This window comes from Lonchura striata, chromosome 4 (genome assembly GCF_050655825.1).
Source record: "Lonchura striata isolate lonStrDom1 chromosome 4, ASM5065582v1, whole genome shotgun sequence".
Lineage (NCBI taxonomy): Eukaryota > Metazoa > Chordata > Aves > Passeriformes > Estrildidae > Lonchura > Lonchura striata.
Window position 1 is genome coordinate 35761074 of NC_140706.1, and position 60948 is coordinate 35822021.

At 35.6% G+C, this 60948-nt stretch overlaps 1 protein-coding gene across 1 annotated transcript; it reads left to right on the forward strand.

Annotated features, from left to right (window-relative positions):
- Positions 1–13356: 13356 nt before the first annotated feature.
- Positions 13357–39063, forward strand: HPGD (15-hydroxyprostaglandin dehydrogenase). The gene is made up of 7 exons (XM_021551246.4): positions 13357–13897; positions 14051–14174; positions 18092–18198; positions 28961–29057; positions 34984–35060; positions 37026–37189; positions 38242–39063. Exons 1-7 carry the CDS (start codon positions 13805–13807, stop codon positions 38378–38380), a joined length of 801 nt encoding a protein of 266 aa, XP_021406921.1. The 5' UTR covers positions 13357–13804; the 3' UTR covers positions 38381–39063.
- Positions 39064–60948: the final 21885 nt, after the last annotated feature.

Genomic DNA, 60948 nt, shown 5'->3' on the forward strand with positions numbered 1-60948 from the left:
AGAATTGTGTCCAAATAGCTTTTGAATATCTCCAGGGAGATTCCACAACTTCACTGGGCAATTTGTTCCAGTGCTGAGTAACCCAAGCAGCAAAGTTCTTCCTCATGTTCATGTGAAAAGGCGTGTTCCAGTGTCTGCTTGTGGCCTGGCTGGGAGAAGGGTCTGGTTCTTGTCGCTGTCCATTCAGACACTTATATACGTTGATAAGATCCCCTCTCAGTCCCCTCCTCTCCAAGCTGAGCCAGATATATCTTCAGTATGTGCTCACAGAGTCCGCAGACACATGCAATAACATGCAAGAGAAGTAGAACTTCCTGAAGTAAAATCAGAATGAAACAGTAAAACCACCATGATACCAAATAGGCAACATGTTTTTCAATTAGCTTGAGCATGCTACTGGAAATTTTTCTGAAGCCAATACAAATTATGTGGCTTTGGTTTACCAGTGTTTACTGTGGAAAAAATGCTACTCATGAAAAATTTGGACCAGCTTTAGTGCAAAGTGCACTGCTTGCAAAGTGCAGAGTAGATTCATAAAACCTCAGAGATCTGATCTTCAAAGTATTCTTTCACTGATTGCAAAATCTCTTCTTTATTCAGCGGTGATACAAAGGTGTTAACATTTAGGAACAAATTGAGGAGCTAAAATCCTGCTAAAGACTCATAAATGAATAGTCACATGAATGTACTTGTGCTGCAAAGAATCCATATAGCAGCTATTAGCATATAATCACTACAGCTAAATTACACACTAGTAATAAATTCATTAAGTAAACCAAAATGAAAAACAGACTTTCATGTGCCAGAGGCAACTTTTTTAAAATCTTCCATCTTCAAAATACAATTATACCATCTTCCTGGAGTCATCCTGAAGCAATAATTCATTTCATACTCGTTGGCTGTAAACATCCTGGTATGACACAAAAATATTTAAATTATTTTTTATTTATTACCTTATATTGTTCCATGGCTAGGATGTCTTTAGAATGAGTGGCTCTTAGGTGAGAGAGCACCAGGCTTAATCTAAAATCATTTCACAATGGATTAAGAACTAATCATTTATGTGCTCTCAAACATTTCATGCTACTATGAACTTAATAACTCATTGTGTCCACCTATGTATATGTATGACACACATACACATGCACCTATATGCTCTGTCACCTCAGTATAATTCTTGGATTTCAGGATTGTAAAGACTATCAAGACGATGCAACAGTTTTAATGTCTCAGAGAGACTAATTTACTTATAGGAAATCTCCATGTGTTGCATAGGGCAGACTTGGGTTTCATGGTTATGTGCATAAGGTTACATTTTCACTGTTGGTCCAGAAGATCTGTGTGTCTTGAATGCTCTGTGTCGAATTTATCAGTGAGTACGCCTTAAAGAGTATAAAATTATGTGGATGCTAATGTTTAAGCAACAGAATCCTTGCCACTAAACTGAAGTAAAAGATGTCTCACAGAATACAGATTTAGGTGCTTTAGCTTTGAGCTATAACTATTTTGAGGCTTTCTGTGAATAATTCTTAGGGAACAGAAGATGGCCATTATAGTCATTGCTCAGTTGGAATATTTGCTTTCTTTATTAGCACATGTAGATAGCCTGTGACATATTTTCTCTTGGGATGGATCTAAAGGAAAACAAATCAAGTGGTGTAAATCTGCGTTTTTATTGACTATTGTTTATTTGACAGTGACAGTACTAAAGACAGTCTATAAACACAAAAACTACAGCGACTGTACTAAACAGTCTATAAACACAAAAACTAAGTTGCTAAAATTTGAATATGAATTTAACATTTTCTGACATGTTTCTTAAACATTTTGACTTAATTTGTGAATCTATATTTCTTTGGAAAAATTTCAAAGAAACCAATATTTAGTTGCAACTTCCCTGTCAAGGATACTCCATCTGTATTTCATATTTATGGTATACTAAACTGTAGTTACCACATTCTGTGTCTTTATGTATTTTTCTCATTTTCAGTCTCTCTCTCTTTAGTTCTGTTTTTCTTATTTTACTTTAATTCTGACTACATATGCCTTTCATAATCACAGAATTGAAAATTGATTTAGATTCTGTGACCAAAAAATACTGCCTGATGCCAGAAAAACAAAGAGAACAGCTGTCTCAAAGTGGGTTGTTACTCAGCTGTATTTATTTACTTCATTTTTTGCAAACATATTCTTTTTTAAATACTAATCACAACTACTTAATATCAAGATAAATGACATCTCCTGCTGATACAACTTCCAGCTTAACTATCCCATGTAAAAATTCAATAGACTCAACAGACTCAGAGATCTTTCTGCTTTACTTCTTTATTATTTAATTTTTTTTCTTGGAGATTAATTTTGCAGTATTTAGATGCAAAAATTAATCCACAGGTACAATAAAATTACTTTTCTGTTGGAATTTTCCACTTCTATTTGGAGTTAATAATTGCAGGATTTTTTTTAAGCCCACAGGGTGAGACAGGGTTCTTTGCAAGAAATTACAGTGTCTAGAATTTTAATTAATCACTTTGGTATTCATATAAACAAATAACATAAATATCTCACATAAGCCTGGATGTTTCTGCAGCTACATATAATGATCACTTAGTTTAAAATACACAGGCATACTTCAGGAACTACTGAAGGACTACTTAAAGTGCCCTAATTTCAAAAGAAGGGCATTCCCTCTCACCAAACCCAGTCTCACTGTACAGCCTCACTGCCTTATGGTTAAAACACTTTCTGGGGAGATATGGATTTCAGTTCATTCATTTTGTGAACACTTCAGCCCCATATTCTGTGAATATTAATGCTTTAATTGTTCATATATTCCACAAAACAGAAGACAGATCACCTCTACCACCTCTTATTTTAAGTTTTAAAAAGTGGTCAAAACATCCATATTTTGATTGAAGTTAATATGAAGGTACACAGGTAAATACATGGGCAGGGAAATCCCATTTTTTTCAGACTAATAATTGCATTTCAGTTTCAAACAGCCACCAGTCTTAATCCTAGCAAGATGGCAGTCACTGAAAATAATGGGATCTTTTCCATTAGAGGAGTTTTGCAACCAAAAATACAGTCCCTTACATGGTTCAGCAGAACTTTCAAGAATCTTGGACTTCGAAGCTCTATCTACAGATCCACTTTTGGCACTTTTGGCGCTGAAACCCTCAGTGTTGATTTGAACTGGAGCAGTGCTATGAAAAACTGCAGCGACGTGCTAGGGGAAAGCTTTGGCGCTGCCTTTGACTCCCGAGCTATCTGCACGCCGGGAGCTGTTGGTGCCAGCAGTGCTGTGCTGTACCAGCTGCCACGAGGACTGCCTCCTCACTAATGCTGATGGCTGAGAGATGTAGGGCAAAAGGCTAGTATAGACACATCTCTGATTGTTTAGGCTGATTATTTGTTCTCAGAGCAATAGAAGGAAGCTATGCAATGAATTTGTGCAATAAATTAAGCGTTAAGCAAAGTGTTTTCACAGTTACTGATATTTTTGCAAAGTTTGCTGATTTCTTCAGCTGTCATTCTCTTTTGAGTTTGCCACTGTGTTAATTAACCTGTGTCAATTCTATCTGATTAGTCATAGACCTAAGTGAATCAGCATAAAATAATTCATGTGTGTCTTAGGTTCATTGGATTACATTTAATCACGCAGTATTTGATTTGTCTTGGTTCCTAGATTCCTAATGTATGATTTTGAATTTGCACATAGTTACTCTCTAAATTTTTGGACATCTTTGCTGGTTTTTGAGACATCCTGCCTTGAACTTTATCTGCTCCAGATGCCAGATGTGGTTAGTAACTTTGAGCTAGAGCCCAGAAACTAAAAAAAAAAAAAAAACAATAAAAAAAAGGGCAAAACAGATATGGAAAAAAAAAACCTACAGTGGTGCCAAGATCCACCCTCACTTTTCATGCACAGAAGGTACACTGAAAACTTTGGTAAACAAATGCTCCATCTACATGCTTAACACTGTGAAAACATGACCTTAGCAAAATTGAAAGAGGGAAACCAGAAGGCTTCAGCCTGGCAGTAAGCTTTGTATTTATTAGAGCCTTCTGATTCAACATATATAGAGTTTACTTGTGTCTTATTCCTGAGAAGCCCCTAGGTAACTGACTTGAAGATAACATATTTCTAAATTACAGAAGATATACATGAATTAAATAAATAACCATATTTACTTGTAAAAGCAAAAAGTCCAAAATAAATAAATATGTTTAGGAATCTATTGATGGTAACAGGCATGATAATAAGAGTTATGGTACTATTATTTTTATTCTTTATTAAGAATACTCATTCTTTTACAGAATTCAAGTAAGGTAATTGGATTTACAGAGGCACAGAATATTTTCAAGTGTATTTTTAATGGCTTGTACCTCTATAATTCATGAAAATAACACATGTATGAAAGTCTGTTAAAACCAATGTCATTCTTTTCGTTCATTCCCTATAAAATACTGGGTTTCCATTGTTTAAAGCCATGTGATAAACTCTATGGTTAAATTGACCTTAGGTTGTGGAATCTGATCATACCAGATTTTCATAAGAGCCACTAAATACCTGCAGCTTGCCTGAAATTTATTTAGAATCACACAGAAACTGGATTTATGGGCTTGGCCTTAATCTCATGAAATCCAGGAGAAAAAACAAAAACTCTTACTGTTTAAGTGTAAAAATATCACACATTGAAATTTCTTTTTTCTCATTTAAACAAGCACAATTTTTAACGGCATGGAATCAGATTAGTTCATCAAAATGCTCTTTGAGATGAACATATATATGCTTTTCTTGGCACTGATCTCTGCCAGTCCCACATAATGTCACCTAAGCCAGAAAAGAAGACATAAACTCACTCTATAAATACTGTTGCTCTTCTGCTCATACCAGTTTGGATATTTCATACTGGGCTAATTTATCTTTCAAATAGAAATAAATGAAATGGAGAACCAGCCTATTTCCTAGATATAGAAAGATATGCAAGCTGTGTATATTTGTATAAACACACACAAATATACATTGATTATTGAGTGCATATTGATAGAGGGGACAGAATGAAATATACCTAAATTAGGTAAAAAAAAAAAAATCAAACCTTCTTTAAAAATAAGAAGAAAATAACATTCTATCTGTAAAAAGTCTTCTGGGAAAAATGTGTAGAATAGATTTAGTTAACTTTATAAATATTATTGTACTGTTACAATACCAAAATCAGGATTTTACTCATTTTGAAAATAGATCCACATACTCTAAAATCCTATCTTTAGCAGTCACCAGAACACATGAGAACATACATGTATGTATGTATGTGTATATATATATATATATATATATATTTTCATGTTGTAATCTTCCACATTGTGCTATATCATCTTCAGTGATGGCAATTTTCTGTCTAAGGGCACAGGAGCATGCAATTCCCAGATGCTGGAAGTCAAGGCAGAAAACCCAGCTGGCTGAACAGGAATCTTTTCTGGAAATAAGGAAAAAAAGGGAGGCATATGCACAGTGGAAACAAGGTCAGATGACACAGGAAGAATAAAGAGATGCTGCTTGCCACTGTAGGGAGAAAATTCATGTGGCCAAAGCTCAAGCATAGCTGAAGCTGGCCAGAAATGTGGGGAACAATAAAAACAGATAGATTCTTTTGAATCTATTAAAGGCAATAGGCAGCGTAGAAATAACATCAGCCCGTTACAGGAAGAGGATCGTCACCTCACAAACCCAGACACAATCAAGGCACAGGTGTTTAATACATTCTTTGCCTTTACCTTCAACATGAATGATGGAACAAGAGGATCTCCTCTGAGCAGGAGGACCATGACTGCAAGGATGATCAACTCCCAGTCACCCCTGAAACTGTGTGGGATCTGCTGCTCCTAATGATCCCTACATATCTATTGGGTCTGATGGGATTCAGCCAAGAATATTCAAAGAGCTGGCTGATGCCATTGCAAAACCTATCTTGGTGATTTTGAGCATTCTTGGGAATCCAGAGAGGTCCCAGCTGAGTGGAAGCTGGTGACCGTTGTCACAGTTTTTAAGGTTTAGAAGGAAGTCCCCAGAAACAACAAGCCTGTCAGTCTCTCCTCAGTGCCTGGTAAAGTTATGGAGAGGATTATTCTGGGAGGTAATGAAAAACACTTGAAAGACAATGCAGTCATTGCCTCAGCCTGAGAAAAAGAGACTCAGGGGAGAGTCTCACTTCCCATCACACTTCCTCATGAGGGGCAGAAGAGGGCAGGCACTGATCTTTCCTTTTGGTGACCAGTGACAGGACCCAAGGGAATGGCCTGAAGCTGGGCCAGGGGACAGTTGAGTTGGATATTAGGAAAAGATTCTTTACTCAGAGGGTGATTGGGCACTGGAACTGGCTCCCCAGGGAAGTGGACAGAGCACCAAGCCTTTCTGAGTTCAAGGAGTATTTGGACAATATTCTTGGGCACATGGTGTGACTCTTGGAAATAATGCTGTGCAGGACTGTGAGTTAGATTTGATTTTCCTTGTGGGTCCCTACCAACACAGCTTATGTGATTCTGTAAATTTCACTGATAATTTTTTGAACTTGTTTAAAATTATATGACACTCTATGGGAATGAGTTTCATGGTCTAACCACATTATGCATGCTGTAGACATTCTGACACCACTAGTATGTCTTTTAAATAGTCAAGTATTACATTTTAGTTATACACTGATGTTGAGAAGCCAAATTAACAGATACTCAAAGAACAAGGCTTATTCATATGGTTGTATGTGACTAACATTCAAACTCACAGACTCTTAGCAGCTCAGCAGAAAAGTTTCCCATTTAGATCACACACCTCATTCTCTCAATGAACTGTACCAAAAACTTATGTAAACTTATGTATAGAAGGCCTCATTTGAGATCCGAGTCAACCAGCTGGGACCAAGTGCCTCATAGCTTGGCATTGCTTTGCTTATTGGAGATGGCTGAACAATGGTCATCAACTGTAGATTAATACATGAGAGAGAAATAGATAGATGATAGGTAGATAGATAGATAGATAGATAGATAGATAGATAGATAGATAGATAATGTGTGATAAATATCTGTGTGAGAAAAATTAAATACTTCCTGTAAATATTTTTTTATTTTCTTCAGTTCAAAGACATATGTGACAATCTTTTCAAAAAATTTTTCTATGTGCATATATAAAATGAAATAAGGTTAAAGTGTCTTGCTGCCAGCTTCTGCCTGGCTTACCTCAGGATGGAATTAATCCAATAACAATTTTCCTTAGCATATGGCATTCTTTAATTTAAAATAATAAACATCCTATAAGAAAAAGTGTCATGGTGCTGACATTTGAGATTTTTTACTCATTTCTTGATTTTATTTAATGTGAAAATTCCTAGCAACTGCATCACTCATCAATATTTACTTTCTCTTTCATACCTTTTTGTTGACTTTTGGTTCACTTTTTCTTGTTATTTCTGGATGTGATTATGCCATTATGCTGACCAGTTGTTCATCTATAGCATGCAAAAATTTTTATGTGGCACTTCCAAGTTTTGCACATTATTTTCTTTACTCCAAATCTTTTCTTTCAGTTGTAGTAAATGTTCTCTACCACATACATCACAAAATCACTCTGCAGCACAAAAATATCTGCCCCAACTAAAAAAAAAAATTGTATGTGATAGCTTTTTCTTAAAACAGGACATCCACAAAATGATGTGCTGACACAGTGACTATATGTATAGAAAAATGGAGGCAGCCAAAACACTGGCTTGAAAGATAATCAGACCATCTATCACCATCAGACATACATAAAACTGGAGAGTAGAATAAGAGGATTGATTCTTTTCATAGTTCCCTGTTAATTCCTTAATTTTCAGATTTAGAATGAAGGCTTTTTGGCATTTCTCTCTCTTTTTTTGGTTCTTACTTTTAAAGGTTAAAACATAATCAAAACAATATTTCTTCTCAACTGGATAGTATTCAAAGAAAGCACATTAGTAGTAACTATCAAATAAGATGATTAATAAGACTCCAGGATTTCAACAAATATGAAAATCCATAAAACTCTGTGTTTATGATCATTTAAAGAAATAGACAAGAAGTCACACTAGAATGACACAGTTCTAAGAAACTCAAGTTGCTGTACTGGGTGGCTAGTGTGATTTTAATTGCTCACCCTAGCTTTTTAGGAAGCCCTTTACAATTTTATTGTAGTCCTACAACATTTTCTTTGCAAACATATAGATATTTGCAGTGCTTTATGGATTGATAATCAAATTAACAGGGAAAACAGTCATCCTGCATATAGAGTGTTGCCAAACTTGCAAGAGGCATGGGAGGGGTTCAAATATTTTTCTTTTGGTTTTGCTGCCAGCTGCTGTACTGCTGTGGTGCCAAATAAGGGTTTTAAAGGTTCTCCTATAATTATATCAGATAGAGAAAGGGCAGGGCATGCTTTAACACTGAATTTTTCCTTATACATTTGGACCCTGTCTCGAGCCTTAAGTTTTAACACCTTGCAGAACTGCCTTCCTAGCAAGGCCTCATGTTCATGTTCTCTTTCTTCCAGTAGACTATATTTTTAAAAATGTGTTCTTGATTTTCAGGCATGGGATTAACCCCAAATTCCCTTATCTAGTAACTTTTTTAAAGTGATTTTATTAATAAAGCTTCTATCCTCATTGAACTTCATTGTTACCTTAATTGCTTTTTTTATTTTTTTAACAGAATTAAGTATCTAAGGGGAAACATGAGTAGCTAAGTGTTCCTCATGTTATATGGCCTATATGCAGGACAATGGATTGAAACATTTATCACTGTGATGCCTGAGATACAGACTGAATTAATGTTGAGCATGGCAGAAGTAATTTGATAGAGGAAAGGCATGCTGGAGAGCTAGAAAGCCTCTCTGAATAGGTACTTGGGAGAGGATTTCTAAATCTTTTGTCCTTAGCTTCCTAGGCAGATGTTTCTTCTCTAGATATTCAGTATTACATTATTTTCTTAACTTCAAAACTTTCAGTAGTAGTAGATGTTTCCAAAATGACAGGAATCTCTCTTAACTTTCCTTCTCTAAAGTCAATTAGAAGCAATCTGAAAACCAGTCACCATCTCTCTGTGTCTCATTTATAGTCACATCTTCCTACCTGTTCTGACACATCTTTCCACAAAAACTGTATAATTTTTAGACATTCTTAGGAATCAGGAAATTGCACTGTACAAGTTTCTCTGTCGTTTTTTTATCATCTCCAGTGACTTCCCTTTTCTGCTTTGTAAAGCAAATTGACCACTGTATGGTCCTCTTTCAGCTAATAAACAAAGACTTTTTATTTTCATCAACTACCATTTCTATTACGACAATACTACTAACCTCAATTTCTTGTATTTTAAAAAAACCCCACATTATTGCTTTCCCTATACTGTCTGCTATTTTTGAAAAGACAGACAACAGCAGAATTATCAGTTTTACTGTCTTACTCCAAATCTCACTGTGAATGTCATGACATCTTCAAGATATAGTATAAGCACTATGAAAAAAAGACTTTTGACAACTATATTCTTGTACTCTCCTTTGATGTACCCGGTTTTCTCTGATTTGGCCCAAGTACATTACATTTTCATGCATGTTCTGCTGTCGTCCTGAGTGAACAAAATAATGTAGCCACTCACTACCATGAGCTGATATGATGTTGTCCCCTAAAAATGCATTTTGGCAAACCCCCGAGCCTGTTATTCATTCATTTTCTTGCCCTCTGAGTTAGTTAGTTAGATATTTCTGGCAACCAGTCTGTCTTGAACTCTTCTGTATACACAGCTAGGTGTAATATCTGAAATGTAGCACAGCTGCATAAGCTCCTCTTCTTATGCAGTAATTTATGCTTTTCCACATAATACATGCAGGGAGAAAATACAGAAATTGTATTATGAATAAGCCTCTTGGACATAGAAAACTATTTCATACTTGCTGTAAGTTTTTTGTTAATGAAAAACACACACCACATTAAGTATGTGGCCTGAAGTCTGTCTTTTAATTACCCCATGCAAAGCTGGACATTTGTGGCATTTCTCTAGTTTTGTATTCCAGCTGTTCTTCTTAGTAGAGGCTGGGGAATTGCACTGAGCTACATACCAAAGCACACATGCAGATTAGCTGTGTTTGTATGCTCTGGAACACACGTTGCCTGATTTCCTCATTCCCAGTGCGATACCACTTACTTGGTCTTTATAGCAACTTGGATAACACCTTGCAGAGAATGAGAGCATGGTAACAAAAAATGAATGAACAGGGTGACATATGTCTGAGGGCCATATGTCTGTCTTCTCTGTGAAAATAGGTTTAAACAACCTGGAGCTCCTTCACTTTGATGCCACTGTGGTCTATGAGGAACAGTGCAATATAAGCCATGGACTTAATAAATGGAGAGAAATGGAAGAGGAACAACAGACATAAAAGGAAAGCAAAAAAAGACATTGCTAGCCAAGAAGTTTACTAGAAAGCGATAAATGAAATGACATTTTGTATACAAACAATATGCAAAGGTTAATAAACATTCAACATTGCACCCTTGTGCAGGAGTTTGTGTGAAAAATTTGACTCAGCATCTTCAGCATCTAAGACATTATTTAGTAGTATTATTATTTCTTAACTTTGAACAGAAAATGCATGGAATTACCTTTCTCTCAAAACACCAAAATCAAATATTTGTGTACTTATTTAGTAACTTTTCATGCCTGTGATTTCAGATAATAATTGTTTGTGATAGTTTTGAGTCTATCTAATATATTACACAAAAACTCCTTAGGGCAAGTATTAGTGCAAATTTCACTTTCGTGAAAAAATCACAATATGATAAGATTTGTTTTGACTCTTGGCCATTGAATAATACACCATTATTAACTGTCTCACATTTTCTTAAATCAGCATATCAGCTTAAATAAGCATACCAGTATACACAGAATAAGGTACCCAAGGCATATACTCAGTCTTCTGTAAATTGGCCACTTATGAAAACAGATCACTTATGGTATGCTACTGCCTGATGTGACATCTCTTTCAACTTTTTATGTGAGGTTGGGTACTTTTTTTCTTAAGGCTGGGTCATTTGAAAAGGCGGGCCATTGAAAAATCAACAATGGAAGTCTTCATGCTTCTATGAGAATTTTCTTTAAAATTGAAGGAAAGATTAAAAAAAAATCAATTTATGAATCTGAGAGAAAAATATTTTGTAACTATTCCCTACCCCCCTACTCAAGTTTCATCAATAAGACTGAGATGCTAACTCAAGATTTCTAACAGATGTCTACAAGAAGCTTCTTCCTGTGGGCAATATTCTATCTTTTATGCAGTTGGTCAAATTAAAAACTTTTGATGGTAAAGGACTATGTGGCAACAAATTTCTTAAGAGTACCTGTAGTGAGTTGGCAACAAATCCAGCACAGTTTGAAAGAGCAAAGTACACATATCCTTCCAAGCAATCTCTGCTGACTCCAGGGGTAAATCACAGAGCCATCTTTCTATTACTTCCATCCTGCAGAGGATTGGCACATCCTGTTCTAGTTAGGAACACTGTGTCTTACATCAAATATATTTCTCCAAGGTTATGGGTGCCAGTGTGGATCCTTTATTTGCTGCCTTGGAAGACGTGTCATTTAGATTCTTGAATGGAATAATGGCAAGAGTCTGTTCAGCCAACAAAACCAGATTAGAAACTCTGTTTTAGTTTATCAGAATACTTCTAAACAATTTCAGCCTATGATACCCAAGATTGTATTCAACAAAGCTGATCTCTAGACACAGAACTATAAGCTTTTTTAAATGGAAACAGTGTGCACTCAGATTTTAAAGCATTCCAGCATTTCTAAAGAGTCCAGATTGTTCTTAACATCCATGCCAAATTATCAACAATTTAGAAAACTCTTGCCAAAAGTCATTCCAACTACAACTGTTTGGAATACAGAGGGGTTTATTGATCTTTTCCTTTGCATAGCTCTTTAAAAAAATTTCATTGTGGAAATAAAGACGATAACAGATGTTGATCATTGCCATAGAAGAGGGAAGGAAGGGAAAGGAGAGGCAAGTGGGTATCAGGCCTAAATTGCAGGTGAAAGATTATTGCAATGCTATTGTTAGGTCCCTATGTGGTAATACTGATCTCATAATGTTCTCATGATGTGACTTTAACCTGGCACTGTACTTGTGTCCCAACAAATTAGGGAAGCTGGCTCAGCTGGTTGGTACAGAGCTCATTATGGCACTTTGAGTGGCACAATTTTCACAACTCCAAAGCAAATTGGAGTCCTCTCAGAAACACAGGTATCATATGCTAACAAATCACTTATCCCAGAGGCCACCTTTGACTGCTTTTCTGAAGAATGTGAATCATGATCTTTATGAACACTTGATGGCTGTGATCTAATTTAGCAGCTGAGTTATATTAGTTCACATTTTTAAGGACAAAGGTTATAATAACAGGATCTTGTGTTATTTGATTTATTCAATTAGGTAACATAGCTACCTTAGTGGTTCTCTAACAGCTTGCTGGGTGCTAGGAGTGATATAATTTCTTTCTTCTAGGTAATACAAAAGAAGGGAATTCCACAGATAAAAGCAGAGTAGTAGAAAACAGACGAGGGATAGGAGAGGGCAAAATAGGAACACTGTTACTGAGAAACAAGGAGAAATTACAAGGCATTAATGATAGAGATGTAGTCTGAGTCAGAGTACTTTAGGGCCTTGAAAGCACAAGTAAAAAATTTAAACCTGATACACCAGGCAAAAGAAAACAGAGAACATCAAAGACAAGCATGTGTGTTAATATATATACACACTTGCATGATGCATATGTTTATAGAGCTTAGGGCTGAAACAAAGGATTTTTCCTGCCTAGCCAACACTCCACAACATTGCATTTTCTATGGGATAAAATTTGTGAATCTCGTAACAAGCTAATGAACAAGAGCATTTATTTCAGCTTTTACATGATTAAGGGTGCTCTTATTTCTACTGTATGGTCATATGCATTTGTATTGAGGAATTTTAGTTGTATACAGTTCTCATAATATAGCAGACAGAATTTGGCTTATAAGCTATAAAAGCAGTTAAATATGTTCTAAGGTATAAGCTACATTAACCACAGACCTGAAAATTTCTCAGAAGCACTTATCTTGATATGTCTAATATCTGTAACATTAAATGGTTGCTTTTTCATGCAAACAGATTCTGCCTACTAGGGGAATGAGAGGGAGAAGGGTGGTGGGTTGTTTTAAAGTGAGAAAAAGTGTCTTTTTTTTTTTTTTTTTTTGAGGCTGTCCTCACCCTATTCCTCATGCGACTTGGGCCAGCCAAAACTCACACAGGCTCAGGAGCTGCCAACAGCCCTTATCAAAGCTTGTAGCAGCTTCTCACGCGATTTACACACACGCACGCACAAATCGCCCTCTCCACCGAGCTGCAGCTGCCCTGGGACCCTTTCTCCGGGGCACATCGCGAGCCTGTCCCCTCTGGAAAGCCTGGCGGCGGGAAGAGGGGATGAAGCTGGGCTTTTCTCTGGCTCTTACCCTCCAGAGTTCATCCAGCGGGAGGACGATTTAAGGACCCGCTCCGCCCCTGCTTCCCCCCGCCCAGGCAGCTGCGGGAGGCTCTCAGTCACACGAGTGGGGAGTGGGGGGGAATGAGCCGCTGCAGCGGCGGCAGCAGGAGGAGGAGGGCAGGAGGGAGGGCAGGAGGGAGGGCACGAAGGAGGGAGAAAGGAAACCGGGCAGGTGACACGGCGCTGGGCTGCTCGGGCTGGGCGGGCGGCAGAGCGCGGCGGCCATGCACGTCAATGGGAAGGTGGCTCTGGTCACCGGCGGGGCGCAGGGCATCGGCCGGGCTTTCGTCCAGGCGCTGCTGGGCAAGGGTGCCAAGGTACGTCCCGGGAAGTTTCTCTCCCCTCTGCCTGCAGCCGGCACCCGCGGGGGCAGGGCGGTGGCGGCCCCCGGAGCTCGGCTCGGCGGGCGACCTGTCCGTCTGTCCATCCGCCCTCCCGCCAGCCGCTCATTTTCCTCCCGCCCCGCTCAGGTAGCCCTGCTGGACCGCAACTCCGAGGCCGGACGGGACAGCAAGGCGGCCCTGGACGAGCAGTTTGAAGCGCAGAGGACGCTGTTCATCCAGTGCGACGTGACGGATCAGGAGCAGCTGAAAGGTAGGAGGGAGCGCTGAGCGCTGCGGCACCGGTGAGCGCTCAGCGGAGTGAGCGCCGCGGGACAGCCTGCTCCCGATCGCTTCTGGCACTGACTCAAAACCGACTCCTTCCCCAGCCTGCAGATGTGAAATACTGCTACCAGCATTACTACCACAATTTCACTTTGCTCCTTGGCACATCGGAAAGAAAAGCCAAAGTCATCTCCATTGAGTGTTGTGGGTGATATTTTTGCATTAAAACCTCTGCAGAAGATAATTGCTGTTTTATGAGTAATATATATATAAACTTTAAAGCTCAGACTTGCTTTTTATGAGGTTTCAGTACAGATTCCAAGCTGCATTCCCTCGTCACAGGGGTAATAAATTCTGTGTCGAGTTGCAGCACTCTATACATACAGCACGCTTACATTCATTGTGTGCGGCCACAGCTGAAAGAACTGGCAAAAAGTGGCACGCTGCTTTATCATGAGGTTAACTATAGGGTAATAGCATTGCACACACATTTTGCAGATGGAATGAAAGCAGCTTCCCTGATGAATGATTTGCATTTCTGTTTTCACTTAGTGGATAAAGAGTGTTCCCTACTGAGTATCACATAACATTGATGTACCTTCATAATATTTTATAATAGGCACATCACTTCATCAAAGTTTCATTATTAAATGTTACATTCATAGGTAGTGACTCAGATTTATATTTTGACATCCCTTTTGTCAGTGCCTTTTCCCCAGATTCATTTCTGCCATGCTAGATGTTAACAGTTTTGGTCTGTTTTTGTTCATTACACTTCACTGATCACTTTCTCAACAGTGATCATTGAGCATAGCCATTTCAGAAAACATTGCTGGTATTCCAGAATTCAGCAGTACTGTCCACTGTTCCAACATTGCATTCCTAATTCTATAGCTTTACATTGTCTATTTGTAAGAAAGATGCTGTACTTTAAGTCTGGGATCTGCTGTAATCAGCAAAGTTTTTATCAGCTAGGTTGATGATTGACTTTTTCTCCAAATGGGAGGAGTAAGGAGCAAGAAAAAGCATCCTAGGGGTAGGAGTAGCATGTGCTGCTGTGTGGGTGTTACCTCAGTGTGCCTTGTCTCCCACATCTCCTGGTTTTCTTTAGTGCCAGGCGAGTGCAGGACCAACAGGGCGTGAACTGGGAGCTGGAGTGAGTAGGACAGGTCAGCAAGAGAGTTTTTGGAACAAGGTAGTAGGGAAAAAACAATCAGAGTAAAATTGGTAGTGGCCCTTGCAAAGAAAAAGAGCAAGAACAGGCAGCTGCTGCTGCCAATGCCTCTCTGATCATTGCATTAATCCTGCCACAGGTTTCTTACCATAAATTTGCAATCATGTCTCACAATCCTTTTGGGATCTGAGCTGGTTTTGGTGGGGGTTTTTGTTGGTTTTGTTTTTTTAACTATTTTATATTCATATTTTTCCACTTGCAATTGCAAGCTACTACTTCACATATTTAGATTAATTTCACATTTACAGTTTAAAGGTTTTATCAGAGGAATAGAGCAATCAAGTCCTGTACTTTATATTAAAGATCACGTGTGTGAATGAACTTCCTCTTTGTTTTGACTTTATTCCTTACAGTAGGAAGAAAGTCCCAGTACTAGAACTAGTATTTCTAAGTACATGAGGCTTATGGGCAAGATATCATCTGCTTAATCTAATTTCAAGTCCTGCCTGTACTTTTTTATCTGGTGGTTCTTTCACCTAATCCCCCACAAAAATCTCCTATCTCATCCCGCTTTTGAAAAATCACCATATTTACTATTGCCTTCCAGGGACATTTAGGAAGTTCACATAGAACTGGTGTTTGTGGTTCCATTATTTTTCTTACCTTTCCTTTAAAATGGATCCTTCTCTTAATTTTTCCTTCCCCACTTAATATTTCAAACAACATCTGCTTTTAATTTTTTATGGTTCCATAAGCACTAATTAATGTGCAATGAAAACCCAGAATTATTCTATGTTTGAAGAGGGAAGAATAAATCAGCTTATGCTGATGTGTAGGTGACAACTTCACTAAGGATTTACAAGATTCTTCTTGTGGATAGGCGAAAGATGGGATTACTGTAGGCAGATAAACTTTTACCAGAAATATTCCAAACACAGATATGCAAAAAACATCTGGTCTTTTCACAATATGTAAAATAGAAAACTACAATTAGTCAAGCCTGTGTAAATTTAATTAAAAAATCATTTGCAAAATAACTATTATCCATGGTGGGTTTTGAAGATTCTAGTTCTTAATAGAATCTTCAAAAACATCTTTCTTAGGAAAGATGTTATTTAGAGAGGGCTTAAAAGGGAATTAGCCAGTTTCCAAAATTTGGAAGATAAATAAGCACCCAAATTGTATTTATTTTACTCCTTCAAAATAAGTTAAATACTCACTTCTGCTTCTAATAAAGCCAAAGGTTTTCATTTGTCCTTGGTGATGGAGAATTGGAAAAATAAGTGGCAGAAGTGTTGAGAAATCAGAGAATGAATTGGCAACAAACATAAGAAAAGAAAAAAAAGGCAGACAGACCAAACCAGAAGATTTATTAATATTACAATATTCTAGTATAGGATAAGAATATTAGAAAAATCTGTACCATAAAGGCAGTTAGACAAATAAAACCTGTCCCATCAGCTGCCCAGCTCTTGTTTTGATCACAAGATTATGACTATGATGGACCTGTAGCATTGAGGCAAAGAAAAGGCTAGTGCAGGAAAAACTTTGTAAACCCCTGCAACTGCTGCAGAAAAAGATAGATGTTTGGAAGCTGCTGCTATGCAACTGATTGACCTGAAGGGACAAGCACTAAAGACCAGAGAAGGAAGATGGTCCTGTGATCACCTTTCACTGAAGTAACTTCATGAAGGCCTACCAAGCGTAATTTTGTTATACCTGAAATACTGTTGATTTTGAGTCAAATACCAAACCATGATTTTTAAAATAATATTGGGGAGGTGGTGTCTTGGTTTGCATAATAGTAAATATTTAGTGCCAAGGAGCAATATTTGGAGGGAAAAACAAGTAAGTTATATATACATGTCAGAAAATGTCCTCAGTCCTGAAACATCTTAGTCTGGAATGAACATCTGGAAGTCATCTCATCCATCTTGTCAAAGCAGAGCCAGGCTTGAGAAGTTTGCTCCTCATTATGACATCATCATGTTTTTCTATACAAATCTTTTATCTCAGTTCTAATACTGTCACCTGGGAAAACACATTGTGGAAGTTTCCCAGTTCTCATTTTGAAATTCTTTGGAAGACAGGTCACTATTTTTATCCTCAGAAAAAAAGGAAGATTTGAATTTGAGAAACGCATTATTAAAGTTACCTGAGAAGTAGGATATATAACAATTTATCCATAAATAGATACATGTAAATAAGAATCATGAATAATTATTTGTAGTTGAAATATTCATGTCAGGTATTCATTAAATAAAAACTGTGTTCTTAGGCTAAATTTGGATTGAATTAAGAATTTTTTTCTGAACACTTGAAGCTTTTGTTTTTCATTAAAAATAGATGGTGTCAAATATTGACTTTACTAGCTATACCAAACTGCTACAAAGCAAGCTATAAATGCCTAAGTTTTGTAATTGGGGTGCCAAACATCCTATCTAATACAAAATATATAAGTGCTAAGAACTTACAGCTCCTGTTATCAGACTTTATCAAACTGAATGAAAAGGAAACAACATTATCTTAATCCTCTCACTTTCCCTAAATATTTCTGATGTTGGTGCATGTTGGATAAAGTATTCAATTGCATGTTGCACACTAATGTTTAAGAAAATAACAAAGACATACTGGTATACTTAATAAAACTTTAATTTTTATGGATGCATTGTATTTTTATATCTTACTTTCCAAAGTTCTAAGAAATGTGTCTCTTGGATCTTTTACTATAGGTGCTTTTAAAAAAGTAACTGAACATTTTGGAAGGCTGGATATTGTGGTTAATAATGCTGGAGTGAACAATGAGAAGGACTGGGAAAGCACTATACAAATTAACTTGGTAAGCATTATCTCTTTTTTCCTGTCTATATTTCAGTATTTAATGCTGGAATACAGTTAACAGCCCATGGCTTGTGTAGATTTTGCCAGATGACAGAACATTAATTATTGGATTGACAAGTACAGCTATTGAAACAATCACCACATAACTAGTGTGTGGTGGGTCCCTAAAATTGTCTATCTGAGACATGTAGCACTGTGTAGAGGTGCTTGGACTATCACCAAACATTCCCTTTCTAGGAAATCTAATTATTTCCCAAATAGGTGTAAGAGTTGACTGCCCAAGGCAGTAGAGCTGCATCCACAGTAGGCCAGTCTGTTTATATGAACGTTTTAGAACATTTTAGTTACTTATGAGGCTCAGCTGGCCCGCAATAGAGTTGCCATTTGGTGATACTACAAGTAAATTTGTTCAGCCAAGACCTCCACACTTTCCTCACCACATGGCAGTATAAAATCTGAGTTTTAATACAGGCCCCTCCACCATCATCACTGGTAGGAGCACACTACTTAAGGACACTTACTCCCTAAAATCCAGTACATTCAACAAGCCTGTAAAATTAATTTTCAAGCAAACTCTTACCACTTTGATATTATCTGGTATCTCATCAGATGAAACTACAATATCTGTTCCTCAGCTGAAAAGTTTTTAATGTCAAGTACACCACTAGAACATCTAAGCTCCAAAGAATAATTTTTACAGCATTAATAGAATTTCTAGGTTAATGAAATTCAGCTTGTAGTCTACCATCTGTGAAGTCCTAATTCAATGGTGATTCAACAAGTCACCCCATGATCATACTTACTGCAAAGGAAGTAGCAAAAGGAAGCTTTGAAGAGTAAAATGTGGAGTTTTCTCATTTGAAATTTGTTGTGCAACAAGAAAGCTCAGAATATGAAAATTAGGTGTGTTTTTGTCAAAAACTTTAAAGACAAAGATACCTATCTTTGAATACTAATGCCTCCAAAAAAACAAATTAACAAAATAACTCCAGAACAAATAATATAATCTGTATATGAGACAAGTTACAGAAAAATTAATGAGAAAATTAGTATTTGTAACAAAAAGTATTTAAGTTTCATAACACCTTTCTCTTGTTGTTTTTATATCTATGCCTTATGTATTCTTCAAGATTTAAGTACATATTTCTTCCTCTTTATTTAATTTCTAAAATGTTCCAAAAAACTGAACATTAAGAAACTTCATATTGTGAAGTAACAGTAGTTTTTCATCTTCAGCAATAGGCAACATATGTTATCTCTTAGTACAGATGCCTTGAATGTAAAAGAAGGCTGCATTCTAGATGACTTATTTCTCTTTACTATTCTGCCTGGTTTTAACAAGATACAAGTTAATGTAGGCAACTGTCAAATTTGCAAGCAGAGATAATTAGTCATCACTGGAAATACTAAAGTCCATGTGAGAAATATGTTTGACTGTGATGCTTTTTGTCAAGGTAAATATCTTCACTTAGAGTGATATCTTAATAATTTTTTTATGCCAAGAGTTTCAAACAAAAGATGATGAGATCCTCCTCCTACTGTATTGCAGAAGACACCAAGCTGGGTGGGGGGTTGATCTGTTGAGGGGTCAGAAGGCTCTGCAATAAAGTGAAGTGCTGACTCCTGTACTTTGGTCACAACAACCTCATGCATCGCTGCAGGCTTAGGGCAGAGTGGCTGAAAAGGTGCCCATTGGGAAAGGACCTGGGAGTGCTGGTCAACAGCAGCTGCATGAGCCAGCTAAGCCCAGGTGGCCAGGAAGGTCAATGGCATCCTGGCCTGAATCAGCAATAGTGAGGTCAGTGGGACCAGGGCAGGGATTGTCTCTCCGTAGTCAGCATTGGTGAGACTGCACCTCAAATGCCATGTTCAGTTTGGGCCCCTCACTACAAGAAAGATGTTGAGGTGCAGGAGTGTTCCCAGAAAAGAGCAACAAAGCAGTGAAGGGTCTTATGAGGAGCAGCTGAGGAAGATGAGATTGTTTAACCTGGAGAAAAGGAGGGTCAGAGGAGCCTTATCACCCTCTACAATCACCTGAATGGAGGTTGTAAGAAGGTGGGGGACAGCCTCTTCCAGGTATGAAGTGATAGGACAAGAGAAAGTGGTCAGAAGGGCTGGAGGAGGTTTAGATTGGATATGAGGAGAGATTTCTTCACCAAAGAGGTTATCATGCATTGGAACAGGGTGCCCAGGAAAGTGGCTGATTCACCATCCCTAGAGATATTTAAAAGGCCTATAGATGTAGTGCTTGGGGTTATGGTTTAGTGATGGATTTGGCAGTGCTCAGCTAAGAGTTGTATTTGATTATTTTAAAGGTCTTTTCCAATCTAAACAATTCCATGAATCTATTTTTCTTTTTTTCTTATTACAAGTAATTGAGCAGAAGCAGACAATAGGTAGTCTCAAAATCTGAACTCCGAGTCTTAGAAAGGTACCTATGCTTAACTGTCAAGTTAGTCCCCTGTTTTTTTTCTCTAAGGGAATATTTTACAGCTTACACTTTATTATATATGTAAGTTTACCATAAATGTCCTAATGACCTCATACAAAGTTGAATGTTGAAAAATTTTATAAATATGGTGGTGACTGAAAGAACATCTAAAATGATCAGAGTAGAAGTACAGTTAGTAGGTTAAATCAAAGCCACTCTAAGATCCAAATATCTCCAGTCACCTATTGATTTGATTATTCTTTCCCTAACACCAAGTCAACTAACTAGCTTATCTTCATAAGCATTTCTATCTAGTTACTGTAATTTCTATAAAGCAAGGTATAAAACTTTGTATTTTTGGTTTTTTAATTATAACAAAAAAAAGAATAGCTGATGCATGTAATATCTTCTGTGGGTTGGTTCTATAAAATATGTTTCTTGTAGAAAGTAGCAAAATAGATATTAAATACATTCTTTTAAAATGTCTCGATTTCCCTCTTGTAGGATAGTTTAAGTATTCTTTGTTTTATTCCTAAGAACAGAAATAGCTGCTATAGCCACACAGTGTGATACACATTATGCACATTTTTTTTTTATTTTAAAAGGGGAAAAAATCTACATGCCAGTCATTGTCTTAGTGATTTCATTTATATATTGATATAACAAATATTCCCTGCCCCAGTCTAAAGTACAAAGTACAAAAGTAGAGCAGTACAGAGCAAGATAAATCAGAACAAACACATCTGGGGTGTGTTCTTTATGGCTAAAACAGTTCACAGAACTGGTTGGTCTTCAGGAACGTTGTTACAGAAGTATAAGGAAGTTTTCTGATAGTACTGCTTGAGAAACCATGAAGAAGAAGTTTCAAAAAGTGGGACTTAATTTTGAAGAAAAATGGAGTAAAACACAATTCCTACTTAGGTCATTTACAGTTTCCTGAGAGCGACAAAAGACAGCCTGATAAAGCTGGGGATGGGGTGTAGGAAGGAGTACTGACTACTAAAATTATATTTCTATTGCAATGCTTTCCACCATTTTGCTATATTTTGTGCTAAACATCCATCTTTTCATTACTTTACTAATACATCTATTATTTTTTTTACTTAAATATCCCAGCAAAGCCATCTATTCCTCACCTCAAAACTCCAAATCTCATGGTGTTTACTTGATTGATATCAGCTTGACCATCAGAGGCTTCAACTAGTGATAACCATTCAAGGGTACACTCTTGCTATTATGGCACATAAAAAAATGTACTTGGCAACCATACAAGAATTCCATTTTAAAGAGATATTACCTGTGTAGTTTCAGCAGTCTGTCACACACAGATTTGTGCACAGAATATCAAAAGGGTGTATGACACATAAATTCTTAAGGGTCCTACCTACAGTCCTCCATAATGACAGTCTTTATTGCATTCATAAAAATTTTTGCTTAAATGATCCAGAAATTTTATAACCCGACTTTTTTTATTCTTCAAATCCCTAAAGCAATAAAAGGGCCCACATCTTTACAAGCCTTGAACATGTATGTTATTTAAACACAATTGGGTGTTCTAAGAAGCTTCAATAATTTTATCTTGTGTTGATGTGGCTTTCTGGAATGACTTTAATTAGAGTGGCCACTATAATTGCAGTGTCTTTTGTCATTACAAATGCACTTAGCACAGTTTTACGCTGAAGACAATCCCCCAGATTACACACAGGGTCTTTTTTTATGCTAATGTCAGAGGCTTCTGAAAACTGACGTAGGCTGCAGTATACAGTTAAGCGTAACAGTACTGGTACCTATGCTTACATTTTAAATATTACCTGAATTAAAAGTTCAGAAGTATTTTATGTGGCATTTTGACCACCTTATTGTTTTATTATGATAAAAAATTAATTTTGTATATATGTTTAAACCAATTCCCCAAATGAATTTATGAAAAACTTTGAAAGCAAAATCACAACTATCTCCTATTTATGTGATAATTTTGCAGGCTTTAACACATTCTGGCAAAACTTTAAATTGCAGGCCAGAACCTGGGCATATCAAAACACCCCAATCATGTGGGATTCAATTATTTAAGCATTATCCAGAAGTAAGTAGAATTCAAATGCACACATAAAGTTTCTTCAGGTGCATGACAGTCTTATTCTTCATTACTAGGCAAAATGTAGAAATATGCAGTCATTCCGAGTTTTTACATTTTTGTGAGTTTGCACAATTTCTTTCCATAAGTAGCAGAACAAATTTCATGCATTTATAAAAGTCCTTTTCTAAAATGAAGTCTACCAACATAATGGTGTGTCCCTACAAAATGCTTAAATTTGAACTACAGAAAAGATCATGCACCACTGTATATTTATGTGTGACTCCTTTCAATAGCTCACGGTGAAATACATGTTCCAGCAACTAGCAAACCTTGCAAAATTAGTGTTTGCTTATCAGCGGGGACTTGTTTCTCACAAGGACAATTAATGTTTCAGCAGAAGACAGAAGGATAACTAAGCAAACATCAGAAGTGATTAATTGAATTTATTTTTGTGACATTGGCATGATGATCATGAAAAGGCTGTTCCACTGTGCAAGCTATAACATGGAGTATGTGGCAACCTGCTTCTGGTCCATACACCTTGCTGGCTTTTCCCAGCATAGAAGAAGAAATGAGAAGGACTGAACTTTCATCCCAAAGTAATGTAACCTGGACACATAGCTGGATTTAGCAGCTGGAAATAACCACTAGGTCCCACACTAGAGACAATGGCAAGCATAATTTCTCAGTACTAGCAACAGAGAAAAAAACCAAAACAAGCAATGTTATCTGTAGTAGATGAAATGGCATAGGTGACTGGTTTACTAACAAGTGGCTACCTCAATGGCTTACTTGCCTATTCTTCAGCATCATTTGATGTCAGAGGACTAAGTGCCTAGGGGTAGATGTAGCCAAAAAACGAGAAGTGACACTTACCTTGAAATTAGTAGAAAAAGGATCAATCCTCTAAGTACAAAAAGAAGCCTCTAGGTGTAATTATTTTTGCTGTTCATATTGTACTAGGAAGGACATAGTTACTTACCTTAATAGCACAATAAGCCAATTAAATTTTTACCTTATGGTTTTAATGCATGTTTACAGTAACCAGTGTTGAAGTATAATGAAAACCAAAGGTTTTAAACTAAAAACGTAAGACCAGTTATCAAAATGGAATACTATTCCTATGTCCTTCAGGAATGTTGGGGTGTATTGAATGAGGGGAGGGAAGTAAAGGAATCTGCACCATAAAAAACTGAAGCATAGTGTTTCATTCCCACGTTGTAAAAGAGCTATCGATTTGTAGCAAGTTATCTAATCCTGCTATATATTCCTTTCTCCTTTCTGCCTCTTCCTCTCTAGACTTCTTGTTTTCCACAGTTTGAGTTGGAAATTCATACTCAAGAGCTTAAAATTTTATTTCCTATAGCAATCAAACTAACTTATACATAGGAATATCAAGGAACTTGCTTGCTTGCTCCAACTTGTCTACATTCTAGAAAATCTACATTAAAAAAAGAAAGTCCCAGCTTCCTGTCCAACAGCAAAATGCTAAAATTTTCCATGGATATTCACAAGCAGCACTTTTAGTTTCAGAATTTTGAAGTTCATCTTACACAGTTAACAAAGGACTTTTAGATGTTTGATTTACAACATCACTCTATGATAGGCAAATGATCTTGGGTCAAATTCCAGCTCTGTGCTAACCTGCTTTATGAAACCGCAAGTTAGAGGTTCTTTCATTTTTATTCAGTGTCCCTAGCACTGAATTATCTTAGTTCAGGAACCTACATAAAATGTTACTATTTTGTTTTCTCAAAGAAATTCATATTACCACATCACCTTGATATCAATATAGCGCTCATCTTCAGCACTGAAGATGTTGATGTATTTTCTCAGTATGAAGTACCAGATGTATCTGACAAGTGGTGGCAAGCAAAACCTTATTAAATAGCTGTGAGAAACTATGTCAGTTGGAAGAGCTGCCCTGAAACACTAGGAAAAACAGCACTGTGTACTCAGTTACTTTCAAAGCAATTGCCACTTGAAAATGATGATGGTTAATGATGTCCTGGGCACCATCACCAAAATACACTTTTTTTTTTAATAAATAAATCTAAAATTAAACACAAAGTATGAAAGCTGACAAATATAATGTTGGAATAGAACAACATTGTACACATTGGCTGCCATTGGTTCCTAAAGGTGGAGAAAATTAATTAGTCCTCAAGACTCTTAACCTAATTAGAATCAGAGTTTCAATACATGATTTTTTTAGAATGATAAAATAAAAGCTATACAGCCAAAGGACACATAGAAATGTGAAGAATCAAAGATTTTTTAAGTTTTAGTTCTGATTTTGACACTGGCGACTAAATTGCCAGTGAAAATTTAATGATATAAGAAATCATTGAATAAGTTACTGATTACTGATACGTTATTCTCAAAAACAACTGTAAATATTTTGAGTATTTGCACAATTATTTTGCAATGTTTGCCATGACGTCAGATACCATATTTGGTTTATTACTGTAGGATACTTCAGCATGTCTGATCTCTTCTAATTTAAATCTGTAAATTAATGATAGGACATATTACCACACTCACCACTATAACTTTATTTAAAAGAATCTGAAATTTTCTGCTGGCAGTTGAAGAGTAAAACTGCCTCCCTTGAGAGCACACTCAGACCTCCAGTGCACCTTAATGGCCTATCTTCATTATGTGCTGTAGTAAAACTCTGAATATTGGTAAAAAAATAAACAGCAGTGTTGCTGAGGTATGTTAGTCAACATCCAGAAGAACAGTAATTTAGATTATTTTCTGAATTTGAGGATACTACTTAGGATAAAAAAAAAAAAAACAAACAATCAAACAAACAAAAAAAAAAGAGGTATGAGTCAGCTTTACCATTTTTTAATTTACCTACATTTAGTTACAAAGCTGACTACTTTGACACTCTTTGTTGACATATTTATGAAAAACCCTTGAGCTAAATGCAGTGCAAACAAAGAAATCATAAAAAATTCAGCTCTAAAATGCCTTTGTGTACAAAGTCTCCCATCATATTTTCATCTTAAGCTGAGTCAGACAATTATTTTATTAGGTAATTTTAAATGTAACTTTCCCAGAATTTTTATTTAATAAATAATTATAAATTATTGTTGCCTAAAAGCCTGGGATTAAATTATTAGTCTTAAAAGAACAACTGGGGAACTGCACAATCTGAAAATACTTTTAGTCTCTTTCATTTAATTGAAAGGAAATGACAGACATTTTCATTAACCGAAAACCAAAATACTTTCTACCTGGGTTCAGAAAACACATATGTTTTGAGAGGATTGGAGAGAGGTGGATTCTTTCAAGAGAATGGGAAATCCAACACACAATAGAAGAAAAATGCCATCTGCTGAGAGTGCAGGCAGGTTCTTCTCACCCTGGGTATGTGGTTCAGAATTTTCCTGCAGAATAATTCTGTATTTTATCAGCCCAAACATCATAAATAGCCATTTGACCCAAGATCAGCCCCTCTCAGTGAGGTTTTTGTGGGGATCACAGGTGAGGATTACAAGGCAGGTGTAAGGGGCAATATCCAGATGGAAGTCTGCATTTGTCTTGAAGACCACCTCTCACAATGCCTTTATGTAAAGGAGAACATGTCTCCAGACACTTGAAGAAATATTGTTAATGGATTCCAGAGGAAGAAAAAGAACAATACAGTAATTTTGATTGGACAGCCAAGCTACCCACTTTTTTCTTGGTTTGTAATTGTGGTTTGGCCAAGGACTCATCTAGCTCTATTATCTCTGAATTAGAAGGAATTGAAAAGCCTTCAAGGAGCCCCAAGCTACTTCCTTCTTCAACTGATTTATTTTCGCTAATTATCCTAAGTAGAATTCTCCTTTTCTGCTCAGCAGGCTGAGCCACTGCTCCAGGGCATGACAGGATCTGCACCTGCTCTCCAAGGACAGCATTAACCCCTTTCTTCCTTAAATACCTTCTGTACCGCCTCCCATATATATATATATATATATATATATATATATATATATATATATATATATTAGAAAAGACACTCCACTCTTGAGGTGCCAATAAGTTTATGCTCAGAATAAGTATGTCTTATAGCAACACTACTGTACATTAACAATCTTGGTTTAAATAAATCAAACTTACATGTAACAATCAACATTAAACAGCACTAGATCAACCTTTATAAGGCCTCTGCTACTTTCCAGGACATGCAAGAGAAATCTGATTTAGTTTTGTATGTGTCAAAATACTGAAGACAATTCTTTTGACAGTTTCTGTTAAATTATTTAATCAACAGCATCCTTTTTTAATTAATCAGAATAATTCTTTTAAAATGATAGCTTAAACAAGACTTTCCAGGATAAAAAAATGGAAATTTTTTTTTAAGAAAAATTTAAAATATTATTTCAGAATTTCGAAATATTTATATTTTGTGGAGTTTTACACTATTCCAGGAAATAGATATTCTGAAAATATATTATTATAAAAATATCTCATTAAGTGCTGAAACTATCGAAAATGAGAAAAGCTGATTCATTATCAAGATTCCAAAGCAAACTTTGTAATGAGGTTTCAGGTTGTTGTATCTCTGTCAATGGGCAACCTCATGTATAGTGAAAAATCAATCAGTGATATTAATAAAGTCGGACATGCACTCTTCCAAACCCGATTCCTTGTAAAACCAAAAAATCACGAGGGATAACTGAAAATAAATTAGCAGTACTACTTTATAGTTTGTAACATGCATGTCTAAAAATATCTGCTAATGAAAATGAAATATAATATCCATCTCAAAATTATTCCAATATTGCTTTAGGAATTTAGATAGTGACAGAAAAATAGTTAACATTCTAATTTTTAAAAGCTTTTCTCTTTTTTCCCCCCCAAGTTTCTCCAGTCACTATCCATTAGGTTTTAGGCAAATACAGATTCTTCAATGTGTTTTTTTTTTAATGGGAAATTTCTGTCTCCGTTATTCTGCAGACCTTCTCTGGTCAAAAATATTGAAATAATCATGCATGCTTCACCTTTTGGACATCCAAATTTATTTGGGTCAATAAATAGCACTAAAAAGTCATAAATTGCCAATGAAGTTCTCATTTAAAAGCTGAAATAATATTTCCAAAAGACTAAAAGTGTGTCTCAATGTATTTTTCCATTTTAAGTAGAAATTGTAAAGCAAATATTAAATTCTTCCAGACAGAGCTAAAAGAAATTGGTAAATACTTATGGAATTCATCACTATTGAGTAATACCGGAACATTTCTCTAAAGTTATTATCTTCCACCAGGAACCATATCTGCTGCCTTTTTCTTACTATTTGTTTCACTCTCAGGTAAAGTGACTTTCTGGGAGAAACTCCCTCATGATTCCCCCAGCAGGCTGGGAACCCAAGGCTTGGTGTGTCTTTGGACATGTCAGTTTAAAAGTCTGAAGCTCTGTCAGAGGAATCTCAGCAGAATTTCTGACTGCAGTAGGGTTCCAAAACAGATTTTAAGGAATCAAGATGATACATATAGCTCTTAGAAAATTTTTTTTCCTTGAAGATCTGTCTTTAAAAAAAATAAATGTTTGTAAAAATCACAGCTAATATTATGCTAATAACATCTCACATCTCTTATAATGTCTTTTTTACCTTCTCTGTATTTGTCTGCGGTGGCTAACTTTCATTTGAGAGGAATGGTAAAACTCTAGTAACTTTAGTCAGAAAATAATACATATTTTTAATATCTTAGGACCAGAAATATATCATGGTACTTAATCCTAAAAAGTGTGAATTTCTTTTGACTTGAGCCTAATGCAGTTTTAAGTGTTAATGTTATAATGAGATAAAGTCAGTACATTTTTTATAATATAGAACAGGCTATCTCAACAAAAACAATGGGTTTTAGATCAGTTCATCTGCCACTTATATTTTTAGTTGAGTTTCATCTATAAATTGTTTACTCTTTATTTCATTTCTTTCACAGCTATTATTCCACATTTCAATATTTTAGTTTATTTATATCTTATTAAGAGAAATAAGTAAACTGCTATTACTTCTGTCTATTGCAATTATGCTTCTGCAGTTATTGAGTTGCAATATTGTGGAGTGTCTCCGTGCTTAAAAACTTCAAAGTATAAATAAGATCATTGGTAAAGCAATACAGGTTCTAAGCACCACAATAAAAGCAAGTTTCAATTTGTAGAAGCACAATAGATATTTTGAATAACATCAATATTTCAGTAAAATAATTTAAATAGTTTTGAGTACCTTCAGTAATTCCTTCCTCTCTATACCAGACATCTGTGATCAGAGGAACCTACCTTGGCTTAGAATACATGAAAAAAGGAAATGGAGGTGATGGAGGAGTAATCATTAATATCTCATCCTTGGCAGGTGAGAAAATTTTCTGCATGAACAAATTCTGGTGGGTTTTCTTCTTAAGTAAATTAATCATACTGATCAGTCTTACTTTCTGTTCTTTTTATGGCACTTTCCTCTTTAGCAATATTTTGAACTGGTTTTCATTGTAGCAATAGAAGGAATATCAAACAACCGCAAATTTCATTTGTATTTTTAAACACAATTCAATTGAAAAAAAAATCAGTAATTTTCCAACCTCTCAGTCTTGTATTTAAAGTCTTGAGCCTGATGTAAATTCCTCCATTCAACTCCAGAGTAACACAAATGTAAGAATCTCTAAGGCTAGACTGTACCTAGTTTATTAACAAAGATTGTCATACACCCACTCTGTTCCTAGCCCTTTCAGCTGTGATCTACCCGTACTTGAGAAGTCATAAAATTAACACTCATATTTCACCAAGCTTAAGCAAGCACTTTGCTCACTAATTTTCTATTATTCTATAACTATTTTTCAATTTATTGGTATAAAAATTGAATTCTATGGATCCTACATCAGCTGGGGGTAATGCTGCCCCTTCGTGAGGCCGAATTATGCACCATTTCCTATAGGTATACTCAATGTTTCAGTCACTGTGCTCCCAGCAAAAATGCACACTGTACATGGAGAATGAAGTCACCTGACAACTCTCCTCAAAAATTTTGTGGAGTAGCACTTGCATTCTCTCCTTTTTGTTTGGAGAGGTTGTTCTTTTTCTACTGTCATACTGCCTGTGAAAAACAATATGATACCTGACACTAGGATTGTTGGAGGGGTTTTTTTTGCATCTGTGCAGATGACCAAATTCCAGTCATTTAATTCCAGGATATTCCTATGTGTTTTAACAATGAAAAGCTGTTAAGATAGCACCAGTTAAGATAGCACCAGTTAAGATAGCACCAGCTACAGTTAATTGATTGTGCACAGGTGTGGATGTTCTGAGTAGTTTTAAGTTCTCCTGTAAGCCTTAGCTTTTGTGACAAAAAGTCCAGTTCACCCTACTGACATAATGCATATGGATCTTGAGGATCTGACTTAATGCATGCAGGTCTCCAAAGGGTGGGAGTGTCTTATTAAAAGACTCCATATACCTTTTACTCAGCATTTGTCATACTGCCTGACGCATTTCCTACTAGCAAGTTTGTCTCTATAGGCTGAAATGGACATTGTATTTGGTCCAAATTAACCTGAAGGAGACTGCTGTTTCAGTGCAAGAGGTCATCAACACAAGTAAAATATTAAACATGTTTGTAGAGACACTGATGCCCAAGGCAGTGCTTAAGAAAGGGTAGGGCTAGCAAGTGGCTTGATTCCTTTTCTAACTGGTCTCAAATGAACACAAAATTATTTTGTTTTTAAGACCTAAAGGCTTGGCTGTTGTGTTTGTTAAGACAAACAGTATTTTCATTGCTTTGTATGGTTTTACATGGCTTGTGTTTAAAAATTGTTTCCAAGGTCATAAGGAAAGACACACTTTAAAAGCTAACAAATACTAATTTTTATTCCTTATTTACTTACTGCTATTTGTGCTTTGTAATTGTAATTCTCCTTTCCAGTCTGAAGATCTAAGTCCTGTAGTTTATTCCGTATATGAAAGACAAACTTCCATTGGCTTGCTTAACATCCTCTTCAAGTGTTTTCTCAGAGCTTCAAGTGTTTTCTGTTGATCATTAAACTTCTGAGTGGTTTTGATCCCCACTGTTCAAGCTCTCTGTAAGATACAGACAGCAAACCTTTCTATGTCTTTCTGAGCAACAACAAGAGTTGTACATAATGCTTATGTAAAATCCAATAATACTTCCTTTGCACATTAATTAGCTACATTAATATTAATCAGTACATTACCTTGGGAATTTTACCAGTGATTTGGACTAGGAACAGAATCAAACCTTACAGTATTACATTTCCAAACACCTATGGTACTACCAAAATTATTTATTTGAAGTGGATGTTTAAAACTGTTAATTCAGCTGGATCAAAGCCAGAGCCTGTCTATTCAGTAGCGAGGTTTCCTTTCTTTAGTCTTGACCCCAGACTTAAAAGAGGAAGAGAAATATGTGAGCACGTGCAACAAGTACTCAACTATGTCTCAAAGCTACAAAATTTAATTTTATTAGATTTGTGCTTCATATCAAGAAGAAGTAATTCTGCTAAACTGAGATAATGAGAAAAGTGTTTTACTTCAAATTTGGCTCCATAAAAAATAATTTCAATGATTGCAGAATTTTGCATTGGAGTTGACTTAATTTGGTCTTTTACCTTGTGGTGGCTAGTACCTGTACCCTTTTCGCAAAAAATTAAGAGGGCAAAAGGAATTAAAGTATGGCACACACTTTTGTTTGGATGGATTTCATAATTTGAAGATTTTGGATTTCATATTTTCACAGAAAACAAATTTGTATCTAGCTGTATTTTAGCAGACAAAAAAAAAGTTTAAGTATTCACAGAGGGCTTAAAAAAATATTAGAATCTTTTAGCATAGTATCATGCTACTTTTTTGAGAGGCTGTTCAAAGTGTAGTGAATCTGGATGCCTTTCTGTGGCACAGCCATATCGGTGGTTTGACTGCTCTCAACTTCAAACATTCAGATTCTGCAAACAGCTGCTTTGCCTTCCCTTTATTGAAAGCTTCAGCCACAAGAAATACTTAAAGTACCTGTCACAGGAAACAAGCTTTTTTAGGACCAGATCCTATATGTATTACAAGAACAAAACTAATCATATGGTTACATCACCAAGCAAGGACTCTGTCACAGTGATACAGGGGAGCAGAAGTGTGCAAGTGAGGCTGTACAACTGAGCCCTTCAGCTCAGCATCATGACAGAGCTTCTGGTCCCTCCCCTTTGTGAAAGAGAAAATGCTCAGCAGAATCTGCCAGAATGACGTCAACAAGAATTAGAAGCTATTCCCTTCAGGCTTCAGTCTACTACAAAAAAAAAGATTGTAGAAATGGCACAGCTTAGAATTTTTACTAGGATTTCTGTTTCACCTTTGTTTTGCACTCAGAAAGACTAAAATGATGTCATGGGGGTACACAGAACGAAAACCAGAAAGGCCAAAAAAGGGCTAATAAATCTTATTCAAGGAAGGAACTTACTTAAATCTCTTTTATCAAAGTTCTTTCATTTCTTCAAAGTGGAATGAAAGGAAATACTGGTTTCAGCAAAGCCTACTGATACAATTCAAACTTGTTGATAGAATTCTCCATCTCTAGTATTAATTTCTCAGGATGTGATTATTGAAACTATGAAAAATAAGGAGTTGTACTGAGACACCTGACACCATATCTTCAATGGTAGAGTGCACTTGACACCAACAAGGAGAGTAGAATCTAAGCAAGGGCAAGAACTGTCTCTCTCAGCCTGCCAGGAACTGACAAAAATAGAACAAAGCAGTGAACATTGGAGCACAGGATTATTGTTGGTTTGCTTGAACTGGTTTTGGTAAACCAAAGAGCATCTTGAGTCATCACAAAGTAATTTTCAATTCACCATGCAGCAACATCTAGAAAGAGAGAAAAATCTAGCCATGGCAGCACCCCTCTCCTCCCCATCTAAGAGAGATTAAAACACAAATGTATCACTTTCCAGAAGTACACTGACCCATCACTATCCATTTGAACACCCTCCTCTTCTTCACCGCATTATTTTGTGCATTATGGTCTCTAGTCTGTTTCACTGCCATTCTGCTTTGCATAAGATAATTAAATATTCATGGCAGCAGCAAATAGAATCCAGATTTTCTAACAAACGAATGCCCTAACTAATATGTCAGGAACTCCTTTGCTCACTGGTTGAACAAATCTGTGGGCAGAGCAGAGCACAGAGTACACAGAGGTTTATCATAAATGCTGGCTAGGAGAGCCCCTTGGACACCACCAGCAGAGGCCCAGCTCCTCCTGGGGCAAGGATGCGGCTCAGAGCTGGGAAGCCTGCACTGTGGTTCTGAGTACTGAACCCAAGCACAAAAATGAGACAGGACTGTTACTGTTCTGTGTGAGAAATGCTAGTATCTAAGACTAGTAATCATTCTCAAAAGTGAGATGATTTTTTTCTTGGTTCTCTACTTCAGCAAAGACAATTTCAATTAGAAAAGAACTGGTTTAAAAAAAAAACAAAACAAAACTGCTATTTGTTCCTCTCTTCCTGCCTAGTTATTCCTACCTTTGGCATTTAAGTCTTTGAACCTTATTCCACTTCATTATTGTGAGCTGTGCCCTTCCTTTGTTTATTTCTTGACTTTGTTTCACTTCCCTCTCAAGTAAAAGGTGATTTTTCTTACTGTGGTTTAAAAATAAAAATAAAATTACTTCTCAATTCTTCCTCTGTGTTTCCCAGTAGACTTTGTCTGTTTTATTTCTGTTAGCTGTATCCTGATTAGAATTTCCTTATTTGGAGCATGTAAAAGTACTTCAGAGTTTGGGGTTTTTTAAAAATAGTATTGTATTATTTCTAATGTGCCAATATCCCAATGTTTTCAATAATCTGAAGAATGGTGATCCTCAAAAGTCAACAGAAGAATATTAAACATTTGTTGTGATCACAACCCACAGGAGACAGTCTAAAAGCCATTTCATAAAGTGGATTCTTAAGCAGAAGCATAACACATTAATCCAAGCTAAGCAAATAAGTAAAATTTTAAAAGAACAATCAGACAATAGATTAAGTTCTTCATTTCCCATCATTTAACAGTGCTGCTTTCACAGGATCATCAAGGTAGCATTTAAATCAAGCTAAAACTTTGACGCTTTCAGGTTGGTAATTAGAGCATTGTGCTGTCTTACGAAGTTCTTTCTGTCAGACAAAATAGATCCCAGAGCAAAGAGCCCATACAAGTCTGGCATATATAATTTTTCTGGCAAATCCATACTTAGAGATAGATAGTGAATTCTTCATCTCCACTGAGGTAAGTCAAACCCCTTCTTGAAAGTATCACCTTAACCTTAAGATCTGAAGTATGAAAGATAAAGAAAATATGAGTTATTAATTTGGATTATTTCCATTATAATCAAACATTAAGGCATTAAAATTACTATCCCATTTTACAATAGCACATTCAAGAAAACATTTTATCCTCTAGCTTTCAGACAGGCTGAAGTTTGCTATTCAAGGCCTAATTTTCAGGTGGAACTACAGCATCTATTTGGTCCAGTTCAGCTTTCATTGTACAGTAGAAATTATTGGCATAATTGGCAGAAATGAATATGTGCTTATAGTCTGTCATTTCTTCTTTAATAGCTTTTTGCCATCTACTCAGACTTACCAGAATTAATTTCTTAGTTTTCTTGCAAAACCTCTGTTCTCTCTTCTCTCTCTACAACAAATAAAATTTTGCTCTCCCACTCAGACCATAAAGGTTTACAGTGTTAGCAGAAATGTTTATTTTGCTTCTTCTATTCCCACACTTCCTCCTTGAACACACTGTAAATGATTGCAGGTATCCAGTTCACACTTTAGATATCAAAGCCTATCTAAAAGACTTTGCTCCTTAATATACTTTAAATACTTTACTCATTCACAGATGTCTCAAAAATCTTATACTTAAATGTTTTCTTCCAGATTGTGTCTTCTATTTTAAGTCATACTTCATAGATACAACTTTTCCTTTTAGAAGTTACGATTTTCTATCACTTCTTTTGCCTGCATATTTTTATTCATCTAATTTTTTCTTAGCCTATTCCAGATTACAAAAAATAATTTACAAATGTCTATTAATCCATTTTGTTGCATCTCTGTCACAAACACACTGCAAACCTATATGTGTGTTTAAGGTAATCATAAAATAGGACTATGCCACATCTTCATTCAGCTACCTTTTTATTTTAAAGGACTCATGCACACTGCAAACCTATATGTGTGTTTAAGGTAATCATAAAATAGGACTATGCCACATCTTCATTCAGCTACCTTTTTATTTTAAAGGACTCATGCCTGCTGCATTCCAGCCTGTGTACTGTGCCACAAAGCATGGTGTCATTGGATTCACACGGTCCATAGCAGTAAGTATGCATTTTCCAAAAGGTTGTCAGCAGCCCCTTGGGAACATGCTTACGTTTTTCGTGCTCCTCCTCTATAGCCACACAACTGGAACTGAGTTTATGAAAGAAAACAAAGTGTATGAAGCAGTGGAGGTTCCCTCCTTTCACAAAGAGAATCTGAAGATGGAATAAGCATGGCATCTGTGTGTTTATGACCAGTTTGCGGTTTGGACAACATAGAAGAAAGATGTTGTAAAGTAATTTAAGGACAGTAAGAGGCATCCTAAAATAAAATTCTAATCCGAGTTTTAAAAATATTTTTTCAGAACCCTGTCCCAGTCATTTAACATTTTGGTTTCCTTATTTCTAAATCAGGTCAATAACTTTTTTAATGATAAATAGACACTGAAGTGTAAAAAAGTTACTTGAACACATCATTATTTATTCTTACTGACTCTTAATACTCTGAAAATGAAAAATTACACATTCAGAATGGGGCATGTAAGATGACCATATTATAAGCTTCAACCTCTAACTCCAAAACTTTCTAGTTAAATTGAAGAAGCAGTGTGATAAAACAACTTGGAGGGAGAAAATGCAATTACACTTTAATAGATTAATCTTAAAGATAATCTGCTCACATAAGATTTCCAATTTGATTTCCAGAATTAAATACCTAAAATTATATAACCAATTTATTAACATTAATTACACTCTAGCCATATTTTATACCCCCATCCCTACACAAATAACTCCTTTTTCAGATTAACATAAATAATGTGGATAAGTGTTGCATATATCATATTAAACACATCAAGAACATGAGACTGAGTTTTCCATTTTTGTTTTCTCATTAACAATATAAATATCACCATCTAAGCACAAAAGTTAGGAAATGCTGTCTTTAAGGAACACGAGAATGCAGAGGAAAAAAAGAATAATAAACATACAGAACTACAGCGTTTACCAGGAAAGCCACTACAGCCTGATGTTGGGCAGGTCTGATACCGTGCACCTATGACTTCAGTTTCGTGTCTCCCCAGACCAAAGGGCCGGCTACCATGCCATGAAAATGACATGTATCTTACATAATACCTGAAAGGAGTCCATTAAATGTTAAAGTAAATAGAAAACAGTGCTTAACAGTTATGATTATTCTTGGATATATCATGTATAGTTCATCAGTTCTGTGCTACTTCTAAGAAAGTTCATCCAGCTCACCCAGTTCATCCAGTTCATTCGACTCATATGTGGATGTTGATCAGACTTTTTTGCTACATGCACACTTCGGTAGAAGCACAAACATGGGGTCCTACCTCTTCCAGAACAACTTGTGCTTCTTTCTTGTATCATGTTCCTGAGCTGCTTCCTGAAAAAAAAAATCAGTCCACAGGGACTTTCCAGTGGAGATGCTCAGTGATAGATTCATACCTTGGCAGGGACAACAGAGCAAGTAGAAAGGTTTAGCATTACAGTTGTAGGGATAGAGAACATAATGTATTTCTGTTGTTGTGAGGAAGGTATCTTAATACAGTATCTTAAAGATTATTTTATTTATTTCAGAGTTTTATTTTAATTTTAAAAAGCCCCTATAAGACTGGAAGCATACATTTGGGAAAACCTTTTATTGGTTTTGCTTAGAAAAGTTATATCATTACTGTAGGATACTATCAAAGACATGCTAAGGAGCACTAAGAACAAAAAAGTATTAAGAAAAAAAAAAACCAGCTTCATGGAAAGAGTTCTGATTTCTTGTAGAAGTATTCTCCTAACAAAATAAATGTGGGTTTTTTTCCCAGTAATCTAATATGATTACTAGACAAAACATGCTTCAAACTTATTTGTTAAAACAATCAGTAGTAACAAAATCTCCTTACTTAGCAAGACTGAAAATACTTTGTGGTAAATTTCATTCTTTGAAAATTTGCTTACACAATACTGTCTTAAAATGTTGATGACAAATGCCTACCCCTTTCTCTTTTCTAGTTAGCTGCTAACATGGAAAACTACGGTGTGAGACTGAACACAATTTGTCCAGGATTTGTCAACACACCAATTCTTCAGTCAATAGATAAAGAAGAAAATATGGGACAATACTACTCATACAAAGATGAGATAAAAAATATGATGCAGTTCTATGGTGTGATGGAGTAAGTCAGATACTATGTGGGTTTTGCACTTTGTTGATGAAGAACAAGGACACACTTTCAGCAAAATTAAGCAGAAGGGAAATATTGCCTCAGATAAAAGACTGTCAAATGTGTTATCTGTATAGAAAGAAAAAATGGCAAATATCTAAGCCTATTTTAGGAGCACCATCTGCATAGTGATATATCCCTTTATGCATTCCCATTTCCCAGCAAAGTCTAAATCAAATTAACAAGTTAAATATAGTGATTTTAGTTTTTAATAGCTTTTGGTATTCCCTCATGAATTTGTTTAATCAAAATTGTTGTGAGATAGAGGGTATATAATTTGCACAGAATTTTTACTAAATTGTCAAGTGAACCAAGACAGAAATCAGACCATGAACTGACAAAACTGGATTAAGAGTACAATAGCAGCCATGATGGATCATATCAAAGAGTTTCCTGGCCCACTGCATCTTGCCAAAAAAAGCCAAAAACAGACAGCTTGGACAGACTGTGAGAACATGGCAAGCATAAAATGATATTCTTTAACACTTTCTTAGCTTCTAACAATTACCTTCCAAGATGCTTCTATACAAAGGAAATTATATGATTGTGTTGTTTCACCTATACTTTATGTAAAATACTTTGTACCTATTGATCACAGCAAACAGCATGTGAAATTATCCTTTATGCTAATTTGTATGTCAGTTCTGCTACAGAAGCAGGATAAATCAACAGCAAAGAGCTGCAGAGGATTGTGTAAGAATTACTTCTGTTCATTTCCCTGATAGAGAAAACTTTGATAGGAAGCCCAGTGGCAGCTGGATGTCCACAGGCATTTATCAGAAACTAGACCAAACAAATGATGATAAAAAGTAGCCACTTTAGATGTATGTCCTGATTGAGAATATATGTCTCTCCTGAAACACTCATACCACCTCTGCTTTTCCTCAAAATAGATTTGTTCAAATGCCTTTTTTTTAAATTTTCAGATATATAGATTTAGATTTAGTTTATTGTCCTTTTCACATTTCTATTATATCATAACTCTGAAATAACTTTTTTTTCAGCCCATCAATAATTGCTGAGGGATTGATAACAATAATTGAAGATGATACTCTAAATGGAGAAGTTATGAAGATCACAGCATCCCAAGGAATTCATTTTCACCAATATGGCCAAACACCTTTTACATCATCAAAGAGATAAATAATTATTTTGGGCTAATTCCTTTCAGTTTTTCTCAAATAGAAAAATTTTTGAAAATACTAATTTCAGGGGAAACAATATTAGTGTTGTTTCTAGATCAGTGACAGTGTTCAAACATTTGCATCCTAATAACAAAGAGATAGGTGAGAAAATCTGCTGTGGGAAGATGTTACCACACTATTCTGATTCTATAAGCACTAGTAACAGTATTTATTAGTAGAAAAAACATACTGCTCTAAAGTCTTTTTTTATTATTGTTTAGTAGTAGGGACCAATTTTTTTCATTCTGGTTGTTTTGATCTACGTACTCCAAGCATAGTTTAGTTGTTCTGACTTACTTTGTTATAATTCTTTTCACTGCCATGCCTGCTTATTTACATCTTGAATTCATCAGACCAGGAATTCAGTTCAGGAATCTAGATCACAAATGTAGCCATAAGGAGTTAAGAATTAACTTTCTCTTATGAAATGTTAAATATGTGCAACTTAATATGTTGTATATCATATAAGGAAGTACAGGTTTTTAACTTCTTGGATTTTAGATATTTATAAAATATTTCAGAAATATTTTTATTTTCTTTTGTAGATATATATATGTGAATTTTCTCACTCTGTATATACAAAGATGAATATTTTGGCATTGATTAAAATGTCTGCTTGCCTATTAAATCTTATTTTCTAAACCTTTAATTTCTTGCCTTCATTGAGTAAAATCTCAATTCAATTCTGAATAATCTGGTTTGTATCATGTTTTATACATGTGCCTTTTGGTTTCACAGTACATATTCTCAGATATAGCATGTCATAGAGTAGCAATGAGAATAAAAAATGAGCTTCCTACCTCCTGAGCAGTACTGAATCTAGGGTAATCCTCAGCTATATTTATGCAAAAAATCTGCATACTTCATGGGTTACATGCCTAACAGAAGTAATTTTTTGCATGGTAATTTAATTAGGCTCATAGCATAAGAAGATTTGATAGCTTCTGGGAAAGCTGAAAAGTTAATATTCACCCTTCTTAGGAGTACTGACTTTAATTCTACTGCTTTTTGTTACTGAAAGGTGGAAACAGTAGTACTTACCTTCTGTGGAAGTCAGGGAGCAATAAGTCTCTTCAGGGAGAAGAAACAGGAAAGAAATTCACATACTTTGAATTACTCATCCTTCTCCCAATGCCAGCATTTTTGGGTATGTTAACACTATTTTTAAAGCCCATTTTGAACACACATAGGATGCTAACCACACCTTTAGCATCCCTGACAGTATCTGTATAAGCCTCTGATTAAAAACTACTATCTGATTTCATAGTATTCATTTCTATGTCTGTCTCATTAAAACCAGAGCACTTCCCAATACATGGCAGAATAGTGTAAAAGATGTGATGAAAACTTGAAGTCAGCATGTATTAGTTAGGTCCTAAAGCTAATAATCATCTACCTCTGTGTGTCTCCTTTTTAAACTCATAATCCAGTTGTGTTTATAATCCAGTTTCAATGTAGTCTAGAAACTAGGAAGGTTTAATAATAATGATTGTACATCTTCTTATTCACTTCAAATAACGATAGGAATAGTATTGATGGTACATTGCTGGCTTGATTGCTTTTGCTCATCTCTGCTCTTTGATACCCCAAAAGAAATTTCTGCTAAACAGGGTGGGTTGACTTCCCCAGGGAATAAGTGAAAGAATAAATAACTTAATAATGTTAGTAATAAAAGACCAGGAGTCCAATGTATGCTACCTGAAGGAAGAGAACCAGAAAGAAATATCAAGTTAATTACAGCTAATCGTTTTAGTCATTGCTTAATTAACTTGTGATATTGCACTTCTATAAAGTTCTAATCTATTAATTGGCATTATTCTAAGATTCCATTTATGTGGTATATCAATAGTCACACAAGAAAAAATTAGATTCATAAAACATGCAATTAGACTCTAGGACAACAGAAAAATCTAAGCCTATATCTGGGAAAGAATTTAAATTGTCTTCTGGATTAATTTTGTAACTCAAAAGACAGATGCTTTCAAATCAAAACCATACAGAAAACTTCATGAAAGGCATATACTGCACTGATTTCCATTTGATAATCTGATAAGAAAGCCTCAGAATCAAAAAAAAAACATTTAAACTGAGATAAATCTGTAACCTACAGGAAGAAATATGTACAGTGAGGCGAAATCCTTGATGCAAGTCATAATGTGAAAAATAACCATCAAAATTCTACATTTTAATTAAAAAGTGCCCTAAACCAATTGCAGTTTCAAATAGTCTGAATTTAAACACATCTGGGTGTTTTATCTGCACAGGATGAACAAGTTCTACATATGTTTTGGAAGGGTTTCCTGTAAGACTTCCCCTCAAACTTTGGAAGACTTCCAGTCAGAAAGAAAGAGAGCATATGTTTGATTTAAAGAGAGAAACACCAGAGAAGCAGTAGGTAGAAAGATGAGTTGAGAGGGAAGAGTTTCATTTTTTGCATAAAGAATGTTTTGAAACTTCATCTTCAGTTAAAAGTCTTGACATAATTCCAAGACTTAATTTATTTTGCCCAAGAGACCATCATTTTTAAGACAACTGTTGCAGTGTTGTAGAGAAACCCAGCCAAAAGGAAAAATAAATATTTTAAATTAGTAACACTAATTGCCAAGAACATAAAATAAAAAGTAATATTCTAGACTGATATAATGATCATGATTTGCAATGAAAACTCAACCCCATGTGACACAAGTTGACTTTTCAGTGTGTCCTTAGAGTTTCAAGTAGGATTTTTCTTAGGGGTAAAGAATAAATATTACTAATGAACTCCATTTTTTTCAGCGTTTATGATCCTACAGAAAAGCCAAAATCATAAGGCATTTCAAATGCTTTATTACATGACTGTGTTAGTTTATTTGTATTATTTCATGCCTTCATTCAAGGCATTTAAGAGGTATATAATCTACATAATTATGTGGATTGTTCATTGCATTCTGTATAGTTCAGAATGACCTGGAACTAAACTTGCATTATGAATGCCATAAATTCGTATGGCATCAATTTTGTTATTGATGGGGTGAACCATGGAGTAACAACTCCTTCTTGTAATTTCCTGAAATTAAGGAAGTCCAAATATGAGAGATTATACCTTTTCCTCTTGTTTGGAACACAAGCTTTGCAGTAAACAGTAAACCAAAAATAAATTTGAATAAAACCAAACCTGATTTCCATTGCAATTGTGAATATGAGACTAATCTTTAAAGGAAAGCATTAGATACCTAAAGACATGGCTTTTGGGCAGGACAGACTCTTCTGACAGATGATGATTTCCTTCCTCCAGTATTGAACTGCTCTAAACTTTCGACAGGATGATTCTCCAGCTTGAACTTCCCTTTTAGCTACGTCTATTTGCTTTGCATCAAAAGACATTGACAGTTTTCAGCTCCAGCTCCAGGAATCCAGATGGTGCAATGAAAGTGAAAGATAATACCATATGACTTAGATTATTTTTCCCTCCAGTACATAAAGGAACAGCTTAATGTCAGGTCAAATTTAAAATTAAAACAGAAAGGAGCAGTAAACAAGCATAATGCTTTTACTCTGATGGGGACAGTAAACAGGAAGAGATCAGATGAGGTAAAATAAGGCAGAAAGAGGCTAAACCTGGAACATCTTTAAAATAAGTAACTTAAACCCCACTGTTTAAGTGAAAGGCCATTACTATGCACTGTGGCCCAATTTTAAATCTGGATGTTTTCAGATTTGTACAGACAGTCTAACACACTATTCTCTCAAGGATTCAGAGGATAAAATCAGACTCTTCACAGTAAAAATTAATTTTAATGAAAAAAATTGAACTATTTCAAGCACTCAGCAATGAAGAATTTGAAACAGTTATATATTCAGGTCTTTATTTTTCACAAGCTCTGTGTTAATTCACTGCTGGTATCTGCTGGGTAAACTTTACAGAGATTATTATGGCTGCAGAGATGGAATTAATTTCTTGCTACAAGAATTGCACTTCCGTAGCTTTCACTTTCATCAGAGGGTTCCTAGTCCTCCTCCTTTCACACAGAAGAAAAGCTACACAAGACAGGATGATCATCTAGTGACAGGTCAGATATCTGGTCATGGAATTCTGAATGGTTGAAGGCTCTAGACTTAGCCTCATCAAGCAAAGATTTATGGTAGTGACATCCAAGCAGAACACAAAAGATCTACATAATCCCTTATTTGTCACATGACCTTGCCAATTCCTGCTCTTCATCTTTACATTGGACTACCTTAAACACAAGCATTTCAGAAGTGAACTACACTCCAGTTGCACCAAAACAGCTGTGCTTCTTCAGCAGCCACCAAGAACACATTCTCTTAAGACATCACTCATTTCACTGATTTCAGAGAAACTGTAAAACCAGATTGTTAGTTCACATGATGCTCCACATCAAAGAAATGGCTCAAGGTATCTCAGTAGATTTTTTTCTCTTCACAATGGAACTTTTCCCCAGCAGCCACAATCTTGAGAAAGGAAAGAAAGAAGAAAAAGAAATCAGGCTCTCAGTCAGACAGATTTGAACTCTTCACTATAGGTCATGAGGATAAGCACACTTCTGCTTGCTTGCAGAAAAAAAAAACCCACACATAACTTTCAGTGCACTTTCCCATAGCTGCAAACAAAACCCGCAAAAGTGAAGAGGAAACAAAAATATTTTTGGAATATAGGAATGTAAAACTCTTCAGAAAAAACAGTTGTATTTTAGCTCATCTAGCTATTCAGATTTATTTAGTTTAAATTAGTAACACTTCAGAATCTTGTACAGCATTTGACCTTGAAACATTGTTTCAGCAATTAACACTAAAAGCAGTTAACATCATACAACACAACCAGCGCAGTTCTCAAGAAAGACCCAGAGGTGGGCAGAGAATACTGAATTCTCTACTGCTTATTCTGGAACAGTTCTTACAAAATTAAAGAGCTTCCTTGTACAAAATCCTTCTGGCAATTTCACTTCAAACACATACAGCATTCCTTTGTGGAGCTTTTATCCTTCTCTGCAATTGTAAATCTGTTTAAATACACTGCCCTCAGCAATGCTTACAAATTAGATGACACTTATCAAAATTATTGCTGTTGTTTTGATTTAAGAGAGTTACTGTACTTGGTATATATTAATGCAAGACTAGAGAAAAGGCAGCTACCAATTTTTTACATATCTATGTCTATATCAATGTATATATGTACATATATCTTCACATATATGTACCTACTACATACTCACAACCTACACATAGAATATAAATCTTTTGTTTTAGAGAAATACTCACTATCTCTGCATGTCCCTGGAGATAGTAATTTCTATAAAAATTGGGAAGCATTATTTCTCAGTGATGTGTGTCTCCCAAATGTGGTGTCTCAAGATCATGAAATAAACTTAAATCTGTATGAATTATATTTTATTGAGAATGTTTTACCTAGCTGGATTTTCTATTTCAGTTTTCTTCTCAGTTCCTGAAATATATCAAAATTCGATTTGCTCTTTAATTTAAGCAATCAGACATTAGCTGATGTATAATCTTTGATGTATTATGGATCCCTCAAATGCCACCTGCTGAGGCAAATCTATGCTCTTATCTATTATAATTTCTTACATACTATTTTATATACTGTCATAGATAATCACAGTCACTGGAAGGTTTGTGACGTTATACATGGGACATTTCCCAAATATTTCATGACAGAGTTTTTAGAAGTGTAGAATCATTTAGGTTGGAAAAGATATTTAAGACCATTTAGACCACCCTTGTGACAGAACAAATTTATATTTTTTTATATGGGTTTTCCTTCTTTTTTTTATGCTGATAACATTGCTAATTTTTACTTGCAAAAGGGACAAAAAACCCCCCCAATAATTCCAAAACTCCAAAAAGGCATAAAAAACCACAAAATGCCATTTAATTTTTTTGAACAAAACCATGCACTGAATACAACAGTGGACTCTGCTTAAAACATATAATTGTACTACACTGTGGCTAAAACGAAAAATATGGTCACTAGGCCCACTTCTGGGACTGTGTTACTTGAAAAATCATCAAATATGTCATCTGAGTAGTCTCATTTTTCTTTGTCATTCCCCATTATGTCTAATATGTCAAACATTTTTTTAAAGAAGGCCAAGAATAAAAGCATAAACATAGAACAAAATGTTTCTATAAAGCACAAAGTTTATGCTACTCAACTGAAGATAAATAGCTGTATCTTGCAATACAGATATTTGACTATGACACGTACATGGTGCAAATTCTGTGACTGAAAGAGTAAGGTTCATTCTTATGAAAAAAGGGCCTGTATAAATATTAGTATGGATAGTAAGTTTCCTATTGGCCACCATTTTTCACTCAATTTGTCATTGTACCATACTGTTAGGAAAAAATTATTTAAACAGCTTAAGGAAGAAAAATTATTCAGTACTCACTCTACACAATGGAGTGAAATTCAAACTTCATTTCCAGTGAGAGTTTCTTAAAACATTGGGCCCTGAAAACACATTTGTAGCATAAATTAAAATACTCCAGAGTGCCAACAAAGATCTGTGGAGTCTGTTTAACAGACATAAGAACTAAAACTTTATTAGACATTGGCTTTGGCCTCTTCAATTAGCAACAGCTTGAAAAGCAATCATAAGCATTTAAAATAAAATAAATGTGTTTCATTTCTGTAAATTTCAAGTCTTTGTGCTGCATTTATAACAAAGTACTTTTGTTCTCAAGTTAAATGACACTTCAGCACCAAAATATTTGTCATGCTGGGGAAACATCTGTATTTAAAGCAGGATTTGCATGCTAAGCTTCAGGGAAATGCTAAGATGTCATCAACTTCAGTGGGCCTGTCAAGTCAGCTGAATTGTTCAAGCCTGTGCTAGACAAAAAATAATGGCATAGCAAATAGCACTGAGGCATTCACTGCATTAACTGCAAATTGGTCCTGATGGAGTCTTCCTTCTTTGCCAATCTAAGAATTTTGGACAGCCCTTGTAGTCAAGGAAGGTGAAAACTATGCAAAAATCCCCCAAAGAAACAAGATGGAATTTTCTGCCACTCTCCAAGACTTCCCTCCTGCATGGCATTGTTCACCTTCTGGATAAAAGTCAGCTGCATTAGCTGTCTTAGTTTGTTAGCTCTTTGCTTCCAGTGTCTCTTAATTTTTTGATATTCAAGAAAAAATTCAGTTAAAAGTCATTTTGGCCTATCCCAGAAAACTAAAATTCATCTCCCCTTGTATTGGGCTACAGATTCTGAGCTGCACAATTCTGGAGAAAATGCAGAAGAAATTAATGAACATGGACTTAGGAACTAAGTCTAACTACTGTTATCTAACAATAAATGCTGATCCAGATCATGTGATAAACTGTGAAGATTTGCTAAGAATAGTTGAAAATATGCATAAATTGAGTTCTCACTCAATTTCTAAGCAAAACACTAATGTCTAGGCAAATTGACCACAAATAATTTTTGCTCCCCTCCAGGCAGAGGTGACTGAATCCTCAGTTTAGAAAGTCAAAAAAACAGCATTCCAGAAGAATTGAAAAGAGAAAGAAAGATGTGACTTTACAGTCACAGGTGCAGACTTACACAAATCTACCTATAAGCACTATATAGTAATTACAGTATAGTAATGATCTAAATTTTCAGTACTGAAATTTTCTAAAGGGGGCTTGCAACCCAGCAAAGTTATCCTCAACAGCTGTTAATGCTTAACACTCATTGCTCTTGAACTATGGAGTATAAATACATTTTACACTTCTAGAACCTGGCAAATAACTGCTAATCATCAGCATGACTACCCTGTCTTGGATCCTGGCTACCTCTGTAGTACTAAAACTTTGAGGAAAGATTTGACCTGCAGAATCATAGTTACTGGTTTCTAATTCTTTACTTTTTTTCTCCTCGCATTTCAGAACTTTTTGAATATTTAAAGCACTCAGAATATATAAGCAGGACTCTAATCACCTTTAAAGCAACTATGAATACAGGATCCTCAATATTTACCTGATATTAAAAAAATTTCAGATGACACTAGCTCTGGAATTGGTGTTCGGCTGACTCCCAAAGCAGAAGTGGAAATTACTAAGAGAATGCATTTTGATTTGCAAATCTTTGGTTTAGATTTAATATGTATTCATATCTGATTAAAACTCAGAGAATGAAATACAACTATTTTATCTAATTTCTAAATCCTAGTCTAATTTTTCAAATCATTAGTAATTAATGCATTTTGATCAAATTTTCACTCTCTAGTAATTCCTTACAGCATATCTTTGAAAGTGAGCTGCATAAAAGGTTTAATGATTTGACAGATTCAACCAATTCAGTAGCTTTGTTTATAGGGCAGCTGCCAAGAGTGAGTCACCAAGTCAGCCTGTGACATGCCCGCTTGTATAACTTGTATTCTTTGGCAGCTTTTGAGGCTTTGCATATCTCTTACTGGATACATAACTCCACTCACATATCAAAAAAATAAATAGAGTCATAAATTTGTATAAAATTAGTTTTAAAACTGTACTCATTAAATCTAGTGGAGATCAGTGTATTTTTTTACATCCTGCACCACCCTCTAACTTGGCGGTCAAAGAAAAGACAAGAACTTGAAGCTGGTAAAACACAAACTTCTGGCCTTACATCAGACTTTTGATTAAAAGAACAGATTTAAAATCCATGAGGATAGTGTATCTTTTAGCAGAAGCTGGGAGGTATACCAAAAGAGCAAATTTAATCAATTTCTCACAAGAACCACCAACTTCAGCTTGCTGCATATCAATAACCACCCCTATGTGGAGAGAGAAAACACTCTCTCTTTCTCTCCATCTACTTAATCGAATTAAGGAAAAGACAGTGCAAAGGGTAAAAATCTTCAAGTACATCTGTTTGCTCTTTAAGCTTAAATTTGATACAATACCAAAATAATTGGTCTCTGCCATTCAGAGATCTGTTCTGCTACTTTCATGCAGCTCTTATGCACAAAAAACTGAGTTGTTTTCTAACTAAATGGCTCAAACAGTAAACACTTTGTGAAATTATTTGTTTTGCTTGCTCTAACATCTAGAAAATGGTTACGCTTCTTAAACTTTTTAGTCTGATACATCACATTTAACTCTGGATTGAAAAAGTTCCTGGTCACCAATTGTTGATTTTTTTGCTCCTAAACAAGGTTTATTTAGTGGAACAACCAACTCGCAACAACTCTGGCATCCTGTTTAGGTTGTATTATACAACTGAGCTTTGTATCAGATTTTAAAGCTTGTCAGGACTTGCTTAGATATTCCTACTTAGCTTTCTCTGGAAAAGAAAGGAAATGTTTTGTTTGCTTTCTTATATCATTTTGCCTTGAGGATTCCATTAGGCCAGTTTGAAATCCAGAATATTAATTACCTTATATACACCATTACATCAATATGATCTGGAGGAAACATATTTTTCTGGGTTTCCTGTTCTAAATGATGTGGTTTCAGATAGAACATTTGATAGTTGAGAACTAGGGCCTCTCTACATGCAATAAGTTCTTCCTTATCAAGTAGAGTATTGTTTTTAATTTCATGTTCTGTTAGTGCCAAGCTGAAATGAAATTACATTATTTTTCATATTTGACCTTTCCACACCTAAAATTTCATCTTTTTACATTTTGAGGTAGGGTGTCTGATTGTCAGGGATGAGAAGGTGAAGTAAAGGAATTAATCAAGGAAGACACTCTGTAGAGCCTGAGGTCACCATAGAGGACACAGAATCATTGTGTTTTCCCTGCTCTTCAGAATTAGACTAGGATTGGGTAAATTTCACTTGAATTCTGGTGAAACACATTCATCAGATGTGCTCTTCTCTAAACAGAGAAGAACTTGAAAAGAAATTTGTCACTCACTGGCTGTAATTAGTCCACAGCCTGAGAGGCGAAGCATCAAAATTCTAATGAGGGAACAAAAGCCAGTACCAGTGAAGAGAATAAAGGATAAAGAGACAGGCAAGAATCTATACAAGCTGCAGGAAAGCCTTCTTAGGGGTGTATCCTCTGGGACAAAGAGCTCTCTGATGTTCTAGAGTAATCTCATCTATGCTCCATTTCCAATTAAAGGTTGGACCAGATGGTTTTGTCCCTTCCAATCTGGTGTGTTTTGTGGTTCTGCACATTGCTTTTTAATACCCTCTAAATGGGCTATACTATGGTACTTCTGGGACTACTTATCTTCAGATTACCATCACCCCACAACCAGTCTGAATTCTAATCTGTCAGCAAATATTTCATGTCAAACGGTGCCAAGCAATAGCATAAAGATCCACCATACAGTGACAGTGTATGGCTAGGAATGTCCTTCTTAAAGAGAAATCAAGTTTTATTCTTTTTTCTTTTCATTTTTTGATTTCTCTTGCAATCACTGAGTGTGGCTGCCTAGTTCTACTTTCCATGACCAGATCCAGAGGTTTAGAAATTATACACAGAAAAATGGGCTGCAGGAGTAACAAGTAAGTGATAATAATGCTAAATGTAGTGTAACGGGAAGGAAAAAAATACACAGAAACCTGAAACTATTGGTCAGCTTCTGCCTAAAAAGGCAGAGGTTCTAACTCCACATGCACATCCTGATGAAAGATAGGAAATTTCTCTTTATGGTAGAAAACTCCCAGTGCTGTTAACAGCATGAGGGCACCACACACAGTGTTTTAATTTCTTCTGAGTTACCTTGGTCAACCGAAAGAACACATCTAGTCTTAGTCAGAGAAAAGGAGGGGTTTGTCCTATACTGGCCTGGAAATGGCTGTGGAGAGGAGGGATCCAACATATCAGAGGGCTTCCTAGGCCACGATGTGTTGCTATATTAAGGAAACTCTAGAGATGACAGACAGAGATGGAATAGAATAATCTCAATGCTTGTACATCCCTTCAATTCAACATCAGTTCTGCCCATAATGAAGTTTGGGGATTTTACTGTAGCTGCCTTCCTCACCTTTCTCGGCCTATGTACAGCAGGAATTGCTCAGCTGATCAGGACTGTGAAGGAAATGCATCTCTAGGTGGTCCTAATTTTACAACTTGCAAATTGTATCCAAAAAACACATTTCCAAGCTTGGAAATCAGGAGGGCAAAATGGACTGAAAGGCTAAAGAACAAATTTACACTCAGAGGACACTGCTGCAGGATTTACAGATAAACAGTACTTTTTGTCTTTGCAAAAGCAGACAATTTTCAAAATGCAAGCCAAACTATTGAATCATAAAATAATTAAAGTTGAAAAAGTCTATTCAGATCACCAAGTCTGTCAACTCAGTTACACCACCCTATTCACCATTAAACCATGTCCTCAGATGCCATGTCCAAGTGTATTTTGAACACTTCCAGAGATGGTGGCTCCACCACATTCCTGGGCAGCCTGTTTCAGTGCTAAACAGTGGAGAAATACTTTCAGTGAATAAATTAAATGAGATTACTTTATTAAGGCAGGATTCCTCACACCAAACCACCAAATTTTAAATTAGTTAAAAATTTTCATACCTCTGATTTCCCTGTAATTTCTAAGAAAATACTGATTTCTCTGCTAGCATTACGTTCAAAAGGCTTTGAACATTTTTTTAGCATTAAGGGGAAACCCAGAACCACTTAATATGAAAGTTTTATCGTCAGTGATAGACACAGTCCTGATTTTTTTAATCTGTTTCAGACTAAGAGTATTAGATGCAATTACTAACATTATTTTCATTTGTAAGTAGGGAGCTCAGGCCAAAATACTTCTATTTCAATGGTAATATATGCTGTTTCACCATAGAAAGCATTCCTATCATTATTGGCCTTTTCTCAAGAATCCATGACCTCTTTGGAACTGAAACTCACTTTGACCCTGCATAACTAAATGCTGTGACTACCCTATTGTGCAGGGGTAGCAATTTTAACTTTTTTTTAACTTGTAACCGATACTCAAATACAATTTCTATTTTTTCATGAACACTAGTTGTCCTACAGATATCATACTACATTGCAAACAGGCTTCAAATTATAATACATTTTAGAAGGAAAGAAACTGATTGGGCAAAAAGTTGAAAGACTCTTTCCATTTATATTTAAAAACGTCTATGTAACAGCACGCCATACCTTCCCTATGCTCTTGTAAATACTTGAAGTAGCCAGACAGGTTTTTGAAGGTCACATTACATTACTATGAATGAAGCTTCATAAAAGGCTGATTTACCATGTTTCTGCTATCATTTATGGCAATATGTAGTAATAAACCTGTGACCTCTAGCACCTGTGATTCCTAAGTTTTTTTCAAAAATAAATATTAGATAGAGCAATATGTGTGCATGTTTGTTTGTGGCTTTTTCCCACTCACAGATAATCACTTTTACTACATAGGTTCTGTGATAAAAAAAGAAACAAAATATACCACCTTCTGTTTCTTGTGTAAAACAAAGAAACTAAGCAACAAAAGTGGGCTTATTGAAAAGACACAGCTTTGGAAGACATGCTTCAATACACAGGTAGTATTGAAATTTAGGATGACAGGTTAAAAGGGAAGAGAGAGCAGAATCAAGGACCTGCCTATACCCACACTGCCCCATCCTTCACTACCAGATGCAGATGTTTATCCCATTTTGGTCCTGTTAAAGGCTTCCTCAATGAGGTGTTTCCAGTAAACAAGCCAGCTGTTGGCAAAGTGCCACAGTAATCCAACAGTCCTTGTACCTCACAATGTGTGTGACAACTTTCAGAAGGTTGAGCCAGTTCATCTCCCTAGGGAACACTGACATCAGCACTAGTGTGGATGGCACAGGGATGACTAGCAAACCCACATCCTGATCTTGCAGAAAGATGTTTATAAGTACATGACCAGGCTTGCATGTTCTGCTTGTCTTTTTTGGCCTGAGGAGTAAAGCCTATTGGATTAACTAAATACTTCATTTTCAAAGCATAGATGACATTTATGTCTGCTAAAATTTTGAGGGATTAAATTGTACATTTAAAAATTTTTCTCCTTTAACTTCAGGTTTTTTTCTCTGCCTTAGGCTGTCTGTTGCTAGTTCATTATAAAAAAATTCTTTCATTTCTCTGCACTTGAATGTTCTGCATCAGAGGATTCTGTGTCTCAATAATTTCCAAAAAAATTGCAATTTCTGGTACACTATGAAAACATTTTTTAACAAATATGAATGTCTTCTCTCTCACTAGAAACCTTGCAACAGCCAATGCAACAGAAAAATATGAAAGACCTATGGACCAACTAAAAAGAAAAGATGGAGAGAAACATAGCCAGTAAAATGCCTTGTGAATTTTTTACTTTCTGGGACATTTCCATGTGAAATTTATTCTCAGAAGAAACAGTACATTGCAAAATCAGCAGCCATAGTTTGCTTCAGAAAAATTGTATTCAATATAAATCTTTACTTCCTGTTATAAGATTGGCAGAAGCTTCTTAGAGCGTGTATGGAAAACCAGAGGAAACTGATGCAGAACTATGTGGTCTTCAGGCAGTGGCAGACTGTCCTCTCATTGTCTTCTACCAACAAGTTCTTCTCAGCCAAAGACAGAACTAGAACATGAAAAATGGTTTTTGTTTACAGGAACAGGCAACCTCTTTCCTTCTCCTATTTTTCTGCTACACCACACTCAAGAGCCTCTTTCATCAACTTGGAGCCTTTTACTCTGTCCTCGGTTCTATCAAGCCACTGACATTGATCCTAAACTGCTTTCTCAAAATGCCATTACTGAAGAAGAGGAACTTGCAGAAGTTAGTACCAGCAGCTTCTGTCTGGGACTGGCAAAGGGACTTAAAAATCTAACTAGAAAACAGAGTGAAAATTGGAGGTCAAAATAAATAATACTGACATTCCAAATAACACCAGAAGTTACAATAGAAATATTAGACAATGTTGACTGGTTTCATCTCTTATTCAGCTTGTGTTTTGACATAGCCCCTAAACCTTTACATGACTAATATGAAAACAAAACCAAATCTACTTCTCTTAAGAAGAAAACACCAATAACCCCTTTTTCAGAAACAGTTTTTTGCTGAATATGGGTTATGTAGGTTGCCTCTTCTAGGAAAAGCAGCCTACAGTTAGAGCCACTGAAGACAACTTTCCATCCTTCTAATGCACACCAGACCACAGAATCATCTGAGTTGGAAGGAACACAGAAAGATGACTGAGTCAAACTCTGAAGTGAATGGACCATATTCATTTTATTTTTTAATTCAACTGATTCAATTTAAACATTTTTCTTCACTTAGAGTTAAAAGTTAACTGCCATCTTTTGTTTATATACTGATCAACACAATTTCTAAACCCTAATGAAATTAAATATGCATTACTTCATTTGCTTGCATGCTTCCCCCATGTTGTATGATTTCTGGAATGCTAATTACTTCATAATTTTTCTTTTTAATATGCATAATTTTGTTGGGAATGTGGACAAAGAGAAATTTAAGCAAAACTAAATACATTGGAGAAATCCCAGTCTTGTAATCACATTCTGCACTGCTATTTTATGTTTTACTACAGTACCCATTCTCACATGAATGAAGCATACTCTTCAGTTTATATGTTTGATCATGCAGAAATGAATGACTACGATTTTCAGTGGAGCACTTGAAACAGGAAGACATTAAAGATTAAGTCCCACCTTCAAGAAGTCTATGAGCTTTTACTATTTTCTTTAAAGGAGATAGTATTTTGTATGAACAAATTCATATGGGCACTTGGTGGCTTTGGAATGTTCTAAAAAAAAACTTCTGGGTAGCTCTTTAACCACTTTAACTGTCCTTTTTATGTAAACCAGTGCTGCTCTTTGCACCTAGCAAGCATTTCATTAGTGGAGAAAAGCTAAATAGCACTTTCTTTAGAAAACCATAAGAAATTAAACAACCCACAAGATCACCACCACATCAACCCCTTACCCACCTAGACAGAAGATTATTTCACTCTAAGTGCTGTCATTTCATACTCTGAGAACTTCAGTTTGTAGGTTGAATTTTACAGGAAGAACTCCTGTAATGTGTAAACTGTTTATGTCACTAAAATTTCACTCCTGTTTGTTTTGGAAGATGCTTGTCTGCATCTAAAAGGAAGGCAATTGGTTTAGTTATTAATTATTTCCAACAGAGAAGTGGGAAATAATTAATTTAAAATGCAGAATAAATAGTAAGGGAAAAATGTTTACAGATAAAATATTTTTTTTAAAAATCAGAAAAAATCAGTGAACTGCAGTAAATATGCAACTGGAAAATGAGATAGCCAGATAAACAATAAACTATATTTTTTTGCTGAATATGATGACAATTTTAATTTGCAATAATTAACTGCAAAATACAATTGAAAAATTGAGTTGAGTCAAAAACACAATGGAAAGATTTGCAACTTAATTTTAGCACCAAAAAAAGTCCTTCTAAAGAACATATTTATAGAGAGATTAAAGAGCATGTGCTTAATATACAAACATGAATGTTAACAAATGCTCATAAGAAAGCAGTGAGAGTACTGTTGGTTTTGCTGTAAATAAAAACTGGTAATTACCTATTAATCATAGCAAAAAAAGAGATAAACATAAAATGTGCATGTAGAGAGAACATATACACCATTTGCTTTGTACTAAAGAAGAAGGTAATGTTCTGGAATTTTTTTTATTTATTATCTCAGCAGGGTTAATTTGTTTCATATACATGGCGTTTGTCTGAGATTTTTAATCAATCCTGACAGTTCTCCAGTTAATTATTAAAATGCCTAAAGCTTCTGCATGTAGTTCTTGTTGACATGAGGGAAACAGAATTGAAGAGTTTCTCTAAGCAATTTTGTGAACATACTGTTCAGAACATAGGAACAGGGACATCCTACCACATTATTTGACTGTTAAGAAGGGAAGTACTATTAATAAGCTATGTTCTTTCATCACAGATGCTGGTGGATTAGTGGTAACATCCTAAAAACAGTTAGAAGTTACAAGTTCATATACATGCACCTTCATCCTATTGCCTAGATATTTATATGACCCTTCAGTATCTCCCATGCACTATACCTGCAATCATCAGACATTTTATTTTGTTCCTATATTTAAAAAGGATCCAGGAGGAAAATTATTTCCTGCATTTATGGCCACAAGTCAGAATAGCCCTGAGCTGTGTTCATAATGATATTCCTTATCTGTCGCAATCTTGGCTTCCTTTCCTTTGCTGGGAATTTTGGGAACACTCTGTATAGTAGTTACTCTAACCTGCTCTTTTTCCTAAAACACTTCCACATAAAAAAAACTTTAAAAATTAAAACATTTTTTTAAAAAGTACAAAAGTGCAATACAATGTGATGCAGGATAATAAATTTATACTGAAGCAAATCCAATAAACTTGGAAAATCTATCAATTTCAGTCACTGTAAACAGGCACCAAAACTGACTACAGTTGGACAGAGTACATTAGTGGGAATATTCAGCAGCCATTTTACAGCGTTTGGATTTTTTTAAACAGAAAAACAGGGGTCAGAATTGTTATGAAATTGCTGAAATTGAGACAGCAAAGTTTTCATGTTCCATCCTCCTACAGGGTGAGGAAAGAAAAAATTAGTAAAAAAGCTACAAATCTGAAATGCATGCAGTTTCTCCTGCATGTTTAATGAAGCACTTTTCTGGCACACAGGCTTTCCATTTAGTCTCTTCGGATCTTTTCTCCGTTAAAACTACAAGCAAGGCAGAGTGAAAGTATTTCCCTCTGATTTACGTAAACAGTGGATGTATTCGAGTACACAGGAATTGTCTAACTTCCATATCCTGTTTCTGATAGCAGTCACTATCACTGTCAGAAGAAAGCAGACAACACTAACAAGATATCCCTATCAACATGGACAGCTGTTCCCACCCTCTGAAATTGGTTCATATCTAGAAGATAACTAACACCAAAACAACTGTAAAAAAATACAAATAGTCTTGTTACCTCTACAAAGCAACAGCCTGTTCTTTAGTCCTTTGGCTTTGATGTTACCTTCTAGTGTATTTCCAAGAGAACATCTCATATCTCCATCACATCACAAGATCCCATCTCTTACTCAATTTTATTGCCTAACGATAGAAGACCGTTCTTTTTCCAGGCAGAAGACACACTGCAGGATTGCCAGTGGCAGCATACAGAAACAAATTGTACCAGGTTTCTACTCTACAACCACTCTTAATATATAACAGTGATATGCTGAAATTATGCAACATATTTGGCCATCATAAAAATTCAGAATTTATTAGATATTATTACACAACTTTCTATGTAAATATACTATCAATATCAAAGTAGATTCCTTCACACTATCTACTTTATTGGTGAAACTGGTGCTGCTTCCTAGCATCAGACAACAATTTGGAAGTCATGGAGACCTTCCAAAAATGCATATAATTTTTAAGACATGATGTGAAACCAACCAAAAGAACAATTTAATTTTTTTTCCACAGCCCTAGTACTCTGCTTACCTTTAAGAAGTCATGACTTCTTCAAAGTAATCTCAAATGTGATTTGAAAAAGAAAATTGGAAAAAGAGTTTTTTAAATGAAAATGTTGAGCATTTCCACTGGGAAAACTGAAAAGAAAATTAAGCATTAAATAAGTTTATATAAGCTTTATAATAACAACATTGTTTGCAAACTCGCGTACTTTCTCCACCAAAAGTTTCAAAAATATTATTCATAAATATCTGATGTTATGTGAATAAAATTTCTGATGAAAAAGGAATAGATTTCAGAAAAGGTTAGGAAAAAATACAAAGAAAAAGTATTCTTGTATTGAGTGAGAAATAAGCAACCTAGTAAAAGGCTTTAGGTGAAATTTTGGAGAGGGTTTTAATTTAGCAGTTCACCTTAATAACAGTTTATGTTCCTCTTATCGCTGGGTATTTTCATATCAGATTATTAGAACAGCAATATAGGATTTCAAAGTTAACTTTTCTCCTTATCTTTTGCATCCAGTCCTTCTATGCCATTCCAAAAAAAAAAAAAAAACATAGCTAGACCCTGTTGGGTTCAATCATCCAGCATATCTCCACACAGACAGGACTTTCCAGACAAGATTGTTTGTTCTACAAAAATCTACCGTGTTGGGATTTCCACAACTCCAACCAAATGTCCCTTTCTTCATAGATTTATCTCTCAAGATTTCATATATTCAAATCTGAATTTTATTTTACAGACTCCATCCTGCTGTACTGGATTCCAGCTCTGTGGATTATACTAAATAATTCTTCATTGTTGCATCTGAACTAATAGTATCAGGACAGAGATGCAGGCCATGTCCCAGCTGAGTGTCAAAAAAAGGGAGACAGAAAAGACAGAGGCCATCAAGTGCTCTAAAAGTGAAGGAAAAATTTTCACAGTTAGTGTGAGATACCCTGGGAACCAGCACAGCAATGCAAACTTCCAAAAGAATTGACACTGCCAACTCTTCTGTTTAATAAATAATTAGTAACTGATTAATGTACTTTAAATTTCCAAACTAACAGCACTGTGAAGACTTATTTCACAACAGAAGGAGGGGAAGTATCACGTTTACATCCTTTTCATGTGGCAGTATCATTTTAAGCGGAAATAGATGAATAAAAATAGACCATATAAAAAGAATTTGAGCAGCACTGTTCAGTCTTACAGGATACTGGATATCTACATTTTTTTTTTCTGTAAGTATTTTGATTAATTCAGGATTCCCACAAAGGAGAGTCTTCCTATGAATCACCTCAAGTCTGGCTTTCACAAGGCCACATGAATGTTCCCACTCTGAAATGCACATTTAATTGGAAGACATTAGTCTACTGTTTAGAATAGAAAAAAATACAACAGATTCCATCTGCCTGAGAGCTCAATATTAAATTGTCTTGCAATGTTCTGATCGTTTCTCTACCTTACTAGGAATCTGATATACCTTCAGCATCAAGAAAACTGGATTCTAATTTTTCACACTTCTTTCCCTTATTTCTCGATCCATGTTCAACAGTATGAACTTTTTTTGTGTGTATAGATGTTGTTAATTATTGTCTGACAACTATTTATCCAGAAATCCTAAAATGGTTACAGTTTTTCCCATGAAATTATTCAAGATGCAACCTTTCCACCAAGTAAGGTTTCTACCCCTACACAGAAGTGTAGTGGTACCTGGCAAACCCCGTTATTTCCAGAACATGAATGGGTTAAATTTTAATTTGTTATGGTGGAGGCCAGTAGTGCAGAGTCATCCCACAATGAAAAGAAACATCACATTGCAAAACAAAGGTCTCTGAACACACTGTACAATCATCAGTGGATATCACGTCAATGCTAATTAAATAGAGTTGAGTTCTTTTGTAAGAAGGTATGGAGAAAGATGCCTCAACCTGGGAAAATTGCATTTTTTCCTTGAGTAACATAAAGTTTTAGGAAGTATCTGATTTAAATAACACTTACCAGTTCTACCTGGAAAAAAGAGAAGAGTTCTGTGTGTGTATTCCAGTCTAGAAGGGGAAGAAAGTTAATCTGCTTGAATGCCACTGAAGTAACATGTAATAACTAGATAGTGTGAGAAATAAAAGATAAAGTACTTATACAAAGTAATTCATCTACCAAGGTAGAAGGATTCCTAGTGCCTGTGGTGGATAGAAATTCACTAATATTACATATTATTACAACAATCCAATTCTCTTTTCTGAAGAGTTGTTAGGACAAAACTATTGATTTCATAAAACCTGCAGCACAACAAAAAGGTAGTAATCAACTCCATTGATCACAAAAGTATTGTTTTACATTCCTTAAAAAAAATTTACATGTTCTTAATTCCATGTCTTGCAGATAATTCCACTGTGTTGTCTTATGTGGTATTTACTCATATGGTGTCTGAATATTATCCATACAATCAGATTATTCACTGAAGCCAAAGAGTACCCACTTTAAAATAGGTAAGAAGGGCAGATCAATAAACTCTTCACATGCAGCACAATACTCTCAATTTCATTAGGACAGAAACAGAAAAGACCTTGACTCTGTGTGAGCACTGCTCAGCAATAATAAAAACAGTCCTGCATTATCAACACTGTTTTGGTCACAAATACTAAGCATAGCACTATGCAAGCTACTGTGAAGAATATTAGAACATTAATCAACAAAGAAGTGATCACAATATATAAAAATTTTGAACAAGATATAGGTCAAATATGCAACAGAGTCATCTCAAATACATTTAAAAATAAGGTTGCTATAATCCATGAAAAAGGGAAAAAAATTAAAAGGAGGGGTAGAGGCAGTAGAGGCAGTCTCTGAAATCACTATCTCTTCAACATTTTTCACTTAAAGTTAAAAAATCAAATTCTAAAGGCAGGCATGTACTTTACAGTAATTTTTAATAAATTTTTCATGTAAAAGCACGTACATACAGACAAAACCCAAACAGCTGTCTCAAGGTTTCAAGATAATCTTTATTTTTTGAAAGAACTAATGAATATTTAACAGTGCACATGTTGAATTTGAGATATTTGAGCACTGAAAGAGATGACAAATTTCAAAATTATTTCTGAGTGTTTTCACCTTTGTACAGTAGAATTCTGTTCAAGAAGACAAATAGGAAAGCTGAGAAAAATGTTGGGCATTTTTGTGTGTGAATGGTAGTCTCAAAGGAGGTACAAGGTCATTGAGAAGCCAGTAATGCAGAAGAGGAACTGGAATGAAAATTACAGGATTTTTTTCCTCTTGATTAGAAAAACAAAAAAAACCTGTAGCTTAAGAACATGTATTGAAGGTCAATTTTACAGTCACCCAGACGACAGGAATGTATTTTTGTTAAGGAAAGTGCTTGTCATATCTTTTTTTATGCAGTAGGTGTGGGCCAACTGAAATGCCTGATACTAAAAAAAAAAATTAATAAATAATTTTCAAAAAATCATGGATATTAACACGCATGGCCATAAAAGCATCATCAGTCTTCTATCCTGTTTCTGCTTTTGTAATAAAGTTATTAGTGGCCACCATGGTCTGAGGCACTGTACAGGCAACAAAAGCAGCAGTTGTACATTCATTAAATATACCAGGAAAAGATGACAGTTTGTGACACATCAGACTAGCTCACACTCTGAGCAACGTGTTGGGAGGAACTAAATTCCCGAGGGCAGAAAGCCCTCTATCACACTGGATACCAATGGGAGTTTATCACAATACTCTCGAGTCTGATGACTCTGACCCACATCTTTCCTTTGCCCAGACAAAACAAGTCCCACATGCAGTGACTAGAAAACATAAAAACTCTCTTGCAAGTGGCCACACCAGCAAGGAAGTCAAAGACATTGCCTGACAGCAGTGAAAAGTAAGCATCACACCGTTTTTCACCTGAAGCAAGCGAGCTCTCCATGAGCTTGGACACATGATCAAGTTCAGCATTTTGTTGTGAAGATGGCTTCGGGGCAGTAGATTTAAGAGTGGGGGGTTCAGAATGACTGTTGCAGAAGGCAGAGTAACATGAGGTCCCAACTAAAATGATTCAGCAGAGGTGCAAATAGGAGGAGCAAGCACATCCACTCTGTGGAGAACAAATTAATTCTACTGTCCAGTGACTCTACATCAGAGTGACTTTCATGTTATCTGAGTCATTTACCACTTTAAATCCTATAAATTAGTGCAGCTGTTGTTGATATGCACTTAGCATTCAGAAATTCGAGGAAATACCCAACAAATCTGAAGTGAAAAAGAACAGCACGAAAGACTGTGGAAAGAAAAGTGCCACAGTAGCAAAACCAGTAAGGTTTTTTGCTTTGTCTTGAACAGTAGACAGTGCCAATATTTACAGCAGTGACAAATCAACATGCATAAGTCACTGATTATAAAATTGCTGCTAGTATGACATTCTCAGTTCCTCATGTTTCTTCCTCAGTATCTCCAGCAAGTGCTGGTACGCTGCAAACAAAACTGAAAATGTCTATTAATGTTTATTAGCAGCTTCTCTTTATTTCAAAGGATGAATCATCTCTTGGCTCCCTGAAACTCTGAGTTAATCTTAGCCACTCCTGCATTGACTCATAGTCACTATTATTATTATTATTTTTATTGTTATTATTGTTATGGGGAGTCCAGTGAGATACTCCAGTCTATATTACTAATATGTTGGCACCAACTAAGTGTCATAACATGTGTGATTCATCCCAAAGAGCATATTGCTAGTGAACACAGTAAGATGCCAGGATGTATGGGAAAATGGAAAAGAAAAATCCAAAATATGAAATTTATTTTTTAAAGGATTAACAACCAGACAAGATACTTGGTAGCTCTCAACAATACATTGCTGTTGAGTGATTAAGATTGAATTAGAAAATAAGAGCCCTACAAAGTTCTAAGGAAACAGAGAAGGAAATCATTCACTTGCAAGCAGGACATCATCAGACAGGAGCTTTCTCGTTTGTTCTCTTTCTCTAGGACAAACAAGGGGAAATGCACTGTGACCTTTAGAGAGCATTTTCATAATTCTGTTTTCTCCAGAATCTTGAAGGACATATTGTAACTGTGTGCATAGATGGTAATAAAGGATGATGCTATGAGCCTACTTTACCACATATGAGAGGTGCTTATAATACGATCCAGAGAAAGTC

What these genes read in the sequence shown, in the direction of transcription:
- HPGD (XM_021551246.4), top strand. Translation starts at nt 13,805, where the DNA reads ATGCACGTCAATGGGAAGGTGGCTCTGGTCACCGGCGGGGCGCAGGGC. An exon ending in GGATCAGGAGCAGCTGAAAG is followed by an intron (nt 14,175 to 18,091) that starts GTAGGAGGGAGC and finishes CTTTTACTATAG; the next exon opens with GTGCTTTTAAAAAAGTAACT. An exon ending in GATTCACACGGTCCATAGCA is followed by an intron (nt 35,061 to 37,025) that starts GTAAGTATGCAT and finishes TCTCTTTTCTAG; the next exon opens with TTAGCTGCTAACATGGAAAA.